Source organism: Callithrix jacchus, chromosome X (genome assembly GCF_049354715.1).
Source record: "Callithrix jacchus isolate 240 chromosome X, calJac240_pri, whole genome shotgun sequence".
Lineage (NCBI taxonomy): Eukaryota > Metazoa > Chordata > Mammalia > Primates > Cebidae > Callithrix > Callithrix jacchus.
In genome coordinates, this window is record NC_133524.1 from 138,929,933 (window position 1) to 139,002,021 (window position 72,089).

The 72,089-nt window shown below is 39.3% G+C and overlaps 1 protein-coding gene, 1 long non-coding RNA gene and 1 pseudogene across 3 annotated transcripts; all 3 read right to left on the reverse strand.

Annotated features, from left to right (window-relative positions):
• Positions 1-36,758: 36,758 nt before the first annotated feature.
• LOC100894855 (melanoma-associated antigen C2-like) lies at positions 36,759-39,342 on the reverse strand (annotated as a pseudogene). The gene is made up of 4 exons (XR_013531625.1): positions 39,246-39,342; positions 38,361-38,454; positions 38,132-38,208; positions 36,759-38,054 (listed from the first exon to the last, which is right to left on the reverse strand). The product of XR_013531625.1 is annotated as a melanoma-associated antigen C2-like (transcript).
• Positions 39,343-46,164: 6,822 nt separating this feature from the next.
• Positions 46,165-47,627, reverse strand: MAGEC2 (MAGE family member C2). The gene has a single exon (XM_008989982.5). It carries the CDS (start codon positions 47,595-47,597, stop codon positions 46,710-46,712), a length of 888 nt encoding a protein of 295 aa, XP_008988230.1. The 5' UTR covers positions 47,598-47,627; the 3' UTR covers positions 46,165-46,709.
• Positions 47,628-47,771: 144 nt separating this feature from the next.
• On the reverse strand, positions 47,772-49,245 carry LOC118150440 (uncharacterized). The gene is made up of 4 exons (XR_004738544.2): positions 49,180-49,245; positions 48,329-48,423; positions 48,104-48,177; positions 47,772-48,026 (listed from the first exon to the last, which is right to left on the reverse strand). It is a non-coding gene; the product is annotated as an uncharacterized LOC118150440 (long non-coding RNA).
• Between the last annotated feature and the right edge of the window lie 22,844 nt (positions 49,246-72,089).

A 72,089-nucleotide genomic window follows, 5' to 3' on the forward strand; every position in this document is an offset into this window, starting at 1 on the left:
AACTGGTAATAATTTTTGAACAAATAATTTTAACATTTTTCTTTTGCACCAGGTTCTATACTTTTGTTACCTCATTAGGTATTGCTACCATAAAAATGACACAGATGTTGGGTAGACTGAAATATCATTAGTCAATGATATTTCATAGTACTGTCTGTTTGCTATAGGGACCTTCAAATGGATCAGGACCCTTGGCACAACATTCCCATCAGGAATATTGTAAAGATCAGCCATAGGGAATAATAACCTTATGTCAGTGACATTTTCCCAGATTATCTACTCTCCTGTTATGATTTACCATGGTTTCCTTTCCCCCCTTTGATCTCTGATCTCTGATCTCTGTCTTGTACCAGATTCCCAGTTGCTCTCCAAGTACCTGTTTTTAGCCTCCATTTGAACAAGCTTTGGGACTCCGCAGTGTTTGCTACATATAATGTGAAAATTCTTTCTGGACATAATTACATGCAGTTGCAGGTAAAAGGCATTCACATATACCTCCTACATTGAATTCGGTCAAATCCAAGAGCCCAAAATAGAGATATTAATTAGTTAGAGGGCATGGATGCAGAAAGAGTATATTGATTTAGTTTGAAAATGACTGTCTTGAAGTTATTTTCTCTAGGAAGCCTTCCCTGATTCTCCAACAAAAAATTAGCTGCTGCTTCTGTGTGTCCTCATAGCACTTTGCAGTCACTCCTATATAACATTAACCAGATTACAGTGTGAACACATGCTTAGTTGACAGTGTCTGACACTGCAATATCAGCTACTTGAGGGCAGGCACCACATCTTATTTGCTTATGTAACCCCAAAATATAGCTACAGTGTATGGCACATAGTATTTGCTCAAAAAATATTTATCAAATGAATTAATGGGTAAGTAAATTAATAACATAATTATTTGATTTTTAAAAATTGTTAGGTTTTATTTTTAGAGCAGTTTTAGGTTTACAGAATAATGGAATTGAAAGTATAGAGATGTCCTATATAGACCTTCATCAACCTACCCACTGTTTCTCCTGTTATTAACATGTTGTTTTACTATGCTCTATTTATCACAATTATGAAAAATACGGACACATTATTGTTAACTAAAGTCCCTGGTTTACATTAAGGTTCACTGTTTGTGTGGTATATCAGTGGGTTTTGACAAGGGTATAGTGACATAAATCCACAACTACAATATAATACAGAATAGTTTCACTAAAAGTCCACTGTGTTACATGTGCTCATCCATATCTCTCTTCCTCAACACATCCTTAGCCTGAACTTCTGACAACCACTGATCTATCTACTATCTCCATAGTCTTACCTTTTTCAGAATGTCAGACAGATGCCCCTCAAATTACAATGGGCTTCATCCAGATGAATTTCTCTGGATGTAACACTATCATAAATCAAGAAGCATACTTAAAGCATGTTGCTTTTGTACCACGTTTTTTAAACATTGTGTTTATAATTAACACATAATAATTGTACATGTTTATGGGATACACTGTGATGCTTCAATACATATATACATTATATAACAGTTAAATCAGAGTAAATAGCTCATATATCCCTTCAGCAGTTATCATCTCTTTGTGGTGAGAACATTCAAAAACCTCTCTTTTAGTTATTTTGAAATATATAATACAATATTGTTTAGTAAACCTACTGTGCAATAGAACATCAGAACTTACTGTCCTATCTATGATTAATTTTGTACCAGTTGATGCACCTCTTCCCATCTCCCATCCCCTCTCCTCTCCAACCTCTAGTAACCACCATTGTATGTTCTATTTCTCTACTTCAACTTCATAAAATTCCACTTATGAGTAACGTCATGCAGTATATGTCTTTCTGTGTCTGGCTTATTTTACTTAACAGTTTGTCCTTTTGATTCATCCATGTTGCTGAAAATGACAGGAATTTGTTCTTTTTAAACGATAAATAATATTTCATTGTGTATATATAACCACATTTTCTATGTTCATTTATCCATTCATGGATATTGAAGTTGATTTCGTATATTGGCTACTCTGAATAGTGCTTCAGCAAAAATAAGAGTTCAGATAACTCTTCAACATATTGATTTCAATTCCTTTGGATATATACCCCGTAAAGGAATTGCTGAATCATCTGATTATTCTATTTTTTTGAGGACCCCCCATACTGTTTTCCAAAGTCAAAAAATGATAAGTTGAGTCATTATAAGTTGGGGACCACTTGTACTTGGAATTACATAGTATACAACCTTTTGAGATTGGGTGATGCTCCCTAGAAATATGCTTTTTGCAGTTCTCTATGTTTCATCATGGCTTCATAGCTCATTTCTTGTTATGACTGAATAGTATTTTATTGCATAGATATGCCACAGTTTGTATATTTATTCACCTTTTGAAGGACAACTTCATTGCTTTCAAGCATGAGCAATTATAAATAAATATGTTATAAGCATCCATGTGAAGGTCTTTGTATGGGGGTAAGTTTTCAACTCATTTGAATAAGTACAAAGAAATATGATTGCTAGGAAAGAGGTATGTGGGGGAGAGTGTGGAACTGATCTTGATGAGATTGCTGCACCCCTGAATCCAGCTGTTTTCGTGTATGCAGCCAGAAGCATTCCTAGACATTTCAGTTCTATCACGCAACGAATCCCCCTTTTTTATCTGGGACATTTAAAGTGAGTTGTCGGCCATCTTATATTGAGGAGTTGTGACTAATGCATTAGCATTCCTCTATTGATTATCAAATGAGCTACATTTTTCTTGATGTTATATTTTTATCCTATACCTGTATGATCACAGAGCTAAAAGCAGAACTACCATAGAGCCAGCAATCCCATTGCTGTGTATATACCTAGAGGGATTTAAATTATTGTACCATAAAGACACATGCACGTAAATGTTCATTGCAGTACAATTACAATAACAAAGACATGAAATCAACCTAAATGCCCTTTAATGGCAGATTGGATAAAGAAAATGTGGTACACATATACCATGGAATATGATACATCCATAAAAAAATGAGATCATGTATTTAGCAGGAACTAGGATGGAGTTGGAGGCTATTCTCATTAGTAAACTTACACAGGGACAGAAAACCAAATACCTCATGATCTCATAAGTGGGAGCTAAATGATAAGAACTTATGAACACAAAGAAGGAAAGAACAGACACTGGGGTCTACTTGAGGACGGATGGTGGGAGGAGAGGGAAGAGTAGAAACCATAACTATCGGGTACTGAGCTTAATAACTGGGTGATTAAATAATATGTGCAACCAACCCTTTTGATACCTGTTTACCTACATAACCCTCAAACCTAAAATAAAAGTTTTTTTTAAATTCCAGAAGTTAGATAAAGTTTTCTGAAGAAGCATAAGCAAATTTTTACCTTTTTTTCTTCTAAATGCCTATGTAGGAAAGCTACATAATTTACCTAAGTGTCAGTTTCTTAATATTTACCCTACAAAATTATTGTATTAGATAATCTATGATAAATGTGTTGTTTCTCCCATACACACACATCGGTTTTCTGAAAATACCCTTTCCAAGGATCCAAACTTTAATTCCATTGCAATTTTCAGACAGAATCTATTTAATCTCTTGACAATACTGTTAATATTCTTCTCAAAATACACACTTCCCTTGGTATCTGTGACTTACTCCCAGGCTTTCTTTTTACTTTTCTAGTGCTCTTTTTAAATTTCATGTAAAGGCTCCTTCCGAAGATGATAAGGTTACCTCTTAGACTTGGCTTATTTTCAGATTTCTGAATTTAGGAATAACAATTCTAATAGTAAACACTCAGCTGTCTTCAACTGTGTTAGATACACAATAGCCATTGAAATACATACTGATAGCCCTTGGCTGTGATTACACTTTTCTTCACCTTCTTTGTTGAGAGTAGGGTGGTGAGGAGGCAGGCAAGGTGGTGCATTGTGTTAGGTTTCTTTACCTGCTTTATCTCCAGTATTTGCTGTACCCTGTGCTTGTGATGCATCTAGATAAAGATGCTCTCATGAAAATAATCTAGGCTTTATTTATAGATTAACAACACAACATATGAATGGCGATTACAGCCAGAGGAATTGATAAGATCAACTAGAGATTGTGTAAAGAGAATTGAGCATCATATTGAGGCCAGGAGTACAGTAAATATTTTGTGTGCAGCGAAGGACCTCTCAGAAGAGGACTTCTTTCCCCTGAATTGCAAAACAAGTTGCCAAAAAGAAGATAATTGAAAGAGAATATTATTACTGATAGACTTAAAATAATTATAGCAGTGAGAATAATTGCCCAGGGTGCAGGCAATATGGGATATATTATTTGTAGACAATTTGAAACCATTGAAGTTGACTGAGAATCGATCTGGTTTTTGCTATCATCATCCATTGCCAATTCTAAACAAAGTCAGTGATAAAATACTCCGGGAAAAATGTTCTAAACAGTTGCCGCAGAATATGATTATGTTTAATAATGTATATATAAACCTCATTTTTATTACCTATTCTTTAATCAACATTGTATTCTATGGGAACATTATTTTGGAGTACTCTTAGTCATACAGTTGTCCTCTGACATAGCTATATGCATTCATTTTATGAATAAGTAACAATTTGATGTTTTAAGCCCTTTCAGACCATTCCTGTATCCAACGCTTGTGGTACTACATATACATAGGCTTAAAAAGTAGATTGGAAACAATGATGACCTAGCAATTGTGGAGACATGATTGAGTTCAACTTTTATTTTAGCACAAAATGAGCTATTATTATATTTTATAGTCAGTAATAATTGTTACCTACATATTTAACCATTTGCTTTATATATTGTTTCTCACATCCTGCTCTTTTCTCTTGTTAAAATATATCCTTTCTTCTGTTATTTGTCTGGTAGTTTTGTGGTTGCCTTCACACAGTACTCTGGGAACCACATATCCAGAAATGGGCCTGATAATGGCAACTTCAATATTCCCTGAAGTAATATTGAAGATGACACAAATTCATTCCCTTAGCCTGTGGCTTTCCCTAGTTCCTGATAATGCTGCTGCCTGCATTCTTTAGTTATTGAGATACACACTCAGAGCCCTTGGCTGTGATCACGCTTTTCTTCAGCTTCTTTGTTGAGGATAGGGTGGTGAGGAGGCAGGCAAGATGGTATGTTTGCATATTTGTTTTCCAAGAGCCCGGCAGGCTGCATTTTATGTTCCATTTCTGGTTTGTGAAGATGTGTACCTTGGTTTTCAAGAGTGATTGCTTTTTAAAAGAATCCATCATTGTTATGTGGGGAGCCAAGTGTGGATTTTACTGAATATACCGTACAGAACCATCTGGAAGCTGCAGTTAGGATCTTGAGGCTCTTTCAAACAGAACGATGTAATCAGAAAATTTGTTACCAAACAATATATTCACTTATATAAGAACCTTTATAATATCACAGATGCTTTCAGGAATTGAAGAACATCTTTTTGAGAAACTTGTTTTTCATAAAACTAAAGGACTAGTACTTGATACATCATTACTGGGAATGCTATGAAATACAATCCCCCTCAAAAGTTTCCCAAAACATTACTTTATTAAAACCACTTATTTTTTTAAACTACAACTCTAACTCCTAAGGATTCGCAGATACTGTGTTTACCATACTCAGCATGTAGCTGGAAAGAATATAATTGAGGAAATATACACACTCCTTGACAAATCATAATTTGAGAGTTTGTTTTCTTCCAATTCCCAGAATACTGTGGAATCCTGTGGTGGGCTTGAGTTTTATAAGTTTTGTTTTCTTTCGTTTTTGAATTTTTAATAAGATGTAGCACTTGAATATATACAGCCCTTGCCATTTTAACGCAGAAGTACAGTGGTGCTATCACAGCACAGCCTCTAACTCCTAGACTCAATTGATCCGGAGTAGCTGGGACTACAGACACCATGCATAGCTTTTTGTTTTTTTAAACCCAATATATTAGACACGCAGCAAATGAGCATGTTTGTGGTTCATGCTTTAGGCAGCTAATGAATATGTGATTATGAGCTTTGAATCAAATATATGTAACAGTTATATTTCTTGTTTGTTCAATGCTGACTACTGGAAAATCTTTTTTGTTTTCCGAAAAGTAAAAACAGAGTGTTGGGGATGAAGTACCTTTATTAGTAAGTATCATGAACAAAATCTCATAATGACTACTTACTAATTTACATTATAAATGAAATAGGGCTATCTTGAATTCTAGCATCTGATGTGTGTTAGGTAACTTTATGACATTTGTGTAGTTAAATGAGTGTAATATTGAAACAAATAACAGATCAGCTTAATAGAGCTGTCCTGCAGGTGAGCCTGTGCCATGGGATACCACTTCTGTTTCTATGGTTTATAGATCATGTCTCTAGTTAGCCTGCATAAACAGAGTACACTCAGTGAAAGAAATGCAGCAAAGAAGCCTAATGGGCTGAGCCTGGGCTCAGTCTCAACTCCTGTTCCTCATAGAGTTTTCATAGTCTCCATCAACTTTTGTGGCTCTCCAAATTCAGGTAATTAGTGAGATGAAATTTTCCTTTTGGTAATTGGGATATGATTGACCTGTGCTTGAAATTCCATCCTTGTCTTTTCCCTTCTTGGGCCTTGTTTCATAAACTATCAAAAACATCTTCATTCTTTCTTTCTCCACTGGATCTTAACTCATAATTAAGTCATATTCTAAAAGTATCTTAAGCCTTGTTTCTGAAAAGCAGACTATAAAATAGGGATTGTTGTAACAGTGACTTACTAAACTATACATGTTAGTAAACACCTGTAAAGGAGGAGATGAAGCAGGATAAAAAGTAGAAGAACCCAGAAAATATGTAGACTTAACAAAAATCTAGTCCAGGAAACCCCCATAATATTTTCTATAGCTGCTGCAGCATTTTACATTCCCACCAACAGGGTACAAGGGTTTCACTTCTTTCATTTTGCACAACAGATGTTTATACACACACACACACACACACATATATATGTATATTCAGTAGTGTATGTGTGTGTGTGTATATATACACACACACACATACACTACTGAATTTTTGGCTATTAAATTTTGGCTATTGTGTGTGTATATATACATGTATGTATATATACACACATGTATATATACATACATGTATATATGTATATACACACGTATATATACATACATGCATATATGTATATTATCCATATATGTAATATATATTTATATATATTTATATATAATGGCAGCTATCCTAAAAAGTATGAAGTAATATCTCATTGTAGTATTGATTTGCATTTCTGTGACAATTAATGATGTTGAGCATTTTTTCATAAATTTGTTGGATATTTGTATGTCTTCCTTGGAGAAATATCTGTTCAGGTCCTTTGCCCATTGTTTAATTAGGTTATTTGGTTTTTGGCTATTGAACTATAGGAGTTCCTTATCTTTTTTGGTAGTTAACCTAGTTTGGGAAAAGCTCTCAAACCATGTATTCCTCTGCTCTCAAACTGCAGCCATCATTAACACAGAAGAATTCTGTGACCATATGTTGGGGAAAGTGAAGTTTTACCTACGACCAAGTCAGCTATTATTAATTTTGGAGACAACAACAACAGGGTGCCCTCCAATTCAATTCTGATACTGTCTACCTGGAAATAGGTTCTCATCCCACAAGTTGAGGGCTCAGTTCCCAAGACTGCCACCTCTAAGACACTAATCACATGTGCAGGCCTCCAGAATTTCTGACCCACCTGCTTCAAGTTGGGTTTCCCACAATCCCTACTTTGGGTTCAATTAATTTGATGGAGCAGCTCACAGAACTCAGGAAGATACTTATTTACATTTACTGGCTTCATACAAAGGATATTATAAAGGATAGAGATGTAAAGATGAGTAGGGTAAGATGTGAGGGAAGGGGCCTGTAGCTTCTATGCCCTCCTTGAGTGTACCACACTCCAGGCACCTCCACCTGTGCAGCTCCCTGAACCCCGTTCATTTTTATTTTTATAGAGGCATCACTACATGAGCGTGATTAAAAACTGTAGAAATATGATTGGACTAAAGGGTATTATACTAAGAGACTGATGGGGAAACCCAGCAAAGCATGTCTTTTAAGAGTCTTCTGGCTGGGTGAGGTGGCTCATGCCTGTAATCCCAGCACTTTGGGAGGCCAAGGCGTGTGGATTACAAAGTCAGGAGATCAAGACTATCCTGGCCAACATGGTGAAACCCCACCTCTACTAAAAACACAAAAATTAGCCGAGCATGGTGGCATGCACATATGGTTCCAGCTACTTGGGAGGCTGAGGAAGGAGAATTGCTTGAACCTGGGAGGTGGAGGTTGCAGTTAGCTGAGATCACGCCACTGCACTTCAGCCTGGATGACAGAGTGAGACTCTATCAAAAAAAAAAAAAAAAAAAAAGAAAAAGAATAAGGAAAAAAAACTAAAAAAGTCTTCTTGGTTTGTCTGTATAGCATTCCTGCCTCCAGAGTATGGGCAGAACCCTCCCTGAAATGAGAGTTTTTTTTGACTCATGATCACATTAGAGTCCTATTTTTCATAAGTAAAAGGACAGGAGAGGGTCAGAGAGAGATATCCTATTTTCTGAGGTTCACTCCTGATGCCTAAAGTGCCCCAACATTATGACAAAATACTGTAACAAAGTCTGTGGGAGTTACAAGCCGGAAACCGAGGATAAAAACCGATCTGTATATATAAGCATAATACCACAAACCCTCATCTCATATATGATTTAAAAATATTTTCTTCCATTCTTTAAGTTGCCTTTTTTGTTGTTTCCTTTGCTGTGTGGAATATTTTTAGTTTTATATAGTCCCACTTGTCTATTTTTGTCTTTGCTTTTGGTGTTATAGCAAAGAAATTATTGCCAGCCAATGACAAGAAGCTTTTTTCCCCCTATCTTTTCTTTTAGGAATTTCATATTTTCAGTTATACATTTAAGTCTTTAATCTATTTTTAGTTTACTTTTTTATCGTTTTAGGTAAAGGTCTGGTTTTATTATTTTGCACGTGTATGTGTAGTTCTCAAAACTGTTTGCTATAGAAACATTCTTTTCTCCACTGCGTGTTCCTAACTATACCATTTGCATTCGCACGAGTATCAGTAAATGTTTCTGCTGTTCTACATCCCAGTCAGCATTTGATATTTTCAATGTTTTGGATTTAAGCTACTCAAATGGATGTGTAATGGTACCTTAATGTCATTTTAATTTGTAACTCCTTAATGACATATGATGTTTGTTGTCTTTACAAGTGTGTGTCAAAGATAAAGACTGCAAGAAAATATTTACAAATCAATTATACAACAAAGGACCTGTATGCAGAATACATAAAGGATTTTTTAAAAATTCAACAACAGCTCAGTTTTTAAAATAGGCAAAATACACTGACACACAACTCACTAAAGTTGACATACGGATGTTAAATAAAGGTGTTAATTATTCTTCTACATCATTAGCCATTAGAGAAATGCAAATTAAATATGTGATTCAACCACAAAAAAAATGATACACTGAACTTATTCAATGTAAAGAAATCATTGTCTCCCCAGGGCTTATAGCAGAAACAGGCTGAATATTGCGTGGTTCCCTGTGTACTACAGTGAGATGTACCCTCAGGTGTCTTCAATGTATTCATATTTACTCTAGCCAAGATGTACATTCTCTCCCTTCTACTGAGCTGAAGATGCTATCCTTGGGCTAAGGCCACCATCTTCCTGACATTCCAGAAAAGGAAGCCAGAAGGAAGGAGAGGGTTTTGCTGCTTGACATTAATGCTCTGGGGCCTCTCAGCAGACACTAAGGCCAAGTTTCTGTGAGGTTTTGCATGTCTGTTATGAAAGATCCTTCTGCCTTTCTTCTGGGTCCTCACTGAAAGAGGCACTGGAAAAGGGTAGAAAAGACAAGGCCGGGCGCGGTAGCTCAAGCCTGTAATCCCAGCACTTTGGGAGGCCGAGGCGGGTGGATCACGAGGTCAAGAGATCGAGACCATCCTGGTCAACATGGTGAAACCCTGTCTCTACTAAAAATACAAAAAAATTAGCTGGGCACGGTGGCACGTGCCTGTAATCCCAGCTACTAGGGAGGCCAAGGCAGGAGAATTGCCTGAACCCAGGAGGCGGAGGTTGCGGTGAGCCGAGATCGCGCCATTGCACTCCAGCCTGGGTAACAAGAGCAAAACTCCGTCTCAAAAAAAAAGAAAAGACAATCTTGAATTGCCTATGCTATGCCTCCATCATGCCCTAACATTAGCTGCTTGGTGAAGAGAAAATTTGTGTGCTTGACAGAGGGGGAGCACCGGGATTATGAGACAGTGAATTGAACTCAGTGTTGCTCTGTCACAGAACAAAGGGAATTTGGGTTCAAACTCAGCCAGTACCCTCCCATGGAGGGAGCATTCAAACCAGCCCTAGCCAGAAGGAAATCATTGATACCAGTGGTCATTATATGAGTTTGGTCAAGCATCATCACTACAAACTAAAGTGCTTTCGGGTTCTAAATAAACTTGAAAGGCAGTCTAGGTTACAAGGACTACAGTTTCCAGGTGAGTCAGTGTAATCAACTAGGCTCAGTGCCAGTGGACATGGAAAACATTTTACTCACTGAGACATGAGCTGGGGCATCTAAAGGAGTGCTTGTACCACCCCTCCTGCAAACCCAGGCTGCACAGCTCACAGATCCAAAAGATACCCCTTCCATCCTCCTGAGGAGCATATAGGGAAAAGTAAAGATGACTTTGTCTTGTATCATGGATACCAGCTAAGTCACAGTAGAGTACAGCATTAGTCAAAGTCATGAGGCTCCCTTTTCAGACCCTAGCCCCAGAGGATACTTCTAGACACACTGTGGGTCAGAAGGGAGACCATTGCCTTGAAGGGAAGAACTCAGTCCTAGCAACACCCATTACCTGCTGACTAAGGAGCACTTGGGCCTTAAATAACCAGCAGCAATTTCTAGGTAGTGTGCCATGGGCCTTGGGTGAGACTTTGAGACTTGTTGGCTTCATGTGAGACTCAACATGTTCCTAGATGTGATGGATACAGAGAGAGACACTTTCTGCTTATAAAAGCAGAGGGGAGAGTAAAGGAGACTTTGTCCTGTATCTTAGCTACCAGCTCAGCTACCGTAGGGTACAGCACCAAGCAGGCTTTTGAGGTCACCAATTCAAGGTCTTGGCTGTTGAACATCATTTCTGGACTGCCGTCAGCCAGAGGGGAGCCCAGTGCCCTGAAGGATGAGTCTCAGGCCATGTAGCATTCAACACAATCTGACTGAGGAGCCCTTGGGCCTTAAGGGAACTTTGGCAGTAGCCTAGCAGTACTCCTAGAGGGCCTGTGGTAGTAGTGGCCATGCATTGAGGCTTCTCAGCCTGCAATGGGAGGAAAGAGTGGGAAAGATTGCCACTTATGGTTTGAGTGCCAGTTCAGCCAATGTACAATAGAACACCAGATAGAATCCTAAGGTTTTGACTCCATTCCCTGACTCTGGAAAAAAGGACATAAGCCTGGCTGGAGAAAGATACTTTGGTTGTTTAGGATATTGTAAGTAAAAAAACAAGAGTCTCTGCCTAGTAATCCAGATAAATATTCTGGATCTTCTTCAAGGCAATACGTCTATGAGTCTGAAAGAACCATGGTGTTACTGGGCTTGGGGTGCCCTCTAATGCAGATATAGCCTAGATCATAATACTTAAGTCCTTTTGAATGCCTGAAAAACTTTAGCAAGAAGGATAAGTACAAAGAAGCCCAGACTACAAAGACTACAATAAATACCTAACTATTCAATGTCCAGATACTGACAAACATCCACAAGAATCAAGACCACATAGGAAAACATAACCTCCCCAAACTAAATGAGGCACCAGAAACAAATCCTGAGATATATGACCTCTATGACAGATCACTCAAATAGTTGTTCTAAGGAAACAAAATAAATCAAGATAACATAGAGAAGGAATTCTGAATCCTATCAGATAAATAAATTTAATAAAGAGGCTGAATTAAAAAAATAAAGTGGAAATATGGTATTTGAAAAATGAAATTGATAAACTGAAGAATGTATCTGAGTCTCTTGATAGCAGAATTTAGCAGAAGAAATAATTAGTGATCTTGAAGACACACTATATAAAAATACATAGAGGAGACAAAAGTAAAAATAATTTTAAAAGTGAAGCACACATACAAGATGTACAAAATAACCACAAAAGGGCAAATCTAAGAGTTATTGAACTTGAGGAGGGCGGGGGGATATAAAATTTATTCAAAGAGACAATAACAGAAAACTTTCCAAACCCAGAGAAGCATATCAATATCCAAGTACAAGCAGCATTTAGAGCAACAGGTAGATTTAACCCAGAAAAGACTACCTTAAGGAGTTTAATAACCAAACTACCAAAGACAAAGGACAAAGAATTCAAAGCAGCAAGAGAAAAGAAGCAAATAACATACAATTGCACTTAAACATGACTGGCAGCCAACTTTTCAGTACAAATCTGGCAGGCCAGGAGAGAGTGGCATGACATATTTAAAGGGCCAAAGAAAATACCATTTACCCTACAGTAGTATATTCAAGGGTTAAGAAAATTCATCAAACATGAAGGACAAATAAACACTGTCCCAGACAAGTGCCAATTCCTAACCTGAGGAATGTCATCAACACAAGACCTATAAGAAATGCTAAAGGGAACAGTACTTCAATCAGAATGAAAATAATGTTAATGAGCAATAAGACATCATTAGAAGCTACAAAATTCACAAGCAGTGGTAAGTACACAGAAAAACACAGACTACTATAACGTTGTAACTGTGTGTACTACTTTGATCTTAAGTAGAAAGACTGAACAATGAACAATCATAGATAATAACCACCACAAATTTTCAAGATAGATAGTAAACCATGATATAAGAATCAATAAAAAAAAAAGTTTAAAAAGCAGGGGAATAAAGTTATGGGGTAGAGTTTTATTAGCTTTGTCTTTGCTTTTTAGATTATTAAATGTAAACTGTGTTATCAGTTTAAAGTAGTGGTTATTAATATGGTATTCCCAAGCCTCACAGTAACCTTGAATCTGAAAATGTGCAACAGACACACAAGAAATGAAAAGCAATAAATTAAATCATACCACCAGAGATAATTATCTTCACAGAAATGAAAACAGGATGGAAAAAGGAAGGAAGTGAAGGCTACAGAAAAACCAGAAAATGAACAACAAAATGGCAGAAATTAGTTCTTCCTGGTCAATAATAACATTGAATATAAATGGACTAAACTCTTCAATTAGAAGACATAAAGTGGCTGAATGGATTAAAAAAAGAAGACCCAGAGTAAGACATCAACTACCACACCAGAGGTCTATTGCCTATAAAAATACAAAACTTCAGCTGTAAAGACACACAGAGACTGAAAATAAAGGGATGGGAAAAGTTATTCCATGTTGATAATTATAAAAAAAAGAGCAGGAGAGGCTATACTTAGACAAAATACATTTTAGGACAAAAAATACAACAAGAGACAAAGAAGGTCAGTATATAATGATAAAGAAGACAATTCTGAAAGAGGATCTACCTGTTGTAAATATATATGTATCTAAGACTGGGCCACCCAGTTATATCAAATAGATGCCAATACAGTCGTAGCTGAAAAATTCAACACCCCAAGTTCAGCATTGAACAGATCTTCCAGACAGAAAATCAATGAAGAATCATGAGACTTAATTTGCCCTATAGGCAAACTGGGCCTGTTAGCTTTATATAGAATATTTCATCCCACAGCTATACAATACACATTATTCTCAGAAATAGACCATATTTCTGTGAAATATGTCACAAAAGAATCTCAAAACATTAAAACAAGAAATAATGTCAAGCATCTTCTCTGACCTCAATGAAATAAAACTAGAAATAAATAACAGGAATTTTAGAAACTATACAAACACATGGTATATGCTTTGAAGGATCAGTGAATCAAGACAATAACAAACTTGAAATTTCTTGAAAAAATGATAATGGAAACAACATAATAAAACTGATTGGATACAGTGAAAGCAATAATAAGAGGCAGTTATGTTTTGGCTCTGTGTCCTCACCCAAATCTCATGCTGAATTTTAATCCCTGCTGTTGGAGGAGGGGCTTGGTGGGATGTAGTTAAATCATGGGAGTGGACATTCCACTTGCTGTTCTCATGATAGTGAGTAAGTTTTCATTAGATCTGGTTGTTTAAAGGTGTGCAGCACTTTTCCCTTATCCCTCTCTTCCTCTTCCTCCAGCCATGTAGGACCTGACTGCTTCCCTTTCACCTTCCTACATGGTGGTAAGTTTCCTGAGGCCTTCTGAGCTACGCTTTCTGTACAGCCTGCAGAACCATAAGTTAATTAAACCTCTTTTCTTTATAAATTATCCAGTCTCATGTAGTCCTTTATAGCAATGCAAGAATAAATAAACATAAGAGGAAAGATTATAACTATAAAGTGCCTACAACAAAAAAAGAAGAGAAACTCCAAAATACAACCTAATGATCTATCTTAAATAACTAGAAAACTAAGAACAAACTAAACCCCAAGTTAGTAGAAGAAAAGAATAATAGTCAGAGATAAATCAAATTGAAATATCAAAAACAATACAGAAGATCAATGAAACAAAAAGTTGGTTTTCTTGAAAAGATAAACAAAATTGACACATCTTTACCAAGACTAAGAAAAATATAGAGAAGACCAAAATAAATTAGAGATAAAAAGACATTACATCAATGCCACTGAAATTCAAAGAATCATTAGTGGCTACTATGAGCAATTATATGCCAATAAATAAGAAAATCTAGAAGAAATGGCTAAATTCCCAGACGTAAAAGCCTTCCAAGATTGAGTCATGAAGAAATTCAAAACCTGAAAAGAAAAATATTGAATCTGTAACAACAACAACAACAACAACAACAAAATCTCCCAGCAAAGAAAAGCCCAGGACCCAATGGCTTCACTACTATATTTTGCCAAGCACGTAAAGAAGAAATAAAATCAAACTTACTCAATTCTGAAAAACAGAGGAAGAGGGAATGCTTCCAAACTCTATGGGGCCAGTATTACCTCAATATCAAAACCAGACAAAACCACATTAAAAACAAAGACAGCTGTAGGTCTGTACCACAGATGAATATTGATGTAAAAATCCTCAATGAAATGGAGGCAAACCAAATTTAACAACACATTAAAAAATCATTCTTCATGAACAAGTGGGATTTGTCCCAGGGATGCAAGAATTGTTCAACATGCAAATCAATATATGTGATACATCATGTCAACAGAATGAAGGACAAAAACCATATGATCATATCAATTGATGTTGAAAAAGAATTTGATGAAATTCAACATCATTTCATAAGATCCCTGAAAAACAGGGTATAGAAGGAGCATACTTCAACATAATAAGATATATGTATATGAAAGACCCACAGCTAGTATCATACTGAATGGGGAAAAGCTAGAAGTCCTTCCTCTAAGATCTGGAATACAACATGGATGCCCACTTGAAACACTGTTATTCAACATAGTACTGGAATTTTCAGGTAGAACAATCAGAAAAGATAAATAAATGGCACCCAAATTGGAATGAAAGAGAAATTATCTTTGTCTCCGGATGATGTAATCTAATATTTGAAAACACGTAGGACTCAACCAAAAAATAGAACAGAACTGATTTAAAAAAATTCAGTAAATTTTCATGGTGCAATATCAACATACAAAATAGGTAGCTTTCCTATATGCCATTCATGAATCATCTAAAAAGGAAATTAAGAAATTAATCCCATTTATAATTTTTTTTTTGAGATGGAGTTTTGCTGTTGTTACCCAGACTGGAGTGCAATGGCACAATCTTGGCTCACTGCAACCTCTGCCTTCTGGGTTCAAGCAATTCTTCTGCCTCAGCCTCCCGAGTAGCTGGGACAACAGGCGTGCACCACCATGCCCAGCTAATTTTTGTATTTTTAGTAGAGACGGGGTTTCACATTGTTGACCAGGATGGTCTCGATCTCTTGACCTCGTGATCCACCCACCTCGGCCTCCCAAAGTGCTGGGATTACAGGTGTGAGCCACCATGCCCAGCCCCCATTTATAATTTTTAAAAATACCTAGGAATTAAAGAAGTGAAAGATCTCTAGAAGGAAAACTATAAAACATTGATACAATAAATTGAAGAAGACAGAAAAAAATGGAAAGAGATTCTGTTTATAGATTGGAAGAATCAATATATCTATATTATATATAACATAACATATATATAACACATATATATATAACATGTTATGTTTTATATATATGTTATAACATATATATATAACATATATGTTATGTTATATATGTTATGTTATATATATGTTATATATAATATATATTAGATATATTGTTATGTATGTTATATAATGATTATATACAATATAGTTATATATGTAGCATATAGTTATATATATGATATATATATAACATATATATATACATAATATACTACCTGAAGTAATCTACAGGTTCAGTGCAATTGCTTTCAAAATACCAATGATATTCTCCACAGAGCTAAAAAAAAAAAAAAAAAAAAAAAAGTAAAATTTCTATGGAACAATGAAAGACCCAGAATAGCAATAGCTATTCTAAGCAAAAAGAACCAAACTGGAGGAATCACATTACCTGACTTCAAATTATAACACCAGCTATAGTAACAAAAATGGCATGGCACTGGCTTAAAACCAGACACACAGACCAGTGGAACAGAATATGGAAATACAGAAATAAACCCATAAATCTACAGTGAGCTCATTTTTTTACAAAGGTGCCAAGAACATACACTGGGGAAAGGAAATAATTTATAAGTGCTAGAAAAACTGGTTATCCATATAAAGAAGAATGAAATTAGACCACTATCTCTTGGTAGATGAAAAAAATGAAATCAAAAGTGATTAAAGACGTAAATGGAAGATCTTGACCTATGAAACTAGTAAAAGAAAAAAATGGGAAAATCTCCAGGATATTGAAATGTCCAAGGATTTATTCAGTAATACTCCACAAGCACAGGCAACAAAAGCAAAAATAGACAGACTGGATTGCATCATCTTAAACAGCTTTTGCAGACTAAAAGAACAATCAACAAAGTGAAAAGACAACCCGCAGAATGGGAGAGTATATTTGCAAACTACTCATCTGAGAAGGGAATGATAGCCAGAATATATAAGAAGACCAAACAACTCTGTTGGATAAAATCTAATAATCAAATTGAAAAATGGAGAAAAGATGTGAACAGAGATTTCTCAAAAAAGACTTGTAAATGCAAACAGGTACATGAAATGTGGCTCAGTATCCCTGATCATCAGAAAAACACAAATGAAAATTCCAGTGAGATACCATCTCACTTCAGTAAAAATGGCATTTATCACAAAGTCAGTCAGTAACTAATGCTGGCAAAAATGTGGACAACAGGGAATCCTCTCACATGGTTGGTGGGAATGTACATTAGTAAAACAAGTATGAACAGTTTGAAGGTTGTCCACAAATAAAAATTGAGCGACCATACTCTCCAGTAATCCCATTCCTAGGTATGTTCCCACAATAAAGGAATTCAGTACAATGAAGACTTATCTACACAATAATGTTTGCTGCAGCGCTATTCACAATAGCCAAGATTTGGAAGCAACCTAAGTGTCCAACAGCAGATGAATGGATAAAGAGATTGTCATACATATTTATAATTGAGTATTATTAAGCCATAAAAATAATGAGATCCTGTCATTGGCAATGACATGGATGGAACCAGAGGTCATTATGCTCCATGAAATATGCAAGGCACAAAACGACAAACTGCACATGTTCTTACTTATTCGTAAGAGCTAAAATGTTAAAATAATTGAATTAATGGAGATAGAGTGTAGAAGGATGGTTACTGGAGGCTGAGAAAGGTAGAAAGGGTCAGGAGAGGAGTGAGGATGGTTAATGGTTACAAAAAATAGTTAATAAGACCTAGTATTTGCTATCGCAACAGGGTGACCATAGTCAAAATTATTTGATTATACATTTTGAAATAACTAAAAGAGTATAGCTGGATTGTCTATAACAGAAATAGTAAATGCTTGTGCTGATGGATAACCCATATGCCCTGCTGTGATTATTACACGCAGCAAGCCTGTATTAAAACACCTTATATAACCTATATGTCATATGGGTACATATGTTTATATGTACCAACTATGTACCCACAAAAATGAAAAATAATAACAAAACAAAAATAAATTAAAAAACAAGAGAATGGGAAAGGATAAATAGCCCAAACTACAATTATCCTGGTAATTATCAACATCACTCTCTGAGTAAATGATCAGAAAATCAGAAAATTTGTAAGAATATGGAAGAAACTGAAAAAGAATATTAAATTAATCTTGAAATTTGTAAGACACTCTAACAGCAGAATGTATACTATTTTCAAGTGCACAAGGCACATTCACCAAGATAGGGTAAAAGCAAAGCACACTGCCATGTGTGTACCTACGCAACTGTCTTGCATGCTCTGCTCATGTACCCCAAAACCTATAATCCAATAAAAAATTAAAAAAAAAACAAACAAAAAAAACCAAAAAAAACACAATTTTAAAATAATTAAAATTATATAAAATAGATTATCCATAATAGAGTTAGACAAAAGAAAATAAAGTCCAAGATAATTGGAGATTAAACAATATATTTTACCAAACCATGTTGCAAAAAAATTATTGCAGGAAATAAGGAAATATTTTCCACAGAATGAAAATGAAAATGCAGCATAGCAGAGCTTGTGACATTTAACTAAACCAGCACTTAAAGGGAAATTTATGTTATTGTATACTTCTGTTAGAAAAAAATGAATGAACTCAATAATATAAGCTTTTATGTAATAAACTATTAAAAGAAGAGTAAATTGAACACAAGGCAAGGATAGTGATGGAAATAATGAAATCAAAATTAGAAAACAGTGGTCAATGGAAACAAAACGGGTCTTTGAAAAACTCGGAGAAGCTGAAATATCAGTTGTTAATTCAAAATTAAAACAAAACCATATTTTGAGTAATAATGGCGTGAGACACAGTTAAAAGTATAGGAAACTGTATAGACATAGAAAGCAATATATCACGGTTATTTTCAGAAAGGTAAAAATGACAAGTTCTTGGCAGTACTGGAAAGCCAGGCAGCAATATTGGGATTCAGTGCATTGGGTATAACATGGTCAACAAAGATAGATTACTGTGTAGAAGCATGAGGAAGTCCATTTATAAGGAAGGGCCTTTTAGCAGCCGACCATGGGAAGCCTAGAGTGCAGTGTTGGATGTCAGGGCCCAACACCCTGAGGACATGAGGAAAGAAGAAAAAGCTCGGTGGACAGGAATATGGGATTATATTCTTCACTTCAAGCATGCTTCTCTGTCTTCCTTATATAGAAAAATTGGATTCTTTCCAAGGATTTAATCAAAATAGGAGATGCCATATCTAAAATTTTTGCAACCACTGTCTACCACTTAGGAGTAGGATGCATCATGGAAATTTGCCCTCTGGGTACCTGGGTCCAAGATTGCCACCAGCACCCTGTTTTGTTTGCTCTGCAAGATTTGAAATACTGAAGAGCTGTTAGCTGCCTAAAACACATTAGAATGAAAGAGATAACTGGCTGGGTATTGGGGCCTATAAGCTCAGTTTTGGAGAGTCTTAAAAGTAAACTGAGAGGAGATGTGGAATTAAAAACTCATGCTATGTAACTTTATATATAATGTGAGCAACAAATGCTGCAAGCATGGAGATATATACATATATGTAAGTTTTTCTGTCTTATATGTGATGTACAGGGTATATAACATATAAAAAGACAGGAAAAATTTATCTAATTTGTAGAACTCTGGGTGCGTACTCCATTCCTTTTAAGTCTTCCTGTATTATGGTTTTTATGATTTTGCTTGCAAAATCACAAAATTATTATGTTTGCAGGAGAGAAGATTGCATCCCATAGCATGTAGACTTCAATCTACACAACACTTGCTGCAGGCTAGCTTAGTCTTCAGCCCAGGACCCTCTTCTGATATCAGCCCCATGTTTCCTGTTGCCTATCAAGCAGCTTTACCTGGAAAACTAGCATAACTTCATTATCTACATGGCTGACACTGACCTCATCTACCACACCCTTCCTCATCTCTACCCTAATGCCACTTGCCACCAACTCTTTTTCCTTTATCCTCAATCTCAGCTCAAAGAACCAGCTTCTACCTAGTCAGCAACCTTCAGAACACATAGCCATCACACACTACTGCGCCATTTCACAGTTTCTAACTTCCCAAAATTCTCTCCATCTCCTTATCACTTTGTCCCACTCACAGTTTGAATTACATATCTTGTCATTTTTCTTTGTTTTGTTTTCTTGATGTTTTTACTCTTCATTTATTTAAAAATGGAAGGAAAGAAGGAGGGAAGGAAGGGAAGGAAAAGGAAGAAAAAAGAAGGAAAAGGAAGGGAAGGGAAGGAAGGGAGGACTCAAATGAGCAGAAGACCACATGTGTTGATTCAAAATGTAAAGTCTGAGCTCTACCTGGGTCTTTTGCTTCTAGAGAAGAAACCCGCAATGCCACAACTCCTCATATACCTTCAGAAGTCCCAAGAGAAACTAGCACTGAGCATGTCATTACAGATGTCTCATCTTTAGGCCCAAACACCATGTTGACTGTGGGGATGCTCTCAACAGCATGACACATGATGTGTCCTGCTTTGCACTCCACACAACCCCATTAGTTTAACAATTAAGTGTGTGCCATCTTCATGGGTTTCCCGTCTACCATGCACATGTCTGCGTCTTGGGCCAATCCTCTATCCCAGGCAGTATCTGGTGGCGATGTAGGCCAGCAGTGATAGCCATAGGACACCTACCATCAATTTAGAATGCAAATAGCTCAGATTCCAAGGGAGGCACTCTGAGCTGAGGACATCATCTGGGCTTAATCTACAAAGTCACTGAGGTAGTTAGCACCAGGGTATTCCCAATTAAATTTTCCCTCTTTACAGCTGCTCAGTGCCTTCCACTGACCCTCAGTGTTTCTGCCTCTTTGCTTACTGGTCATCAGTAACCAACCCTACTCACTCAAAAAGCCCAAACCTCCACGGAGGAGGTCCACTACTGAGGGGAAAATATACCAGCCTCTAGCAGTCAGTGAGATGGCACCAGGACTGGGAGACCTGCAACGGTGTCCTAGACCACTAGAATAGTCAGGAGGTGTAGCTAACCTAGAATAATGCCAGGGATCCAGCCATGTTCCTCCTCATAGGACATAGGGTGACTTCAAGGCAGTGTCAGGTGTCTGGCACACCACTGGTCCCCTCCTTCAGTAGACCTGCCTACCCAGACCACACTGAAGCTTACAGCTTGTAACAAAGACTCAGAGATTCCTCCAGTCTGTTCACACAAGCTTTCCTATAATATGTTCATTATCCCTCCCACCCACTCAACACTCAGATCGCTAACAAACTTCCAAAGAAGGAACTGCAGGTTCCCAAAGTCCCAGACTGCTGAGGCTCAAGACATTTATATGTGGCTGCTCCCATCTGGAGTGTTATCTCCTTAGCTCCTTCTTTTTACTTGTTCTTTAGGCCTTAGAGGGCAAACTCATCTTCCTTACTGCTGCTCCTAGACTCTATCAGTCTATGTGTAGGGTCTTGTTTATCCTGAGATGCCAACTACTAACACAGGACCTTAAAGAGTAAGTGTGCCATTCATAGTATCGGAATTAAGGAGGCAGTGAGCATGGGCTTTTTTGAGATTTATTAACATTTATCCTTTCTTGAGAAACCCAAGCAAATCCATGTTTAAATATTTAACTTTCCAGAAGAATGGACCTAAACAGATAAGTGAACCCAAGATTGAACCATCCTTTAAATTTTTCCTCTATTATTAAATCCCTATGTGTTACTACTGGGATCTTTCACATTTCCAAGGAAATTGCTATTCCTATGCTGGGAAATGTTGTACTAGATCACAATAAAAAATGAGAGGTTTCCCAGTTTGTTTTGCAAAATATCAAAACTATTATTCTTAAACTTAAAAAATCAATAAACATGTGGCCAATATAATTTCATAAACTTAGATTCTAAAGCTAATAAATCTATTAAAAGGAACAGCAAAAAGATAAAGCTCCCCATTCAGAAGATAAACACAAGTTGTTGCACACCAGGCTGACCCTGGCTCTCCACTACTTAGAACTTTGACTGCCCCCTTCAAACAGAATTGAGAATCAGAAGAAACTACTGACCAACACTGTGTAATGATTGTGATAGCAGTAGTGTCCATGGGACCAATCCTGGCTCAGACTCTCTCTTCTTCATCTCTCAAAAACTCATCATGTCAGCCTGAGGACAAGAGGTCAGTCCCTTTGACTTCAGCTAAAAATTCTTTCACCTTGTTGGTTTCATAGTGGGCTCTTGAACCACACAAAAATTCATAGCATGGAGGATTACTGCTAGGTACCTGTCAGTATTTTAGGTAATTTGCTGGCACCCAATCTATGATGATGAGCTTTGTGGGCTCCCCACAGATGAAATGCTCCTTTCCAGCATACATGCCCAACATACTCAGGAAATCCCAGATGTCTTCTTCGGAGGTGCTGTTATCCTCTATGAATATCACACCCAGGACAATGATCAGGAAGCCATTTTTCAGCATGCTCTGGTTGTCACCCAGCGTCTCATCATAGGTGAGGTTCAGTGAGTTAACAAGGACATAGGAGTGGCTGATGGGGTCCACATCCTTCTTGTCAATGCCAAAGACCAGCTCCAAGCACTTTGAGACTCCCTTGAAGGGCAGAGAGAATCAGTTCTTGTATCTTTTGACAACCTCGAACATTTCCACTTTTGTGATGGGCTCCTTAAATAGATACTTGAGAATCAGGAAATATACTGAATGAGTCGACTTCACTTCTAGACAGTCTCTGGACAAGGATTCCCAGTCTGTTGAGAACTGCAAGGTGCTTGAAGACTGCTCTTCTTCTTGGATGCTGGAGTCTTCATTAGATGTGCTCCATGAAGTACAAAAGGAGCAGAAGCTTGGAGAACTCTAGAGAGGAATCTTGGGAGGGCTCTGGGGAAGAATTGGCATCCCAGAAGTAGCCATGTCCTCCTCCTTTGGAGTTCCAAGAATCACTGGAGAGGAGGAGGAGGAGGAGGGGGTGGAAGAGGAGATTGGAAAGGAGTAGAAAGAAAAAGAGGAAAGGGAGAAGGCTTTCTCCTCCTCCTCCTCCTCATCAGTGGGAACCTATGCATTCACCAATTCCTATCTGGGTGCTGAAAGTCTTGCTCAAAAGTGAGGTATGAACACTAGAAAACAAACCATGATTACTGTTATCAAGAGCAGCAGGTAGAGCTGTGAGCAGGATTGTGAATGCCGGGTTCTCACAAGCCTGTGAGAGAGAGGGATAGTTTGAATGGCCTGAGCTGAGAGATTTACCCATTCTGACTGACAAAGGTTGACCTACAGATCTCTTACAGTAATGTTCTGTGATCTCACAGGTCTCCTGTCTTGTTAGAGGATTTGTCTAGTAGGAGAACATGAGAAAGTGCCTCAGGGTGCAGCTAGCAGGCAAAGCCTGAGGCTTCAGGGCTGACAGTGGGTGGGGCCAAGCACTGTGAGGTCTCCTCTGTTCTGGGGGTCGTGTCTTGGTACACAGTTAGGGTGTTCATGTCACCTTCACTCTTGGCACTGCCTAGGCCTCCTTTGCTATATGACCTTAGGACACTGCTTCAGACCAAGACCCCAACCCTATTTACTGGAACTCCTGTGGGAGAAACTTAGCCCTGTCTCCTGCCAGGCTGAAAACTACAAACATAATAACTGTGTGGTAGGGTTGGAAGTACCCTATTGCCAAGATCCCTAGGTCCCTGATATCTCATTGGCCACCATAAACTAAGACCTTCTAGAGATGACAGCAGGTGTGGAACTGGATTCTTCAGGGCTTCCTCTATGTGGGTTAGGTGTCTCTGCAGTTCTCCCTGAGTCCTCATCTGATGACTGGCACATCATGGGCTCCTGTCTTGATCCAAAGAGGACAGTATGACACAAGATTAAAAGAATTAATATATCTTGGACAAGCCTGATAAACAACCATAGCAAGGTGATAATGGTAAGTCATATAGATACTATGCACTGCAAAATATGATATGATGAGAATAACACTCACCTTTGTGGTTTTCATCCAGAAAAAATAAAACTCACATCAAATCTGATATTATGAATTTGATCTTAGAAAAATATCAAACAAATTCCAATTTGGGGGCATCTATAAAATACACTGTTATAGTAGGTAGTCAGGCAGACATAAGTAGGGCAGGACAGCCAATCATCACCCACCAGGAATGTCTGGCAACCATCAGATGATTGTCAGGCAGTTGTTAACCGTATCTCTAAAATAATTGGTTGCAGCCAATATCAGGGAATGGCAGTCCCCCAACAGATAGAAAACATATAAAACTGGTGATGAGCAGCTTCCCGATAAGACCAAATAGAGGCAGTACTGCTCTGTGACTCCCACCAAAAAGAACAAAAACTCTGAGTGAACTCTGCATCTTCAATTGGGGTACCAAAGTTATTTTATTAGAACTGACTAGGTGGTTGGCATAACCCACAGAGTAAGCAAAAACAGAGTGGAGCAAGATCTCATCCAGGAGCTGCAAGCTGCAAAGGGAACTCTCTCCCCAGCCAAGGGAGACAGTGAAGGTGAGGGATTGCGCTTCCCCTCCCTGAAAATCAGGCTTTTCCCACATATTCTTGCAACTTGCAGATTAGGAGGTCCCCAGGAGTATTTGCATACTCTGACTCTGGGAACTCCCCGAGGCAAGAGATCAGTCTTCTCTCATAGGGGTGGGGGTGGGGCTGAAGCCTGGGAGCCCAGTGGCCTGGCTCCCAGGAAACTCCACAAGCTAAATCCCACTGGCCTGGAACCCTCACCAACCAGTGCATCCAGCTAGAAACTGCCTAAAAAGACCAAGTTCCTGGGGTGGAAGGGGTGGCCATCACTGTGGCTCCAGTCAGCTGTTTTCCCTTGCCATGGGTGCCAGCAAGACAGGGAGGTCCAGAGTGAGAGCAGCTCCTTACAGCAAAGCACAGCAGCTGGACCAGTTCATGTTCAGACTGCTTCTTGGACCCAGATATACTCCTCCTTACAGGGCAGGTCCTCTCTGTGAGAATTTCAGCATCCCCAGCCAGAGATTTGTGGACAGAACACTGATAATCCTGAGAGAAGTCCCTAGCGGGTGGGGCATTTTTCTGCCTGTTGGCTCTGGAGAATCAGGGCAGAGCAGACAACGGGGATTCCCTGCAGCACAGCACACCACATCGTATTTCAGGAAATAGGCATGGGCATAGATTTCATGATGAAATCACTAAAAACAATTACAACAAAAGCAAAAACTGACAAATGGAATCTAATTAAGCTAAAGAGCTTCTGCACAGCAAAAGCAACTATCATCAGCATGAATGGGCTACCTGCAGAATGAAAGAAAATTTTTGTAATCTATCCATCCAACAAAGGTTTAATATCCAGAATTTATAAGAAACTTAAACAAATTTACAAGAAAAAAAAACATTAAAAGTGGCCAAAAAGCATGAGCAGAAACTTCTCAAAATAAGACATTAATGCAGCCAACAAACTTATGAAAAAAGGCTAAACACGGTGATCATTAGGAAAATGCAAATCAAAACAACAATGAGATACTGTCTCAGGCAAGTTGGAACAGCCATTATTAAAAAGTCAAGAATACTGGCGAGTCAAGAATGTGGAGAAATAGGGACACTTCTACACTGTCGGTGGGAATGTAAATTAGTTCAACCATTGTGGAAAACAGTGTGGCAATTCCTCAAAGATCTAGAACCAGAAATACCATTTGACTATTACTGTGTATATACCCAAATGAATATAAATTATTCTATTACATACATTCATTGCAGCACTATTCACAATAACAAAGACATGAAATAAATCCAAATGCTCACCAATGATAGACAGAATAAAGAAAATATATATACCATGGAATGCTATGCAGCCATAAAAAGAAATGAGATCTTGTCCTTTGCATGGACTTGGATGAAGCTGGAAGCCATCATCCTCAGCAAACTAACAAAAGAACAGAAAACCAAACACCACTTGTTCTCACTTATAAGTGGGAGCTGAACAATGAGAACACATGGTTACTGGGAGAAGAGTAACACACACTGGTGCCTGTTGGAGGGTTGGGGTGGGAGAAGGGAGTGCATCAGGAAGGACAGCTACTAGATGCTGGGCTTAATATCTAGAAGATAGCACGTGTTTATGTGACAAACCTGCACATCCTATACATGTACTCCTGAACTTAAAAGTTGGAAGTAAAAAACAGGTTGAATATAGGTCCCCAATATCTTCTGGCTTGTAGCGTTTCTGCTGATAGGTTGACCCTGATGGAGTTCTCTTTGTTTGTGACCTGTCCCTTCTCTCTAGCTGCCTTTAATATTTTTTCCTTCATGCTGACTTTGGAGGATCTGGTGACTATGTAACTTGGAGATGGTTGTCTTGTATAGTATCTCTCAGAGGCTCTCTGGATTTACTGAATTTGAATGTCGACCAGTCCAGCAAGGTTAGATAAATTTTTGTAAATTATATCCTCACATATGTTTTCCAAGTTGCTTGTTCTTTCTCTATTTCAGAGATGTCAATAAGTTGCAGTATTGGACTCATTACATAATCTTAAATTTCTTAGAGATTTTGTTCATTATTTTTTTATTCTTTTTTCTATTTTTTTTTCGGATGGACTTGACCCGGAGAACTGGTTTTCAAGCTCAGAGATTCTCTCTTCTGTTGGGTCTATTCTGTTGTTAATACTTTCAGTTGCATTATGAAATTATTTCAGTGAGTTTTTCAGCCTTATCACTTCCATTTGGTTTCTTCTTAAAATGGTGATTTCATCTTTCAGCTTTTATATCATTTTATTTGATTCCTTATATTCTTTTTATTAGTTTTTGACTTTCTCCTGAATCTCAATAATCTGTGTCCCTACCCAGATTTGGAATCCTATGTCTATCTTTGTAGCCTTTTCACCCTGGTTAAGAACCACTGTGGGAGAACTAGTGTGGTAGTGTGGAAGAAAGAAGATACTCTGGTTTTTAGAGTTGCTAGAGTTCTTGTGCTGGTCCTTTCTCATTTGTGTGGGCTGATGATCCTTTATTATCTGAAGTTGCTGTACTTTGGATGGGTCTCTTTTTCTTTTATATTTCTTGATGTCCTTAAGGGTTTGACTGTTGTATAAGGTGGGTTTAGTCAACTGGCTTCATTTCTGGAATATTTTAGAGGACAAAAGCTCAGGTTAATACTCCTGGTCTGCATGCTTTAATTGAGGACTGCTACCAGACCCACATCTTTGTTCTCTGTTCCCTCGAGGTGAAGCAACTGCTATACTAGAAATGCTGAAATGCCCGTGCTCCTTGTCCATGGGCAATAACATTCTGATGGGCGTTGCTGGCTGAAGTGTTTCAGTGGGGCATGGCAACAGCGCCTATACTCAAATGGGCATACAACGAGCAACAGTGGTATGGCCAAGCTTATCAACAGATAAAAGTACGTATTTCCTATGAATAAAATCAATATACAAAAAAGAACTTCATTTTCAGCAACAATATTAAAATGAAAGTAAATATAACCTCTAAACTGTCATACCAAATATTAAGTAGCTGAAAAAATTTAACCAAAAATTTTAGAGAAAAAACCATTAAAATATTGTTTAAAAATATTAATGAAGATTCACATGACAATAAAATAAAATAACTTTGCAACAATTAAGATTCATTAGTTCTCCCAAAAAAAGGAATGTGCATATTGATTGCAATCCCAAATCAAAACAACCAGAGGGCTTTGGACATAAATGCATGTATGAATCATCCGATTCTAAAATATAAAGACATGCAGAAGGACAAGCATATTCAATAAACTCTTGAAAAAAGCAATAAGTCTAGCAGATAGTAGGAATTATAAAGAACCTATTGCAATCAAGAATTTGAGATTTAGGTGCAGGGATTGACAGACCAATGGAACTGGATGGAAAGTCCTGAAAAATAAAACCAACATAATATGTATAAATGCACAGTTGACGGATTTTTTTTAAAAAAGGTGCTGCTCTAGAGCAGGAGACAGTCTTGTTGAAATAAGCATCAGTGAAACAACTGAATATCCATATAAAAATCCTAATGTAAGTAGAACCTTTTTCCATGCTGTACACAAAAAGTAATTGCAGGCAAATTCAAAAGCTACTTTAAAAATGTTTATTATAAAATGTCAAATATACACAAACATACGAAAAAACAAGTAAGTCTTTATATAAATTATCTTTTAGGGAGTCAGTAGTATGAGTGAATTAGAGCATCAGTAAGGCTAGAGGTGAAAGAACTGAAAGAGGCTAGGGTCATTGGTCACTTCAGTAACAGAAGGAAGCAAGATGACATGACTCAAGGAGGGAGAGAGGAAATGGCAGCTCCTTCTGCCCTCTTGTCCCAGCCATAGAAGGCTTTACTACTTTCATGAGCTTTTGCTTTATGAGTGCAGGATTTGGAAATCAATAGTGGCTGGGGGAATGCTACCTGGGATAATGATATATTAATTCCCCCTTCTATTGACCAGTCCTCCTGCTGACCTCTGGAACTCTGGGGATCTAAGAAATAGAACCTGAACAGTGCTATTCCAGAAAATCATGACAGAGTGATGTTGTATTGATGACAGACACCCTGACCGAGTCCATAAACACTTTACTGACTTAGTGGCAGTGCCAGTTTGCTGATATGATAGGAGTAGAGGCCTATCTCCCTCTCCACATGGATAAGAGCTCCACATACTTCCTTTCAGCTGTTCTCATTCTGAAAGGACTTTGAGAAGGATTCGGAGCCCCGAGATTCCAAAAGGGGTTGACTTGTGGCTTTGCCAGTGATTTCACTGAGGGTTGGAGTTCTCTCCATCCACTATGGCCAGGATCAACTCAGCTGTTCATGAGCGGACTTTCTTCCTCAGCTTTGGCTCAATGTCCCAGGGGCAGTTGGCCTCTGCTCATGGCCAGTATTGGTGTATCAAACCTCAGTGCTCAAGGTGGAAACCCCCAGACAAGGAAGTCTTCCAGACTGGGAGGCTGCTGGTAGGCTGAATTCTAGCTCTGCATCCCATGTTCCTTTTAAATTATTCACATGGAGTTGTTGTTCTGAGGTCCCAAGCAGGGAGCACTTCTTATGGAAGGTGAAAAGAAAATGGCAAACTATCATTTTACCTACTGATATTGGAAGTAAGTCTCCTGTCCAGAAGCAAGAGGCACAAAGGTTCTTGTGATTACATCCGTGGGAGAGTGTCAGGGACCACTGAAATGAGTGAACACAACCATTCTCAAAACACCTCCTAAATGACTCCCTTCAGTCCCTCATTCTTAGTTTAGATTCAGCCTTCAGTGAACAGCTACTTCTGCCAGTGAAGGTGTACCATAGTTGCCATTAATATAGAATTGTAGGGTACAGGGTTGCAGGATGGGAGGACATTCCCAGATTGCAAGGAAGAAGCAGCATTTGTGCATGTTTCTGACAGGTTATATAATATACATGAAGGCTGACAAAAAATTGAAAGAACGAACTATGGCTCAATTTGATTTTTGTTAACATCAAAGATGGCACAGTTTTTCCTGTTGTGCTTGATGCCTACATTTATGTTATCCCAAATCAAAACCAACAGCAACTTTGTTCCTTCAACTGCTAAAATCCATTTCAAATCCTTCTACTTTTTCAATCTCCATTACTACTGCTGTGTGTGAAGTTAATATTATCTTTCGCTTAGGCTAGGTTAAAGGCTGCTTTGTTGTTGCTACTTTTTCTATCATTGTCCCACATTAAAATCCACTCTTTCAGCAGGGTATCATGCTTTTGAAAATCCAATCCATGACGTAGATGGAGCTGGAGGCCATTATCCTTAACAAACACAGGAACAGAAAACCAAATACTGCATATTCTTACTTATAAGTGGGAGCTAAATGATAAAAAGACATGAACACATAAAGGGGAAAAACACACACTAGGGCCTTTTAGAGGATGGAGGGTTGGAGGAGGAAGAGGATCAGGAAAAATAATGAATAAGTACTAGGCTTAATAGCTGGGTGATGAAATAATCTGTACAAATATCCCCATGACACAAGTTGACATATGTAACAAACCTACCCTTGCATCTCTGAATTTACGATAAAAGTTAAACAAAAATTTAAAATACATACATCAAATGTAACTGCTATATAAAGTTTTATTTATTTAGGCAAATGCATAGAGGCCCATATCTACCATTCAAGTGCCATAATGACCAGTTCAATCAAAGTAAAATTCCACTGTGCATTCCATTTGAGGTGAATCACTGTCCTTTTCCAAAGCCCCTAGCAACTTTGTTCTGTTTTCAGTTCCTATAGTTCTAACTTCCCAAATTTGTCATTAGAAATAGTTTTGTAAAATACTGAGTTATAAGCATAGCTGTATCATTTTTCATCACAAATAGCAGGAAATGAGAATTGCTGTTGTTTCATATCCTCTCATATTTGGTATTTTAGATTCTCAAATGTTAACCATTCTAATAAGCATTATTGGAATCTTTTTTGGTTTTTGTGTGCATCTACCTAATAACAAATGATGTTGGCCATCTTTTTATATTCCTCTTTCTGAATGGTATATCCTCTTTGGTAAAGTGTCTGTTCAGATGATGTGCATATGTTTAAAAACTAGTAGACTTCATTTTTAGAACATTGCTAATCCAAAAATAGAGAAAACTTCATAAAAATTAGTTTCCTATATATTTGCACCATTCTTCCTGCCCTGCCACCTTCACACACACACACACACACACACACACACACACACAGTGTCTCCTATAATTTACATTTTGTATTATTATGGCAGGTTTGCTACAACTGATGAATCTGTATTGATACATCATTATTAAGTAAAGTCAACAGTTTACATCAGGCTCTGGGTACGCTAAAAGTTTTAATAAGTGTGTAATGGCAAGTATTCATCATCATAGCACAAAGAATTGCTTCGCCATCTTAGATCTCCTGTGTACCCCTATTTATTAATTCCCTATGCCCCAACCCCAACCACTAAGCCCTTGGAAACCACTAATATTTTTAGTATATTTATAGTTACCTGTTCCAGAATATTGTATGATTGTAATCATGCATTATGTAGCCTTTTTAGATTTTCTTCTTTCTCTTAGTAATATGCTTTCATGATTCCTCCAGGTCTTTCTCATTTGACAATGACTGAAAGTTCCTGTTGCTCAACATACCTGTTGACATTTGATGTTTCAGTGTTTGGAATGTTAGCCATTCTCTTGGGTGTCTGGTGCTGTCTCCTAGGTAGTTTAATTTGCAATTCTCTACTGCTATATGACATTGAACAGTTTTATTATATATGCTTATTTTCCATTCCTATATATTTATTCTTTGGTGGGGTGCCTGTTCAGATTTATGTGCCCACTTTAAATTGGGTTTTGTTTTCTTATGTTTGGGTTTTCAGAGTTTTTTGCATGTTTAAATACACATCTTTTACCAAATATGTGTTTCACAAAACATCCAAGTTTCTGGCTTTTCTTTTCATTATCTTAGCAGTGTCATTTCAGAGTGGAAGTTTTTATTTATCACGAAGTCCAATTTATCGTTTCTTTCTTAAATGGTTGGTACTTTCAGTATTACATTTGAGAAAGTCATCATAAAATCCAAGATCACCTAAGATTTGCAACGTTTGACCAAAACGTTGGTATTGCATCTAAAAACTTCATCACCAAAACCAAGTCACCTAGGGTTTGTACTCATAAGTTGGACCAGTATTTAAAACTGTGATAAAATATGTTTGTGAATAAATGAATAATATCCCCACAGATAAAAATGTGGGGAAATTAACTAGTTAAACATTTTTGGGAAAAAGCTATCAACATTATAAAAGTATAAAATATTCATACTCTGTTCATACTGAGTTTGTTTCCACATTAATGTGCATTCCTTATAAGTAATTATAGGCACTTGTCCTAGAATTTATGCTTAAATATATTGAATTTATTTATATTAATTATAGCCATGAAACACATATGTGTTCATCAAAAGGAAAATTGTTCAATTTGTTATCGTACAGAAATAAACTGGAATTCTAGGGAGTAGTCCCAATAGTAAGATGGATCTATCTGTGCTGTCATGGAAAGATCTTAGATCCATTTTAATAAGTGATTATATTGGTTTGTTAGGGCTGCCACAGCAAAGTACCTGAATGACATAAACAACAGGAATTTATTGTCTCATAGTTTTGGAGTCTGGTGGTCAAAGAGCAAGGCATTTGCAAGGTTGATTCCTTCTGAGAGCTGTAGGGTAGGATGTTTTCCAGGCCTCTCTCCTTGCTATGTAGATTGCTTTCTTCAGTCTAGGAGTGCTCACATTGTCATCCCTCTCACTCATATCTCTGTATCTAAATTTCCCCTTTTTATAATGACTCCCTTCATATCCGATTAGGGCCAGTGTCAATAACCTCATTTTAACCTGATTATATCTGAAATAATACTATCTCCAAATAATGTCACATTTTAATTTTAACATACAATTTTGGGGAAGATGAAATTGAACCTATAATAGTGACGAAGGCAAGCAGCAGATCTATATGCATATTACACATGTATAGTTTTATATGTATACGTGTACATATATACACAGCACATACATGTGTGCTATTACATATATGCTTATATATGTGTGTATAAATATTAGCACATCTGTATTTCTAAAAGCCTAAAATCATCTTTTAAAATTTACATACCACATTGTTAATTGTGGAAACCTCTGAGAAGGAGGCTGAATTTTGGCGAAACTTTCTAAAGGAAAGAAATGTGATTTCTATGTATTTTTAGAATTTTTTGCAACAATAATATATGCAGTATTTATTTAGAAGAAAAATATTAAAGTAAGCCCAAGAAAAGAAAGAGGAGCCACACGGTAGTCCAACAAAGTGACACTAAGCTGATGGAACAAAAAAATCGCTGAAATTATAATGGCTTAACCCAAGTTTATTTTTGTGCACATAAATTCTAAGTTGAGTTGACATGGTGGTATGTGCTAAATTGCAGCCCTCTCCCCAAATTCATTTATCTAAGTCATAACCGCCAGTGCCTCAGAATGTCACTGTATTTGAAGATAGGGTCTTCAAAGAGGTAATTAAGATACAGTGAGGTCCTATAAGTAGAACCTGATTCAGTATGACTAGTGTCCTCATAAGAAGAGGAGATTAGGACACAGACACAAAGACCAAGGGACAATCATATAAGAATTCAGTGAGAAGGTTGTCATCTGTAAGCCAAGGAGAAGCCACAGAAGAAATCAAACTGGCCAACATATTGATCTTGGATATCCAGCTTCCAGAAATGTGAGAAAATACATTTCCATTTTTTTAAGTCACCCAGTTCGTGATATGTTGTTATGGTATAATAAACTAATATACAGTGGGTCCTGGCTCTCATGTCACCCAGGAATCCAAGCTGCTTTCACCTTATAGTGCCACATCACAACAGATGTTAACTCCTAAACAGAAATGAAAGCATTGGAATGATGCACTGGCTTCTGTCTAACTACAAATGAAGCACCCAGGAAGACAAGGTAGACAAGGAAAAGATGGATACTTGCAATCTCTCCCATACGCCATTGTGGTGCTCAATGAAAAGCAGCTATTATAATTCATGACAGTAAGTCTTATTTTCCTGGAATGGTTCATGGAAATGCCACCATTGCCTTGAAATCCTCCAACTTATTCTTGTTCTTGTTCACTTTTCTGCACTGTCCTTTTTATAACCGATATGATTTCTTTAGGCTGAGAATTCTCTCAGTCCTTTTGGTGTATGATAAATATCCTACTCTGAGAGCCTCTGTTACCCTCCACATGACTGAACATTCCTGAACAGCTGTACATGTGCCTGTGGCACAATGCAAACCAGAATTTTCCTACAAGGCAGATATACAGACAAGAGGGAATGAAAAGATGGATAACCATTGTTTGTTTTTCTTATTAGAGCTAGCATGTCTGATATGGAAATCTTGTCACCTCCTAGGCAGTCTTCAAGATTTTATTATTGTTTTGTTTTTTAGAAATTCAGTTTCTAGTAGATCATTTACAAAGTGAGTTTATAGTCTTTCTACATCTACAAAGATCATGAGGGAAATGTTGGTTTTTGATCACTGATGAAAGCTCATTCAAATATGTTTGGGTTCAGTGCACTATTTTAAATAATGCATCTTACTAAAATACTACCACAAATATCACATATTAGGATTCTTTCAAAAACTCTATTTCTGACTTTAGGATTACATCTCTAAAACTAGCATATTATGTGGCAAATCAGATTCTACTCACCAGTCTATGTGGAAGGAAATACGTTGAGAGTCTGTTGAAGATAATCAGGGTAGGTATTGAAATGTCACTATCTAAACTGAATAGTCACACTGAAGGGCTGTTATCACAGAGGAGCCAGGGTGAGAGATGGATGAGTCAAGGAACTTCTGCATGGAGTAAGAATGGTCCATGTCAAGGGAAGGACAGGTGATTCAAGAATTTTGCATTGGGACCAGGGCACAGCATTCAGAGGGAGAGACACTAGTGACAAGCTAGTCTACTGGACATGTTCCAGAGTTGCACAAGAGAACATATAGGGAAGATCAAAAGACAGTGCTGTAATGTAGGAAAGTGATGGGGCTGGACAAAACTGCCAACACCTGAACAGAGTCAGCGCTTAGAAAACCTGGGGCTTAGAACAGGGGGACTTTAGGTAAAGAAAGCCAATAATGATCCCTGAATTACATTTTGTTCTCATGTCACCTTCATTCTTTAGACCTAACTTAAAACTTTGGTTACAGGGTTCATCTTTATGCCACCTGAGAGATGTTAAGAAGCATGAAGATAAGTGACTTAAAGGTTGTCCTCAGGCTGGGAGAACTGGGGACAGTGTAGGCCTAGGTAAAATTCAGGCCAGGGCTCAAGTCTGAGGCACATTCTACTAATGTGGTATTGGGGAATTTAACAAGAGATATGAGCCTTCCTCAGGCTGAGAAGAGAGGCGACAGTATGCATCTACATGAATTTAGAGCAAGGCTCCAGCCCCAGCCCTGTCACTTTCTACTCATGTGATCTTGCAGAATTTATGCAGCACTATGAGCCTCAGGTTCTTCATCTGTAAAAGTGGTTTCATAAGCCCTGCCTTATAGAATTGTGAGAACGCATGTAATATGAGTAAAACACCTGGCACAATGCCTGACATATATTGGAAATGAAACAAATGGCAGTTGCTATCAATATGGTTATATCCCCAAAAGCTACCACAGTCTTTTGTGAAAATTCAGCTGTTTTTGTTATCCAAAATATGTCAACATATGTAGTTGAATATGTCATAGAGTTCCAACTTAACCAAAATTCAGCTTCATAAATAAAACTCAGTACATTTTCTTTCTGAAATAATACATTGTATAATTTGGGTAAGGGGAGAATTCCCCAAGTGGAATGCAACTCAATTATCTTGGAATTTGAGTTAAAGACCAACTCCTTTTCACCTTCTGCATTGCTTGTCCACCCAAACCACTACTATTGTCCTCTACTAAAAATCTAGCCCTTGCTTAGAGTTGGTCAATTTACATTCAAAATAACCCAATCAAATGTCCTTTCCATGAAGTGGACTCTGGCTCTCCTAAGTAAGGGAAATGAGTGCCAGCCTAGAGGGTTCCGGAAAGCACTTCAAGTGATTATCATTCTATTTCTGCAAGTATCATTCTTAAACACTTGCAGATGACGGATATCAATCACCTCGTTTGGCACTGTGTTCAAGCTCACCAGTATAAAAGCCACAGCATACCTTCCATGAATTTTCCAAGTGATGACTCCTCTCCACCTTATCCTCCATCCAGAAGCAACTGCTCAGAGCAGTTTTCCATTCCAGGTTTTCCTCTCACCTTCTGAGAGTCTGGTTGCTGACAACACCCAGCTTCATAACAATCAACTCCCATAGAAGCAACTGCAGCTTTCCAAAGCCCCAAGCTGCCTTAGCTCAGGGTCTCTATACTCAAAGGCTCACATTGGAGTCTCACCTCCCCAGTAATTTTTAAAGTTGTTCTTTAAATTGTAGAGAACATCTTGCCACCTTCTTGATATGACTTCTGCTCCAAGAATCTCCTGTTTTATGGGTAGGGATAAGTTCTGCTTTTCACACTATCCCCACTATGAAGAGTGCCTTCCAAAAGTGTATGCTTAAATAATGTTCAGCAAATAAAGGAATCAGTGAGGCTTTCTTGTATTCAGATTTAATTTCTGCTACTTTCTTGAATATGCCAAGCTAAGCAAGTTATCTATATTTGATTTTTAAGACCAAGAGAATAAAAACTAGGATGAGATGCAAATATTAGCCATCCTTTATTATGTTCCACTGTTTAATTGCTGAGTACTTTCACATTTTCAAGAAAATTCTTATTACAATACCACATTATCCTGTTACAGATCACAAAATAAGAGAGAAGGTTTTCCCAATTTTTTAACAAAATAAACTCTTTTAAGTCAGAGAAACAGCAATACGGGTATGAGTAATATTCATAAACTAAGATTCTGAAACTAACTAAACCTGCTATTAAAAGGAAAATCATTTGAAAATAGCCAAAAGAAAAACAGGTAAATCTATAAACCACCCACATGAAACAGAAATGCAGAGAGCACTGTTTTCTCTCCAACGCCACCCGGGCCCTCCACTATGAAGAACCTCAATGCCTTCTTCAAACACAAAAGGAAGAAACGACCCTAGACTTCACTTAGGACAGCAGAAGTTGCTGGACATGAAACTGAAGCGTCCACTGGCCATGTCAGTGGCATCATCTGTAGTGGAAATTATGGCCTGGGCACGCTCTTCCGCATCTTTCAAAGCATCCTTATACCAAGATGGAAAGATAATAGGGACAGTGTCGTTCAGCTTGGCCAAAAACTCTAGTACTTTCCTCTTTATGCTTTCTGAATGGGCTCTCGGACCCCATAGGCAGTCATAAAGTGGAGGAGAACTGTTGGGCACCTCCCGATATTCCAGGTAACGTTCCTCCACCCAAACTTTAATGAAGAGCTTCCCAGGCTCCCCATAGACGAAGTGCTCCCTCCCAGCATACACCCCTATTGCATTCAGCACTTCCCAGATGGCCTCCTCAGAGGCACAGCTGTCCTTTATGAAGATTATACTCAGAATAAGAATCAGGAGGCTGTTCTTGGGTGTGCCCTGGTCATCACTACCCATGTCGGTGGGGTCTACTGTGTTTGCAAATCCTTATAAGTGGTCAGGGTCCCCTTCCATCAGGGCAAGGACAAAAAGAAGCTCCATGAACTCACAGGCTTTCTCAAATATCATAGGATGGTAGTTTTTGTACCTGACAACAATCATCAGCATCTCTGCCTCTGTTACACGCTCCCTTGCTTCATATTTGAGGAGGAGGAACTGCACTAATTCGGCTACCTTTTCATCTAGTTTATGTGTGAACAAAGGCTTACTGTCTAGCAGGCCCTGAAATGTACTTGTATCTTCTTCCTCTTTTTGGCTGCTGAACTCTTCATTGAATGGGATCCCTGAAATAAAGGAGGAGCAGGAACCCAGAGGATTCTGGGGAGGACACTGTGAAGGACCCTGTGGAGGACTATTGGGAGTGCTCGGGGGAAGACTTGACATCCCAGCAGATGACACATCTTCCTCCTCAAGACCACCAAGAATCAGAGGAGAGAATGAGGAGGAAGAAGAGGAGGGACATAATAAGTAGAAAGTGGAAGAGGAAATGGAGGAGGTGTCCTCATTTGTGGGATCATGTGCATCTATCCACTCCTCTATCACAACTGGGTTCTGGGAGTCTTCCTCAGAGTTGGGGAATGGATTGCTTGGAAAGAGTGGCATAACAACTTCTTCAGGAGCAGCAGATAAACATATCAACAGGGATATGAATGATGGGATCCAGTAGACCTGTAGAAGAGAGTGACAGTGTGAGTGGCCTCAGCTGAGAAATGCACCCATGATGGCTCTGACAAAGGCCAACTTACAGCTCTTCTTCTCTTAAGGTAGTGCTGTAGGGCCTCACAGATCGCCTGCCTTCCTAGGAGGTTTGTCCCCTGGTAACCTATAGGAAGATGTGAGAAAGCACCTCAGGGCATGGTTGGTAGACAGAGCCTGGGGCACCACGAATGACAGTAGGTGGTGGGCTGGGTGCTGCTGGGTCTGCTCTGTTTGTGGGGGTAGGACCCTTGGTACACCGTCAGGGTGTGCACTCACCTTGACTCCTGGCACTGCCTGGGCCGCCTCTGCTGTGCTGACTTTCGGAAGTGCAACGTAGACTCAGTTTGTCACCACCTGGTTCCTGAAACACCTGCAAGAGGAAGTAAGGAAGCCCCTCCAGCTAAGACTGCAAGCAGAGCCTTGGACCTGCCAGAGCTGACAGCTGGAGCTGGCCAGACATCCAGAGCCCCACAGTTCTGGGCTGTAAGACCCCCTCAAAATTTAATTAGCACTGTCACATTTTCTCAGACCGGGCCACATCCCCCACCACTCTGCTGGTCTGAGGCAAAACCTCAGAGCAACCTCCACATCCCTGAGAGCAGAGGGAGGTAGTGAGGAGGCAGCCACATCCCATACTCTAATACCACGGGGGCAGTCGGGGCAGCCTCACATCTGCTCTGAAGCACATATGACACTTCAGTCCTCCCTCTTATCCCCAGCAGGGCCTGGGAATCTTCCCTCTGCCAACCGGAGGCAGCTGCCTCTGCTGACTTGCCGTGGGACCCTCAGACCAAGGCCTCCCCGTCCCTTACACCCTTAACTCAGAAATGAGGGGGATGCGGCTCAGCCTGAGCCGACTGGGGAGCTCTGCCAGCGCTGATACGAGGGGCAGGGTGGGAATCTGTCCTCAGGATTGGGGGTTCCCTCAGTCCTCCTCAAAGTCTTCCTATTTATTCCCTACAGGGCCGGCACCTCCTCCTCCTGTCATGAGGACGTGTCCCTTAGTCCTCAGCGGCCATCTTCCTGTCTGGGACCTACAAGTCCCACGTCAGGGGCATGGTGGGCCAGAGCTGCTTCTGTCTATGGTGGGAGGTGCCTCAGTTCTCTCTCAGGGCCCTCACCTTGAGGACTGGCCAGGTCTAAGACCCTTACTCCACTGACCTGTGTCGAGCCTCTTCACAAACCCCTCAGGTCCTTCAGACTCCCCAGATGGAAGTCGGGAAAGCACATCCGGGAACCCTGCAGGAGTTGACCAGGGCTGATGGCAGGGGCAGCGTGGGGCGGGGCCTCCTCAGAGGAACCATCCCCCCCACCACTTCTCAGCCTCGTTTTCATACCCCGCCTCTTCGCCTCTTTTTCATCCTTCCTTCCCCGCTCCCAGATGCGCTCCAAGCCTTCCTGCTCACTCCCTAAGCCTTACCGACCTCCTCCCTCCCATCTCCGCTGTACTTGACTCCCCCAGCCTCCTTTTCCAGGGCTGACAGCAAGGAGTGTCTGGGTGCAGCCTGGGCCTCCCCTACACGGTAGTGGGTTACCGTCCTTCCACAGAGTTCTCTTCTTGTTAGTTGGCCAGCCCTGGGGCTCCTCTCTCTGTATAACTGAAACTGCCCCCCTCAGAGAAAACTTCTCCTCTAGCTGACTCCCAAAATGGAAGTCAGAAAGTTGTACATCTGAGAACCTTGATGGGGTCCTCCAGGGCTGGCAGCAGGCACAGGGACGGGGGAGGGACACTACCAGCCTTGGGTGTTCCCTTCCAGCTTTCCTGAGAGGCTGTGCCTGGACTCACTGACTCTGTGGGTCAGAGTCTTTCACCTCCAAGTAAGCCCCTCCCATCCCTGAGACCTCCGAGATGCAAGAGAGGTAGAAACACATCCATCCACAGGCAGGTCTCCACTGCTTCTATCTGAAATGGGGTAGAAAGTCTCCTCAGTCATCCTCTATTACTTCTTATGGGGCCTCCAATCCCTCCCTTTCCTGTCCAGATGGCAACATGTTTTCTTTCAACCGTTAAAATCCATTTCAAATTTTTCTACTTTACTGCTGGGTGTGAAGTTAATATCATCTCTCGCCTAGCCTATGTTAAAAGCTTCTTTATTACTGTTTCTTTTCCTATCCTAATCTCTGAAAAACTCATTGTGTTTTCAGCAGCCTGTGATCCTTTTAAAAACCAATACAAAATTAAAGTCTTAAATATACACATCAGATTTAAATAGCACGTGAAGTTATATGTATTTTGGAAAATGCATGGAGTCCCATATCTACCAACCAAGCCAAGTATCATACTGACCAGTTCCATCTGCCTAAAAATTTCCTGTGCATCCTGTTTGACATCAATCACTGCACTTCTACAAAGCTCTTATCAACTCCATTCTGTTTTCAGTCCCTACAGTTTTAACTTTTCCAATTTGTCATATGACTAGGTTCATAAAATACTCACTTAAAAGTATACCTCCACTATTTCTTATCACAACTAACAAGGAATGAGAATATGTGTTATTCCATATCCTCTGTTACATTTAGTATTTTAGATTTTTCAGATTTTAGCCCTTCTAATAAGCCTGTATTGGAATCTTCTCTGGTTTTTGTTTGCATCTTCCTAATGACATATGACATTGTTCATCTTTTTATATGCTTTTGTTTTCAGATTGGTATATCCTCTTTGGTAAAGTGTCTATTCAAATCATTTGCATCTTTTTATAAATGAATAAACTTCATTTTTAGAGCATTGCTAATCCAAAAATACAAAGAAAAAACCTCATCGAATTTAGAGTTCCTACATATCTACACCACCAGCTTTAACCTGCTCCTTGCACACACACACAAAGTATCTCTTTTTATTTACATTTTGTATTATGACGTGTGCTACAACTGATGGGCCTGTATTGATATCTCATTATTAAGCCAATTGTTTACATCACAACTTACTCTTAATGCTGAGGATACTATAGATTTTGCTAAGTGTTTAATGGCAAATATTCATCATTATAGTATCATACAGAATTTTTTTGCCATCTTGGATCTCCTGTGTGTTCCACCTAATTATCAATCCCCTTTACTCCAACCCCAACCTTCAGCACCTGGAAAGCACTATTTTTAGTGTATTCATAGTTTCCTGTTCCAGAATATGGTACAATTGAAATCATACATTATGTAGCTGTTTTAGATTTTATTCTTTCACTTAGCAATAGGCTTTCATGATTCCTCCAGGTCTGTCCCACTAACAGTGACTGAAAGTTCCTGTTACTCAATATATGTATCAACATTTGATGTTTCAGTGTTTGGGATATCAACCATTCTCCTAGGTGTAGAGTGCTAGCTCCTAGGTGCTTTAATTTGCAATTCTCTTAATGCCATATGACGTGGAACAGTTTTCTTATACATGCTTATTTTCCTTATTTTCTTATACATGCTCAGATTTATTTGCCCACTTTAAATTGGGTTTCTGTTTTCTTATGGTTCAGTTTTCAGAGTTTTGTGCATGTTAAAATACATATCTTTTATCAGATATGTGTTTCACAGAACATTTATCCCTGTCTCTTGCTTGTCTTTTCATCATCTTAGCATTATCTTTTCAAAGTGGAAGTTTCTAATTTTATTAGAGTCAAATTTTTCTCTTTTTTCTTAGATTGCTGATATTTTTAGTGTTTCATCTGAAAAATTCTTCATCAAATCCAAGGTCACCTAGTGTTTGCCTCCATAAATTTGAACAACATTTAAAATTGTGATAAAATGCTTGTGAATAAATGAATCATTTCCCCATGGACAAATGTGTGAGGAAATTAACTAGTGAAACATTTTAGAAAAAAGGCCTCAACATTATAAAAAGTATAATATATTCATACCCTGTTCACACTGACTCAGTTTCCACATTAATATGCATTCCTTATAAGTTATTATATGCATTTATCCCAGAATTTCCACTTAAATATGCTGATTGTATTAATTATAGCCACCAAAGAGAAACACATGTGTGTTCATGAGGTGGAGATTTGTTCAATGTATTAATGTAAAAAATAAATTGGAATTCTAGAGAGTAGTCCAAATGTAAGATAGATGTATATGTGCTATAAGGCAAAGGTTCTGGATGCATTTTAATAAGTGAATATACTGGTTTGTTATGCCCACCACAGCAAAGTACCTCAACCTGAATTACATAAACAGCAGATAGTTACTGTCTCATAATTTTGGAGTCTGATAGTCAAAGAGCAAGGCATTTGCAAGGTTGGTTCCTTCTGAGGGCTGTGAGCGAAGGATGTTTTCCGGGCCTCTCTCCTTGCCTTGTAGATGGCCATCTTCAATCCATGCATGTTCACACTGTCATCCCTCTACTCATATCTCTGTGTCCAAATTTCCCCTTTTAATAATGACTCCCATGATATTTAATTAGGGCCAGTATTCATAACCTCATTTTAACTTGATTGCCTCTGAAATAATCCTATCTCCAAATAATGCCACATTTTAATTTAGAGAGAATTTAACCTATGGTAGTACAAAGGCAACTGGCATATCTATATGTATGTCATTACCCACATATAGTTATCTTTATAGATAAACACATGTAAATATATATGTAATATATGTGTGTATCTAGATTACAACATCTGTCTTTAAAATCTTGAAATCAGCTTCTAAAATTTACACACCACATAGTTAATTGTGAAAACTTCTGAGTAAGAGGCTGAATTTTGGAAGAACTTTGCAAAGGGGAAAAATGTGATTTCTGTGTATTTTTAGAATTTTTGCAGCAATAATAGATGCAGTATTTATTTGTGAGAAAAGCATTAAAGTAAGCCTAATAAAAGAAAGAATAGCAGTATAGTAGTCAGATAAAGTAACAGTAAGCTGATGGAATGAAGAAATTTCCTGAAATTTACATGGCTTAACACATTTGAATTCCTGTTTTAGTTGGCTAAAATAGGGTGTTATGGGCTGAATTCTCTCTCTCCCTCCAAATGCATATATTCAAGTCTTAAGCCCAAGTACCTCAGAATGTCACTGTATTTGGAGATACTTTGAAGAGGTAATTAAGTTAAAATGAGTATTATTAGGGTCGTATTTAATATTACTGGTGGATGTCCTCAGAAGAGGAGATTAGGATACAGAACCACAAACCAAGGGACAACCATATAAAAATTCAGTGAGAAGGTGGCCATCTGCAAGTCAAGGAGATGCCACAGAAGAAATTAACTAGCAAAAATCTTGTTCTTCGATTTGTAGCCTCCAGAAATGTGAGAAAATACATGGGTATTGTTTAAGTCACCCAGTCTGTGGTATGTTGTTATGGCATAATAAACTAATACACAGTGAGTCTTGGCTCTCATGTCACCCAGGTATCCAAGCTGCTTTCAACTTGTAGCTTTAAATCATAACAGATGTTTACTGCTGAAAATAAATGATAGCATTGGAATGATGCACTGGCTGCTGTCTAACTGCAAATGAACCAACTAGGAAGACAAGTTAGACAAGAAGAAGATTGGCAATTGTAATGTCTTGCATAAGCCATTATGGTGTGCAATTAAACGCAACTATTATAATTTATGACAGTAAGTCTTTTAATTTCTTGGAATTGTTTATGAGAAAGCCTGCATTGCCTTGAAATTTTCCAGTTTTTTATTGCAACTACTAGGTGATTAGTGGTTTCAAAGAAAGGATTACAACAATAGGTTTTAAAACAATTCTGTGAGTCTTTGCAGGGAGGGTCAACGTTATTCCCTCAATAGCACTTTGCTACACCATCCTTTTATAACCCATATAATTTCTTTAGGCTGAGAATCCTCCATGCCCTTTGGTGTATGGTAAATAGCCTACCTTGAGAGACTCTGCTACCCTTCTTATAACTGAACATTCTTGAACAACTGCACATGTGCCTGTGGCATGCTGCAAACCAGGATTTTCCTGTGTGGCAGGTACACAGACAAAGGACCATGGAAAGATGGTCGACCATTGTTTTCTTTTCTCATCAGAGCTAGCCAAGAAACCCTTGTCACCTCCTAGGCAGTATTCAGGATTTTGCTGTTATTCTGTTTTTCAGAAATTCAACTCCTTGTAATTTATTTACAAAGTGATTCTCATAGCCTTATCTCATATACCAAGTTTATCAAGGAAGTTTTAGTTTTTGACCACCTAGTATAGGTCATTCATCTGTGTATTTTTTCATGGCCTGTTTCAAACAATGCCATTACAAATATATTAAAATCCTAATACAAATATCAAATATTAGGATGATCTCAAAAACTCTCTTACCTTAGGATTACATCCCTGGTACTGGTATATTATATATGTGGCAGATCAGAATCTAGTCACCACCGTATGTGGGAATATTTTGAGAGTGTGTTGGAGATGCCCAGGGTGGGTATGGAAATGTCACTATCCAAAATGAAAATGTACATCAGAGTGCTGTTATTACACAGAAGCCAGGGGGAGGGATGGATCAGTCAGAGAACTTCTGCAGGGATGAGGAGGCATCTATGTCAGGGGAAGAACTAGTGATTCTGGGCTGTTACACTGGAAGCAGGGCACAGCCTTCACATAGAGAGATTGTAGGGACGAGCTGGTCAGCAGAACAGGTTCGAGAGTTGCTTAAGAGAGCACACAGGAGAGATCAGAAGGAGGGTGCTGTAAAGTGGAAATGTGCTGAGGCTGGACAGAACTACTGGCACCTGGACAGAGTCAGCTCTTAAGAAATCTAGCGTTCAGAATAGGAACAGGTAAACTAAGCCCACAGTGATCCCCAAATTGTATTTATTCTCTTTGTCACCATTCTTCTCCCCACCTACCTTAATACCTTGGACACAGGGTTCATCTTTATGTCACCTGAGAGATGATAGCAAGTATGCAGAGAAGTAGCTTAAAAGGCAAAGGCCTTCCTCAGTCTGGGAAGAGTGGAGATAGTATGGGTCAAGATAAATTCAAAGCAAGGCTCAAGTGCCAGCACTGTCACTTCCTAGCCATGTGGTCTCGCTGAATTTATCAAGCAAGATGAGACTCAGGTTCTTCATCTGTAAAAGGGGTTTCATAAGCCCTGCCTTGTAGAATTGTTGGATGTTTTTGAGTAAAACACCTGGCACAGTGACAAGCATATATTGGAATTTTAACAAATGGCAGTTATCAATATGAATATAACCCCAAGGCTACAACTGCCCTTTAGGAAAAAATTTGCTCTTGTTTTTGTGATCCAAAACATTTCAGAGCCTATGTAGCTGTGTATGTCATGGAGTACCAACTCAACCAAAAATCCGACTTCGTAAATAAAACTCAGTACATTTTCTTTCTGAAATTAAACATTGTATACTTTGGGTAAGTGGAAAATTCCCCAAGTGGAATGCAACTCAATGGTCCTAGAATTTGAGTCAAGGACCAACTCCTTTTCACCTTTCCCAATGCTTGTCAATCCAAATCACTATTTTTATGTATCCTCCACTAAAAATCTATCCCTTGCTTAGAGTTGGCCACGTCATTCAGAGTAACTTAATTAAATGGCCTTTCCATGGAGAGGACTTTGGCTCTCCCACACCAGCTAAGTGACTGCCAGCCTAGAGGCTTCTGGGCAGCACTTCAAAGGATTATCACTCTATTTCTCAGGAAACCCTCGAAGATGGTGTGTATCAATCACCTAGTCCTTGCACTGTGTTCAAGCTCACCAGTACAATAGTCACAGGACCCCTTCCATTACTTCCCCATGTGGAGATTCCTCTCTGCTTCATCCTCCACCCAGAACCAACTTCTCAGAGTAGTTTTCCATTCCAGGCTCTTCTCTCACCCTTTGAGAGTCTGGTCCCTGCCACCATTCAGCTTCATAACTACCAGCTCCCACAGAGGCAACTGCAGTTTTCCAAAGCCCCAAGCTGTCTTAGGTCAGGATCTTTATACTTGGAGGCTCGCATCTGGATTCTCACCTCCCCAGCCTTCTTGTTATTTAGACTGTAGAGAACATCTTACCACCTTCTTGATATGGCTTCTGCTCCTAGATTCTACTGTTTTATGGGTAGAGATAAGTCATGCTTTTATTAGTATCACCACTACTAACAGGTACTCCCACAAGCAAATAGTAAAAGAATGCTCAGCAAATAAAGGACTCAGTGCGGCTTTCTTTTATTGAGAGTTAGTTTCTGCTGCTTTCTTCAACAAGCTAAGCAAAGCCAGGTATACATCTTTAATTTTCAAGAACAAAACACCAAGTGGGACAGGGAAATGCAAATATTGACCATCCTGTATTTTGTTCCACTATTTAACTGCTGAGTTATTGCACATTGTAAGAAAATGCGTATTACAATACCACACTATATTGTTACAGATCACAGAATAAGAGAGAAGGTATTTCCTTTTTTTTTTTTTTTTGTTTGCAAAATATCAAACTGTTACTCTTAAACCAGATGAACAGCAATACATATGTGACTAATATTCAGAAATGAAGGTTCTGAAGCTAACTACCTGCTACTCAAAGGGAGAACATTTAAAAAGTACCGAAAAACAGGAAAATCTCTACATTACCAATATGGGACTGAAATGCAAAGAACACCGTTCCTTGAGCCCAACCTGGCCCTACACTACCTAGAACCTCGACTGCCTTCTTCAAACCCAGAGGGAAGAAACTGCCCTAGACTTCACTCAAAAGAGGAGTGGATGCTAAATGTCACTGAGGCTTTCACTGGCCTTGTCAGTGGCATCATCTTTGGTGGAAATTATGGCCTGGGCTCTCTCTCCCACATTTTTCAAAGCATCCTTGTACCAGGATGGAAAGGAATTTGGGACAGTGCTGTTCAGCTTGGCCAAAAACTCTAGTACTTTCCTCTTGCTGCTTTCTGAATGGGCTCTCGGACCCCATAGGAAGTCATAATATGGAGGAGAAGTGTTGGGCACCTGCCGATATTCCAGGTATTGTTCCTGCACCCAAACTTTAGTGAGAAGCTCCCTGGGCTCCCCATAGATGAAGTGCTCCCTCCCAGCATACACCCCTATTGCATTCAGCACTTCCCAGATGACTTCCTCACAGGCACAGCCGTCCTTTATGAAGATTATACTCAGAATAAGAACCAGGAGGCTGTTCTTAGGCATGCCCTGGTCATCACTACTACCCTTGTCGGTGGGGTCTACTGTGTTTGCAAATGCATATAAGTGGTCAGGGTCCACTTCTATCAGGGCAAGGCCAAAAAGAAGCTCCATGAACTCCCGTGCTTTCTGAAGTATTATAGGAAAGTAGTCTTGGTAGCTGAGGACAATCATCAGCATCTCTGCCTCTGTTACAGGCTCCTTTGCTTCATATTTGAGAAGCAGGAACTGCACTACCTCAGCCACCTTTTCATCTAGTGTATTTGTGAACAAGGAGTCACTGTCTGACAGGCCCTGACAAGTACTTGGATCCTCCTCTTTCTGGCTGCTGGACTCTCCACTGACTGGGCTCCATGAGGCAGAGGAGGAGGAGGAGCTGATAGGATTCTGAGGAGGACTCTGGGGGCTACCCTGTGAAGGACTCTGTGGAGTACTACTGGGAGTGCTTGGGGAAAGACTTGACATCCCAGCAGACAGCTCCTCCCCCTCCTCCTCTTCCTCCCCCTCCTCCTCTTCCTCCCCCTCCTCCTCTTCCTCCCCCTCCTCCTCTTCCTCCCCCTCCTCCTCCTCCTCCCCCTCTTCCTCCTCCTCCCCCTCCCCCTCCTCCACCTCCCCTCTTCCCCTTCCCCCTACCTCCCTCTCCTCCCCCTCTTCTTCCTCGTCTGAACTCGGAGAAGAGGGTAAGGAGGGGGAAAGTGGAAATAAGTAGGTATAGGAAGAGGACATGGAGGAAGCTTCCTCATCTGAGGGAATCTCTGCATCTGCCGAGTCCTCTATGGCACCTGGGTTCTGGGGGTCTTTCCCATCGCTAGGGAATGGATGGGGAGACATAACTTCTTCAGGAGCAGCAGGTAAACCTATCAACAGGGATATGGATGATGGGATCCAACAGACCTGTAAAAGAGAGTGACAGTGTGAGTGACCTCAGCTGAGAAACACACCCATGATGGCTCTGACAAAGGCCAACTTACAGCTCTTCTCGTAAGGTGGTGCTCTAGGGCCTCACAGGTTGCCTGTCTTCCTAAGGGGTTTGTCCCCTGGTAACCTGCAGGAAGATGTGAAAAAGCACCTCAGGGCACAGTTGACAGGCAGAGCCTGGGGCACCAGGAATGACAGTATGTGGTTAGGGCTGGGTGCTGTTGGACCTTCTCTGTTTATAGTGGGTAGGGCACTTGGTACACAGGCTGTGCTCTCACCTTGACTGCTGGCACTGCCTGGATCTCCTCTGCTGTGCTGACTTTTAGGAAGTGCAACTCAGACCCAGTTCGTCACTACCTGGTTCCTGGAGCACCTGCAAGAGGAATTGAGGGAACGCCTGTGGCTAAAGACTGCAGCTGGGGCTGGCCAGATTCCCAGAGCCCCACAGTTCTAGGGTTCGTGGCCCCCTCAGAATTTAACTAGCACTGTCACATTTTCTCAGGTCGTGCCACGTCCCCTACCACTCTGCTGGCCTGAGGCAAAACCTCAGAGCAACCTCCACATCCCTGAGAGGAGAGGGAGGTAGTGAGGAGGCAGCCACATCCCATACTCTACCACGGGGGCAATCGGGGCAGCCTCACATCTGCTCTGAAGCACATATGACACTTGAGTCCTCTCTCTTATCCCCAGCAGGCCTGGGAATCTTCCCTCTGCCAACTAGAGGCAGCTGCCTCTGCTGACTTGCCGTGGGACCCTCAGACCAAGGCCTCCCCGTTCCTTACACCCTTCACTCAGAAATGAGGGGGCTGCGGCTCAGCCTGAGCCGACTGGGGAGCTCTGCCAGGGCTGATACGAGGGGCAGGGTCGGAATCTGTCCTCAGGAATGGGGGTTCCCTCAGTCCTCCTCAAAGTCTTCCTATTTATTCCCTACAGGGCCGGCACCTCCTCCCTTCTTCTGTAGTGGGGATGCGTCCCTCAGCTCTCGGCAGCCATTTTCCTGTTCGGGACCTACAAGTCCCACGGCAGGGGCAGGGCGGGCTGGAGCTTCTTTTCTCTATGGTGGGTGGTCCCTCAGTTCTCCCTCAGGCCCTGAGGACTGGCCAGCTCTAAGACTCTTCCCTCCACTGACCTGAGTCGAGTCTCCTCACAAAACGCCTCACGATGTTCAGACTCCCAAGATGGAAGTTGGGAAAGCACATCCGGGAACCCTGCAGGGCTGACGGAAGGGGTGGCCTGGGACTCGGGGCGTGGGGCATGGGGCGCGGTTTCCTCTGGGCGTGACCTCCTCTCTGCAGAGGAACCACCCCCCAACTCTCCACCTCTTTTCCATCGCTTCCTTTCCACCTCCGAGCCGCTTTCCACCCCTTCCTGTTCACGCCGAAAGACTTGCGGACCTCTTACCTCCCACCTCTACCGGACATCCCACCCTCATTTTACTAGAGGTGACAATAAGGAGTGGCTGTGTGCAGCCTGTGCTTCCCATCCTTATTGGAAAGTCACCGTCCTTCCACAGAGTTGTGTTCTTGTTTTTTGTCCAGTCCTGGGGCTCCTCCCTCTGTGTAACTGACGCTGCCATCCTCAGAGAAAACCTCCCGTCCAGCTGACTCCCAAAATAGAAGTCAGAAAGTCGTACATCTGGGTACCCTGATGGGCTCCTCCAGAACTGGCAGCAGGCACAGGGACAGGGGAGGGGCACTGCTAGCCTTGGGTGTTCCTTTCCAGCCTTCTTGAGAGACTGTGTCTTCTGGCTGAAATGGGGTAGGAATGCCCCTCTGTCTTTCTTAAGGCATTACTTCTACCAGAGCCTATACTCCTTCCTTCTCCTGTCCAGAGAGCAGCATTTGCTCCTTCAACCTCTAAATTCAATTCCAAGTTTTTCCACTTTACTTCTGTGGGTGAAGTTAATATCATCTCTCATTTAGCCTATGTTGAAGGTTTCCTTATTGTTGGTCCTTTTCCTATCCTTGTCCCTCAAAAAACCATTATCTTTTCAGTAGCCCGTGGGCCTTTTAAAAACCAATACACGATTAAAGTTTTAAATGCACACATTAGATTTAACTAGCATGAGAAGTTATATGTATTTTGGAAAATGCATGGGGTCCCATATCTACCAACCAAGTATCATACTGACCAGTTCCATCTGCCTAAAATTCTGTGCATCATGTTTGAACTCAATCACTGCACTTCTACAGAGCTCCTAACAACTCTATTCTGTTTTCAGTTCCTATAGTTTTAACTTTTCCAATTTGTCATATGCCTAGGTTCCTAAGATACTGATTTAAAAGTGTGCCTGTACTATTTTTTATCACAACTAGAAGGAATGAGAATGTGTGTTATTCTATATCCTCTCTCACATTTAGTATTTTAGATTTTCAGGTTTTAGCCATTCTCATAAGCATATATTGAAATCTTCTGTGGTTTTTTGTTTGCATCTTCTTAATGACATATGACATTGGTCATCTCTTTATATGCTTTTTTTTCCCATTTGCTATATCCCCTTTGGTAAAGGGTCTATTAAAATCATTTGCATCTTTTTAAAGACAAATAAACTTCATTTTTAGAGCATTACTAATCCAAAAGTACAAAGGGAAAACTTCATCAGAATTAGAGTTCCTACGTATCTACACCACCGGCCCTGCCCTGCTCCTTGCACGTGTGCACGCACGCGCGCGCGTGCTCACACACACACACACACACACACACACACAGTATCTCTTTCTATTTACATTTTGTATTATTATGACATGTGTGCTACAACGGATAGACCTGTATTAATACCTCATTGTTAAGACCAGGGTTTACATTAGGACTCATTCTTAACGCTGGGGATATTATGGATTTTAATAAGTGTGTAATGACAAATATTCATCATTATAGTATCACACAGAATTATTTCACCATCCTAGATCTCCTGTGTGTTCCACCTAATTATCAGTCCCCTTTGACCCAGCCCTGAAACCTGGACCCCTAGAAACCACTAATATTTTTAGTGTATTCATCTTTGCCTGTTCCAGAATATAGTATGGTTGAAATCATATGTTATGTAGCCTTTTTAGATTTTCTTCTGTCATTTAGCAATTGATGTTTCAATGTTTTGGATGTCAGCCATTCTTCTGGGTGTAGAGTGTTATACAGCCAGTGTGGGGTGGCACCTCCTCTCTGTGGAGGATTCACCCCCACCTCTCTGCCTCTTTCCACCCTTTCCTGCCCTCCCCTCCAGCTCCATCTACTTTTTCTTGCCCACATCCCTACTCCATTCCACCCATTATGGTTCACCTCCAGCCCCTTTCTATACATTCTTGCCCATCTCCCCACCCCGCACCCCTTCCTGCCCACTTTCCTACCCAATTCCACCCATTATGGCTCACCTCTTCTCCCCACAGCACCCATTCCTGCCCACCTCCCCAACCCCTTCCACTTCTTCCTGTCCACCTCCATGTGGCTAGCCTACTTCTTCCTTCACCTTCCTGCCTCCTTCAGCCCTTCCTGCTCACCTCATGGGCCCCCTTCACCTTTTCCTTCTCACATCCCATGCCAACCTCTTTCTTCCCACCTCTCTGCTTTCTCCCTGCCACCTCCTTTCTCCAGAGATTGCAGCAGGTTGTGACTGGGCATGGTCTGTGCCTCCCCTATGTGTCCTTCCCCTGAGTTCTCTTCCATTTAGTTGGCCAGCCCTGGGGCTCCTCTCTGCTTAACTGAAACAGCCCTCCACAGAGAAAACTTCCCCTCCAGCTGATGCCCAAAATGGAAATCAGAAAGTTGTACATCTGCGGACCTTGATGGGGTCCTCCAGAGCTGGCAGCGGGCACAGGGACGGGGAGGGCCACTACCAGCCATGGGTATTCCCTTCCAGTCTTCCTGAGGGGCTGTGCCTGGACTCCTGATACTGCCTGGCTGCCTGCCCCTGTGCTTCAGAGTCTTTCACCTCTAAACAAGCCCCTCCCATCCCTGAGACCAGCAAGGTAGAAGAGAGGGAGAATCACATCCGTCCACAGTGGGATAGGGCCTCCAAAGCCCATGGCAGGGCCCTCTGTCTGAAATGGCATGGACAAGGCTTTCTGTCTTCCTGCAGTTACTATTCCTGACAGGGCCTCGGAGTTCCTTCTCCTGCTGTCCAGAGACTATGTTCTTCAGATCAAGGTTCCCATTTCCATGAGACCCACCCCCTCCCCCAAGAGGAAGTAAAGAGCACTAGCATATCTGCCTGAGGGCCCTGCCCAAGGCCTCTCAGGGATGAAAACAGGAGCTGGTTTTGTGTGTCCTTCTGTTTCTTGGGAGGGATGCCTCACCAGTCCTTCCTCTGTGTCATCCTGGGGATGCCTAGAATGGCCCAGTTCCCTTCCCCTCTCATGATCTGAAGTGAGACTCACTTGAGCACGGTCTTCTCCTCTTTCTACCCTCTAAGAAGTCAGGGGATGCCGCAGTGGGCCACCATGCCCCAGGGATGACAGCAGGTAGGAAGCTGGATTCTGTGGATCCTCCTCTTTGTGGGCAAGGAGTCCTGCAGTTCTCCCTCAAAGACCTCGTCTGACTACTGTTTGGTCCTGGGTCTCCCTGTCCTTCCCATGATGGCAGTATGACACAGGGAAAAAATAATGTGACTTTACCCTGAAGAAAGGAGAAAAAACACTACATTGCCATGGTGATTAAATTAACATCATCAGTGACAAATTATGTTTGTCCTATGTACGGCAGGTATGATGTATGTATGTCCTATATATGGTGGATATGGAATATTTGGGAACTTTTGGCATTATCTTAATAATTTTTCCATATATCTAAAATTAACCTAAAATAAAAGTTGTTTTTAAGAAAACAATGTGATAATGTTAGCAAACTAGGTAAAGTTTTATTTAAATCTTAATAGCAAATATTACGCTTACCTGGGAAAATTTAAAACTTCTACTTTGAAATTAGTAACTAAACAAGAATTCCTGCTAGAATCAATTTCTATTCAATTGTTTAATAAAGGTAGTAGCCAGTGCAGTAATATAAAGCAGATATAAAAGCAATAAGGATATTAATGTAGAAAATAGTGTTTCCATGAGTAACAGATTATTAGACTGCTTATGAAATTAATCAGAACTAAAGAAAAGCACCTTAATATATAAATCATTACATGTGGTTGCCAGGTAAAAGTTCAGTATGTAGAAATAAACCTTGTTTTTTTTTTGTAGGAGCAAAGAGTATGAAAAAAATAGTAAGCAAAGTGTAACTTGTAACATATCATACCAAAATATCAATTTAAATAAATTTACCAATAAAATTTAATAACTTTACAGAAAATAATAAATATAGCATTTAGATTGACTGATGAGCCCCTACATACATTCATACATTTATGTTTTTTTCAATTTTAATTTTTAATTTGGGGGGTATATTATAGGTGTATTTTTTTATGGGTTACATGAGATTTTGATACAGGCATGAAATATGTAATAATCATCACAGGGTAAATGGGGTATCCATTAAATCAATTATGTATCCTTGGAGTTACAAACAATCCAATTATACTCTTACGTACTTTAAATGTACTATTATTTTTTCACTATTATCACCCTGTTGTGCTAGCAAATACTAGCTCTTATTCATTGTTTCTATTTTTTTCTCCCCATTAACTCTCCCAACTTTCCCCACACCCTCTCACTACCCTTATCATCCTCTGGTAACCATCCCTCTATTCTCTATCTCCATGAGCTCAACTGTATTGATTTTTAGCTACCACAGATAATGAGAATATGCAGTTTGTCTTTTCTGCCTGGCTTATTTCATTGAGCATAATGACCTATAATTTTGTTCATGTGCTGCAAATGACAGTAACTTGTTCTCTTTTATGGCCAAATAGTACTCCATTGTGTATATGTACTATTGTGAATAGTGCTGCCATAAAAATGAGAATGCAGATATCTTTTAGATATACTGATTTCCTTTCTTTTCTGTATCTAGCAAGCAATGGGATCGCTGGATCACATGATAGCTCTATTTTTAGTATTTGGAGGAACCTCCAAACTGTTCTCCATAGCAGCTGTACTAATTTACATTCCCACCAACAATATGCAAGTGTTTCCTTTTGTTCACATCCTCACCAGCATTTGTTATTGATACCAAAGCGGGGCAGGGAAGTGCTGGGTAGAGGAGGGCCTGGTCCTTGGCTAGGGCTCCATTCCTGGGCCTGTGCCCGTGGACCTAGGTGAGGACAAGCATTTCTGTTTTCCTGCCCAAATGTTGCATTTCCCAAGACCACCCTGGCCTGCCATGCCCTCATCCTGTGCCTGTAAAACCCCCTGAGACCCTAGCAGGCAGACACATAGCAGCTAGACAAGGAGAGGATCACATCTGCAGAAGATGACAAGTGGCTGGACATTGAGAGGACGTCAAGGGGAACATGCCAGCAGAAGAGCACCCAGCACACACGGGCACTCCCACAGGCTATTGACCAGAAGAATGAGGTGGAGTTTGGCTGGGGCAGTCAGAGGAGAGCCCAGGCTGCCAAGTGGCCTGACTCCAGGGGAAATCCATCTTCCTTCTGGCTCTCCCATCTGCTAAGAGCTACTTCTACTCAATAAAAGTAGCACTCATTCTCCAAGCCCACGTGTGATCCGATTCTTTTGGTAAACAAAGGCAAGAAGCCCGGGTTACAGCAAGCCCTCTGTCCTTGCAACAAGTCAGGGGTCTAATCGAGCTAATTATCACAAGCTCCCTACAGAGGCTAAACTGAAAGAGCACCCTGGAACACACACCCACTGGGGCTTCAGCTGTAAACATTCACCCCTAGACACTGCTGTGGGTTTGGAGCCCCACAACCTGCCTGTCTGTATGCTCCCCAAGAGGTTTGAGCAGTGGGGTATGGAAGAAGTGAACCACACCCCCATTGCGTGCCCTGTGAAGGGGATAAGGAAACTTTTTCCATTTGATTATTGCTGGACTTCTGGATAAAACCTGTTATAACTTGGATGAAAAGCTATCACATTTTAGTTTTTACTTGCAATTCTCTAATCAGTGATGTTGAATACCTTCTCATATACCTGTTTGCCATATATATACCTTCTTTTGAAAAGTATTCAGATCTTTGCTCATTTTTAATCAGATTATTAGATTTTTTAATAGATTTTTTCCTGTGGCATTATTATATAGTTATATATCCTTGTATATTCTAATTATCAATCCCTTGTCAGATGGGTAATTGACAAATATATTCTCCAATTCTCTGGGTGGTATCATAACTTTGTTTACTGTTTGCTGTGGACAACATTTCTAACTTGTGATCCTGTTTGTCCGTTTTTGCTTTGCTTGCCTGTGCCCGTGGGGGTATTACTGAAACAATCTTTGTCCAGTCAAATGTTCTGGAGAGTTTCCCCAAAGTTTTCTTTTAGTGGTTTCACAGTTGGAGGGCTTAGATTTAAATGGTAACTCCATTTTGATTTGATTTTTGTATATGACAAGAGATAGTAGTATATGGTTTTATTCTTCTGCTTATAAATATGCAGTTTTCTAGGTACCCTTTGATGAAAAGACTATTCTTTTCCTAATGTATACTCTTCGCACTTCGTCAAAAATGAATTCACTGCAGATGCACGAATGTATATCTGGGTTTTCTATTCTGTTCTACTGATCTATTTGTCTGATTTTGGTTACTATAGCTCTGTAGTATAACTTAAAATCAGGCAATGTGATTCCTCTGGTTTTGTTCTTGCTTAGGATAGCTTTGGCTATTCTGTGTCTTTTGAGGTTTCTTATACATTTTAGGATTGTTTTGACTACTTTTGTGAAGAATGTCATAGGTATTTTCGTAGGAATTGCATTAAATCTGTAGATTGGTTTGGATAATATGAACATTTTAACAGTACTGATTCTTGAAATCCATGAACATGAAATTTTTTTTTACTTCTTGTATGTCTTTTTCAATTTTGTACATCAATGTTTTATAGTTTTCATTATAGAGATCTTTCAGTTATTTGGTTAAATTAATTCCTAGGAATTTTATTTTATTTGTACCTCTTGTAAATGGGTTTACTCTCTTGATTTCTTTTTCAGATCATTCACTGTAGACGTATAGAAACGCTAGTGATTTTTGTAGGTGGATTTTGTATCTTGCAAGTTTACTGTATTTATCTGTTCTAATAGTTTTTGTTGGAATCTTTATGTTTTTCAAATATAAGATCCTTTCATCTGCAAACAAGGATAATTTGACTACTTCTTCTCCAATTTGGATGTCCTTTATTTCTTTCTCTTGTCTGATTGTTCTGGCTAGGTTTTCCAGTACTATGTTGAATAACAGTGATGAAAGTGGGAATCCTTGTTGTGTTCCAGATCTTACAGGAAAGGCATTCAGTTTTTACCCATTTGGTATGATACTAGTTATGGATCTGTCATATAGAGCTTTTTAAATATTGAGGTACATTCCTTCTGTACACAGTTTTTTGACCATTTTTATCATGAAGGTATGCTGAATTTTATTAAATACATCTTTAGCACCAATTAAAATAATATGTTTTTGTCATTCGTTCTGAATATGACATATCCCATTGATTAATTCGCATATGTTGACCTATCGTTGCATCCCGGCAATAAATGCCACTTTATCACGATAAATTATGTTTTTAAGGTGTTATTGAATTCAGCTTGCTACTATTTTGTTGAGGATTTTTGCATCAATATTTATCAGTGATATTGGCCTGTAGTTTTCTTTTTTGATGTGTCTGTCTTGTTTTGCTATCAGGATAATACTGACCCCCCATAGAATGAGTTTGAAAGTATTCTCTCTTCTATTTTTCAGAATAGATTTAGTAGGTTTGGTATTACTTCTTTAAAAGTTTGTTAGAATTCAGCAGTAAAGCTCTCATGTCCTGGGCTTATCTTTGCACACCAGTTACAGTGTTATCCTATTCTGTGTTTTTGTGTGTAGATACTATTACTAGTAAGTTTTGTACCTTCAGATGATTACTTGTTACTCATTAACATTCTTTTCTTACTGATGGAAGTACTGCTCCCTTTAGCATTTCTTGTAGGACAGGTCTGGTGTTGAAGAAATCCCTTAACTTTTCTTAGCTTGGTAAAGGGTCTATTTCTTTTTCGTGTTAGAGAGATATTTTCACCATGTATCCTATTCTAGGGTAAAAGTTTGTTGTTGTTTTTTTCCTTCGGAACTTTAGTATGTTATACCACTCTTTCTGGGGCTGTAACATTTCCACTGACAAGACTGTCATCAGACGCATTGGAGCTCTGTGATATGTTATTTGCTTACTGTTGCATGTAGCTGAAAGGAAATCAGAAGTGTTATATGATTTTCTCTTGCTTCTTTTAGGATACTTTTATTATCCTTGTCTTTTGTAATTTGATTATTAAATACACGGAGGTAGTATTCTTTGGGTTAAATCTGCTTGCTGTTCTATAACTTTCTTTATTTGGATAGTCACACCTCTCTCTAGGTTTTGGATGTTCTTTGTTATTATCTCTTTGAATACTCTTTCTACCCTTATCTCTTTCTTTTACCTCCTCTTTATTGCTAGCAACTCTTAGATTAGCCCTTACTGGCTATTTTCTGGATGTCATAGGTGTACTTTGCTGTTTTCAATCTTTTTTTTGTTTTCTTCTCTGTGTATTTTCAAATAGCCTTTAACCTGTCCAATTCTTTCTTCTGCCTGATCTATTCTGTTTATAAAAAACATTGATGCAAATGCCTCTAACATGCCCAGAACCATGCTAGCTGTTGCATGTAGCTGAAAGGAAATCAGAATTGTTTTTCAGGGACAATTGCAGGGATTTGCTGGACTTAACTATTATATTTGAAAACATCAAATAAACTGTAAAACATGATGGCCAGATTTTAAATCTCTCTTTTGGCCTAATTTTAAAAGTGTTTAATATAAACAGTTATAAACAGAATAATCCTAATATGCAGGCTTTTACTTTAAAAAAATGGGGAGTGTACATGAAAGTGTAGTGGGATCACGGTGGTTAGATTTGGGTAATAGGGGTTTGTTACATTATTCTGTTTATTATATAAAAGTATTCATAATAAATAGTTTTTATGCCAAAAAATGTTGATGCATTATTCTGCATGTCAGTTGCATTATTCAGTTCCAAAATTTTAGCTTAATTGTTTTGAATTATTTCAATTGCTTTGTTAAATGAATGCAATAGAATTCTGAATTTCTTTTTATTGTAGTGAATTTCTTTGAGTTTTCTCAAAACAGCTAATTTGAACTATCTGAAAGATCACATTTCTGTTTTTCTAGGATTGGTTCCTGGTGAATTATTGAGTTTATCCTGAGGTGACGTTTTCATAGATGATTGTGATGCTTATGGATGTTCATCTGTGTCTGGGCTCTAAAGAGTTAGATATTTATTATAGTCTTTGCACCGTGGGCTTGTTTGTATTCATCATTCCTGGGAAGGCTTTCCAGATAATTGAAAGAACTGGGGTTTTGTGATCTAAGCCATATCTGCATTAGGTGCACCCCAAGGCCAATAACGCTGGGGTTTTTGCAGACTCTGAGGGGGATCATATTGGTGGTCTTATAAGATCTGAAAGATTCTCTGAATTACCATGCAGAGACTCTTGTCCTCTTTCTTTACATTCTCTGAATCAAATGAAGCCTCTCTCTGTGGAGCTGCCTGGAGCTGGGGATGGGTGACACGAGCACCCCTCTGGCCACCATCACTGGGACGGTGCTGGGTCTGCTCTGAAGCCAGCACAGCATTGGGTCTTGCCCAAGACCCACTCTAACCACACCAGATTATTGCCTATGTTTGCTCAAGGCCCTGTGGCACTACAATTGGCAGGTAGCAAAGCCAGCCAGATGTGTGTTTTCCCTTTAGGTAGGTGAGTTCCCACAGGACCAGGGCAGGTCCAGATGTGCCATCTGGGATCCAGGAACTGAAATAAAATACCTTGGAAATCTACCTGGTATTTTATTGTACTGCAACTGAGCTGGCATTCAAACCATGAGACACTGTCTTTTCCACTCTTCTATACCTTTTTCATAGGCAAAGGAGCCTTACCTCATGGCTACCACCCCCACTGCCAGGCTACCACTGATATTCCCCAAAGGCCCAAAGGCTCTTCTGTCAGCTTGTGGTGAATGCTGCCTGGCCTGGTACTCACTCTTTAGTGAAGTGGGCTTCCTTCTGGCTCAGGGCCTGTCTAGAAATGCTGTTTAAGAGCCAAGGCTTGGAATTGGAGACCTGAAGGGTCTTTGTGGTGCTCTACCTCTTTTTGGCCAAGATGATACCTCAGGTAACACAAAGATCTCTTTACATTTTCCTCTTTTGTTCTCAAGCAGAAGCATTCTCTCCTCATAGCCTGCACAGCTATGGATGTGCTGAGTCTTATCTGAAGCTGGCAAGTCTCAGTCTCACTCAAGGCCCATGGTGTACTACCTGGGTAATGCTGCTGGTTATTCAGGACCCAAGGGCTCCTTACTCAGGAGTTGGTGGATCCTGCGAGGACTGGCTGCTTTTCTTCACAGAAACTGGTTTCCTCTGGCCCTAGGTTTGTCTTGAAATGTCGTTGGGGAACCTGAGCCAGGAATGGGGGCCTCATGACTCTGCCCAATTCCCTATTTTACTATGTCTGAGATAGTATCCAAGATGCACGATAAAGTCCTATTTGGTCTTCCCTCTACTCTCCTCAAGTGGAAGGACAGGGTGTCTCTTGGGGCCACAAACCATGCAGCATGGGTTGGAGGAAAGGAGCAAGTACTCACTTAGCCACCCTAGCTGATGTCTCAGTAGCTTGCATTACCCCTAATTCTACTGGCTCTTACCCCAATTCAGCCATAGGACTCACCTAGGAATGGTAGTCCTTGTGGTTTAGATGCCTTCCAGGTTTATTTAGAGCCCTGGAGCACTTTAGACTATGGTGGAAAGGCTTCCTGGAACTCAAGTTCCAACTGTTGGCATGGGCTATTGCCATCTGGCAAGGGCTGGTTTAAATATTTTCTCTGTGTGCAGGCATCAGTGGAGTTCAGCCTAGTTTTGCTTACTGCTATGATAGGGCAGCACTGAATTCATTGCATTATCTCACCTTTGTTGTGCTCACCCTCTCCCAAGCATTCAGATTCTCCCTACACCACACGGCCATTGCCAAGAGATGTGGGAGCAGTGACGTAGGTAATCCAATACTCTTTCCTACATTCTTCTATGCCTCTTTCAGCAATACAAAGTTAAAAGAAGGTACTGTGAGTGCTCAGCTGATTTTTAGCTCTTATGAAGGTGCTTTTTTTGTCCAGATCATTGTTAAATTGATATCCTTGCAGGGGAGATGATTATTGGAGCCTTCTATTTCACCATCTAACTCCACCCTTCTCCCCTACAATAATTTAAAACTATATATGTTAATAGATATTAAAATTTCATATTAATATGGTTTGAATCTGTGTCTTCACCCAAATCTCATGTCAACTTGTAATCCCCGATGTTGGAGGTAGAGCCTGGTCGGACATGATTAGATCATGGGGGCAGATTTCTCATGAATGGTTTAGTATCATCTTCTTGATATTGTTCTTGCAATAGTGAGCTCTAACTCAACCTGGTCATTTAAAAGGTATAGCACCTCACTCCTCTCTCTTTTCCTCCTATCTAGCTATGTGATGTGTCTTTTCCACCTTCAACTTCCACCATGATTGTAAGTTTCCTGAGGCCTCTTAAAAGCCAGGCAGATGCCAGCATCATGCCTCCTATACAACCTGCAGAACTGTGAGCCAATTAAACCTTATTTGTAAGTTATCCGGTCCCAGATATTTATTTGTAGCAATGTGAGAATAGCCTAACACATATGTTGTTAATCTGTTAGTTCTTCTAAAAATTTATCTACAGTTTGATTGCAATGCCAATATTAAGGAACCAAAGTGTGTATGAAACTGTGCATGTAAACTTAATGATGATTCTAAAATGTAAAGTTGTGCCTATGGTCGAGCATAGCAAAGACACTCTTGAGAAAATAGAAGCTAAAAGCAGTAACTTTACCGTAGAATAAGGATTACTTGAAAGTTATAATAATGAGGTTTTGCGGCTTAGGCACAGGTGTTGAGAAAGAGACCACTGGAAACTAATAAGGAGTCCCCAAAAACACCTTCTTATGTACCAATACTAGATTTTGACAATAATGTGTTTATCATAAATTTGAAACCTACATAAAATCATATACAGAACCAAAGTGGACTTTCTTATATTCTGTCATGAAGAAAGCCAGCAGTGTATTCTCACTTATAAGTAGGAGTTAAATAATGTATACACATGGATGTAGTGTGTGGAATAATAGGCAAATGAAACTCAGAAGGGTGACATAGTGGGAGAACATGGATAATGTAAAATTACCTATTGGGTACAATGTACCTTATTCGGGTGATGGATACCCTAAATGCCCTGATTTTACCACTATGAAATCTATGCATGTAACAGAATTGCATTAGTGCCTCATAAATTTATACAAGTGAAATAAAAGGAAGCCACCCTTATGGGCCAATTAGGGGATCAATAAGTTTGCAGGAGAAAGGATTGGAATCATCTGGTGCACTGATTCCAATCAGTCGAGTCAGTAACAGAAGGAGTGGAGATGATGTATGGGGGAGGAAGAGTCAATGGCAGCTCCTCTTGACCTTACTCTCATACATAAATGGCCTTACTACTCTTATGACTCTTCATTTTCAAAGAGCAGAACCAGAAAGTAAGTGCTGATTTGGGATCAAAGCAACCCCGGGCCAATGATATGAGGTCAATGACCTCCCAAACTACCAGCCCCCATGATGATCTTTGGAGCTCTGGGGATCCAATAAATATAACCTGGACAGTACTATTCCCAGAAAGCATGACAGGGTAATGTTGTTCTGACTATGGATACCTTGAACAGGCCCAATAACATTTTGCTGACTAGGAAGTGGTGACAGATTACCCACAGGTGACAGAAGTAGAGACCTACATTCTTCCCCATATTGGACAGGGAGATTCCAGTGATGGTAGGGTTAACTCCTCTTTTTCCAGCACGTAAACCACAAATCTGTCTTGGAATTGGAGGTTAGAAAATACAAAAAAATTCTCACAGTAATTTATGAAAAAGTTAATCATGGCTTAATTTATTTTTGTTAATATCAAAGGTGGCTAAATTTTTGATGAACTTTATTCCTCTCCTTTCTTCAACTTCCATCCAATCCATCAACAACTTCTGTTCGATTAACCTCTAAAATCCATTCCAAATCTATCCACTTCAGAGGTTTTGTATGAGATGGTTCTTGGACCTTGTGCAAAAAAGGTCTGAATTCAGGTCAAGTCCATAGAGTAAAGTAAAAGCAAGTTTATTAAGAAATAAAAGAAATAAAAAATGGCTGCTTTATAGGCTAAGCAGGAAAATGGGCTGATTGAATACTTCCAGTTAAAAATACTTGTAGTTATTTATTGATTATATACTAAACAAGGGGTAGACTATTCATGAAGTTTTGGGAAAAGGGGTGGGCAATTCCCAGAACTGTAGGTTCCTCCCCTTTTTAGACCATATAGGATAGCTTTCTGACATTGTCATGGCATTTGTAAACTGTCTTGGCACTGGTGGGAGCGTCTTTTGGCATGCAAATTTATTATAATTAACTTATAATGAGCAGCCTGGATGACCAGAGATCACTTCCATTGCCATCTTGGTTTTGGTGGGTTTAGGCTGGCTTTTTTACTGCATCCTGTTTTATTGGCAAGGTCTTTGTGACCTGTATCTTGTACTGACCTCCTATCTCATCCTGTGATATAGAATGCTTAACCTCCTGGGAATGCAGCCCACTAGGTCTCAGCCTTATTTTATCCCTATTCAAGATGGAATCACTATTTTGAATGCCTCTGACAAGAGGATTTCCAGAATTTATTTTTTTGCACCATTTTTACTCACAGATCTGTCTATTTCAGTTTTTTGAAAAATAAGTAATAATCACTTTCTTTTATATCCTGCATTGAAGTCATTTTTTTCTCAGAATTTTACATAGGGTTTTAATTTGGCCATGATTTTTATTTGTATTTTGTGAAACTGAAATACTTCAGAGCAATGCAATCCCTGTAGCAGAGTAGAAAAAACGGCCAGAAAATATTTCCAGTAGTAGATCTCTGAGCAGCCACAAAGAGACAGAAAAATATCTAGCTAAGCGGCACTTGAAGCCCTGGCTTTCACAGATTCTTTGTGTGCTATTCCCTCTACCACTGTCCTTTGAAATGTTAATTAGCAGATTAACCACTTTTCACAGATCTTTAAGTACTTTTTCTCCTTAATTTAAAGGTCTTTGTTCTGTGAGATCTAAAGCTAAATCAATGACAGACTCAAAATATACCCACTTAGCATCACACACTGGGGTCTGTTGGGGGGAAATAAGGGAGGGACAGCGGGGGGTGGGGAGCTGGGGAGGGATAGCAAGGGGAGAAATGCCAGATATAGGTGAAGGGGAGGAAGGCAGCAAATCACACTGCCATGTGTGTACCTATGCAACAATCTCGTATATTCTTCACATGTACCCCAAAACCTAAAATGCAACTAAAAAAAAGGAAAAAAAATGCTCACTTCCTCTTGTTGCTTTTGGGATGCATTTGTTTATTTAAAGGTTGGGGCAGGTGTCTGCATAGAGTTTAAAACAGTTGTAGCCACTTCCTCTGAAAAAGTTCTAAAGACTTTTGTTCACTTTCACCTCCCCAACTCATGTTTGCATTGTACCTGGCTATACTCTGTACCTTTTACTACCATTTAAAAATTATCATTTTACTTTTCCATATTCCCCAGTAGACCATACATTTTTCCAGGTCAGTGGTTATGTTTTGTTTTATCAATGCCCAGAGTATAGTATGAAGTCAGTAAATGACTGCTGATTTATCCCTCATTTATTAGTTGACTTAAAAAAATAGATTTATAAAGATATAATCATGATTTTAATATTTTACTGACAAAATATAATTATTCTGATTGCCAGAAATAAAATTCAATTAAAATAATATCTGATTGGCAATTCTGCTTTGTTTAGCTGTTATTTAAAAATTTCAAAACTCCAAGTGTTGAAATTTGAAGCAAGGCAATGGGAAAATATGAAACTCTCAGAAAGAACATATTGATAGTTTAATTTGAAACAAAACTAAACATTTTTTTATGAGACAGAGGAAGACATAGACAAGGAAGAGAGAGAGAGAGAGAAACCAGGAAAAGAGGAAAGAGAGATAACAAATAGATTGCTAATTTAGAGGGGATAGAAATGAAAAGAGAAATGGAAGAGAAACAAAAATGGCAATAGGTACTTTAATTTTTAATATTTATTGAATTATTCATAATTTTAAGTTGATGTCTTTCAAAAGTATTTTTATTAACAGTTTGATCTAAATGTGACAGAATGAGTTTAAACTTACAATGTATAGCTATTGACAAAAGTATCTTTAAAATCTGGGAAAGATGATAAATAGGGGGTAATATTAAGACATCTTGAGTACAAGACAAATGTTCCCATGTCTGTTAGCTGTGTCACATCAAATGGTATGTACTTTTTAAAATATCATTTTTTTAACTCTTATTTTATTCTGAAACTTAAAAGATGAATTTTTGACTCTAAAACAATGGAGAAAAAGCTATATTCTTCCTCAAGCCTAGTTTTATTGTACTGCTCATGAGGACTCTTAGTCCATATTGCTCTGGAAGTTGAACACATTCCTGCTGATATTTATATGAAAGCTCTTATATTCTAAGAAATTCATTGAGGAAGGGGAACAGAGTAAACGATGATACTGTTTGACAGAATAGGTAGTATGAAATGCATTTGCCAAACTGAAATAGGATGAGTTTAACAAAACTAATAATTACTTCTGAGATCCAAACTGCATGTGTGTAGACATGTGTACACACTTTTGTGGATATATTGGCAGGGGGTGTGCAACAGGGACTCTAAAGTAGGCATCATGGAGGGCAGAAGCAAATACAATTTATAATTTAAGTTCCTTACCATTTTGTGCAAAACATGAGACAAATATAGAAATGACAATATTAACAGTGCCAGAATATAATGTGAATCAAGATAAAGCTGTAAAAGACAATGTAAGATCAGAACAGACAAGAATATAACATCTCCATGGGGAAAGAGAGAAACTTTAATAAAAGATAGGTAATTTCAATGGAGTTACATAGCACAAAGTGGACTTATCACAACATTGTTACCACTTTCTCTAGCAAAGTTCATCAGTCCCAGGTGTTATACAACAGTAAAATGTTTCTTAAGCTTGGAACTATTTTTTTCTAAGAAGCTGATCTAGGCAATTGCTTGTTAACCTCCTTATAGATTTCTGTAAAACTGTGAGTAGATGTAGATAGGAATAGCTTTGCAACTCAAGAATCTGAGCCCACTTAATTATAAAACTCCCAAGTACATTTGCTTTCTGTTGTAGCAGTTATAAATGAATGACACAGAAGTTTCCTGCAGGTAATTCTGTTTCTGCAAAATTGCTTGGTTGACATGTTATTCTTCCCTCCTGCTCCTCAGAGTTCTTGTGAATTTCTCAAATAGAAGACAGGGATTGTTTATGTAATTAAATCTGAATACTTATTAGACACTTGGGAGGGTCAATGAAAGAGCTTCTGGGAAACTGGTAATATTTTATGTCCTGATTTGTTTTTGCATTGTTTGAGTCTGTTTAGTTTGTGAAAAATCACTGAGTTTTTCACTCATGTGCGTATCTTACTGTGTTTTCTGTTGTTTATCACAGAAGATCTGAAAGTGGGTGATATGGTTTGGCTCTGTTTCTCTGCCCAAATATCACCTTAAATTGTAATAATCCTTATGTGTCATAGGAGGGACACAGTGAGAGGTAACTGAATCATGGGGGCAGGTTTTTCCCATGGTGTCCTTGTGTTAGTGAATAAGTTTCATGAGATGTGATGGTTTTATAAAGGGGAGTTCCCCTGTACATACTCTCTTGCTTGCTACCATGTAAGATGCGATTTTGCATCTCTTTGCCTTTTGCCATGATTGTGAGGCCTCCCCAATCATGTGGAACTGTGAGTCAATTAAACCTTTTTCCTTTATAAATTACCCAATCTTGGGTATGTCTTCATTAGCAGTGTGAGAACAAATTGGTACCAGGTGTGGAGTGCTGCGGTAAAGATACCCGAAAATGTAGAAGCAATTTTCAAACTAGATAACAAGCAGAGGTTAGAACATACTTGAGGGCTTAGAAGACAGAAAGCTGTGGGAAAGTTTGGAACTCCCTAGAGAGTTGGAGGGCTCAGAAGACAGGGAGATGCGAGAAAGTTTGGAACTTCCTAGAGATCATGGAACTTTGTACATGAGAGTGATAATTTAAGGTTTCTTGTGGAAGAGGTTTCCAGTCTGCAAAACATTCAACAGGTAGCAGTGCATAAAAGCTTGAAAAATGTGCAGTCTGACAATGCAATAAAAAAGTAAACCCCATTCTCTGGTGAGAAATTCAAGCCTCCTGCAGAAATTTGCATAAGTAATGAGGACCCAAATTTTAATTGCCAAAACAATGGGAAAAATGTCCCTAGGGCATGTCAGAGGTCTTTGCAGCAGGCCCTCCCATCAGAAGGCTGGAGGAGTAGGAGGGAAAAATGGTTTTGTGAGCATAGCCCAGGGCCTACCTGCTCTATACAGCCTCAGGACTTGGTGCCCTGCATCCCAGCTGCTTCAGCTCCAGCTGTGGCTAAAAGGGGCCAAGGTAAAATTCAGGCCACTGCTTCAGAGAGTATAAGACCCAAGCCTTGGCAGCTTCCATATGGTGTTGAACTTGCAGGTGCACAGAAGTCAAGAACTGATGTTTGGGAACCTTTTCCTAGATTTCAGAAAATGTATGGAAATGCCTGAATGTCCAGGCAGAAGTTTGCTGCAGGGGCAGAGACCTCATGTTAGACCTCTGCTAAAGCAGAGCAGAAGGGAAATGTGGAGTGTGAGCCCCCACATGGAGTCCCCACTGATGTATTGCCTATTGAAGCTGTGCGAAGAGGGCCACTGTCTTCCAGATCCCAGAATGGTAGATCCACTAACAGCTTGCACTGCACACCTGCAAAAGCCATAGACACTCAACTCCAACCTGTGAAAGCAGCTGGGAGGGGCACTGTACCACACAAAGCCACAGGGTTGGAGCTACCCAAGGCTGTGGGAACCCACCTCTTGCATTAGTTGGCTTGGATATGAGACATGGAGTCAAAGAAGATCATTGTGGAACTTTTAGGTTTAATGAATGCCCTATTGGATTTTTGACTTGTGTCAGGAAATTGTTTTGGCCAATTTAGAAAGGGTGTATTTATCCAATGCCTTTACCCCCATTGTATCTAGGAAGTAACTCACTTGCTTATGATTTTACAGGCTCATCTGCAGAAGGGAATTGGCTTGTGTCAGATGAGACTTTGAACTGTTAACTTTTGAGTTACTGTTGAAATGAGTTAAGACTTTGGGGGACTTTTGGGAAGGCATGATTGTGTTTTGAAATGTGGAAGGGACATGAGATTTCGGAGGGACTGGAGTGGAATGATATGGTTTGGCTTTCTGTCCCCATCCAAATCTCACCTTGAATTGTAATAACCCCCTCGTATCATGGGAGGGACCTGTGGGAGGTATTTGAATCATGGGGGTGCATTTATTTTTAGCTGTTCTCGTGATGGTGAATAAATTTTTCAAGATCTGATGTTTGTAAAGAGGAGTTCCCCTGCACACACTCTCTTAGCTGCCACCTTGCAAGATGTGACTTTTCTCCTCATTTGCCTTCTGTCATGATTGTGAGGCCTCCCTACCCATGTGGAACTGTGAGTCCATTAAACCTCTTTTCTTTATAAATTACCCAGTCTCAGGTATGTCTTCATTAGCAGTGTGAGGACATACTAATACACTGGGTAATTTACAAAGAAGAGGAATTTACTTTTTATGGTTTTGGAGACTGACATGTTCAAGGAAAAGGGCCACAACTGGGAAAGGCCTTCTTGCTGGTGGGGACTCTCTGCAGAGTCTTTGTGCAGTGTAGGCCACCACATGATGAAGAGGCTAAATGTACTTGTTCAGCTTTTTCTTCCTCTTCTTATAAAGCCACTGGTCTCACTCCCATGATAACCCATCAATGCATTAACCCATTAATCTATTAATCTTTGAATTAATTTATTCATATATAAGGGTAGAGCTTTCAAGACTCAATCACCTCTTAAACTTCCCATCTCTCAATACTGCCCCATTGGGGATTAAGATTCAGCAAGAGTTTTGAAGGAGACCAGTATTTAAACCATAGCAGTGCACTCTTCTGTCTATAAATTATATTTCAATAGAAAGTTGAAAAGAAAAATCCATTCATAAGAAAGCAAAATATAAAAATATAATTAATTCAGCCTTACTTTAGTGGTTGCTATATGAAGCTGCAAGCCTATGTTTCCATTCCATTCTGTCAAAATTTAGATGCGGAATATCCATTAGTGAATTAACAATGACTAAATCTTTGATGAATCTGTAAACTGGGGCTTTTTGATTCCTTATAATTCTCTTCAGAAGGTTCACACAGAACATATACTATGTGGACTACTAACAATGGCTAGTTGTCTCAACTTTGTACAGAAAAACTGCTCCCAAACCCCAGGTCTTGCAGGCACGTACATACACTTATTCCTGTCAACTATTCCAGAAAGTTGAAAAAATGTTTCCTTTAACCTCTTACTCCATCTTGTCCTCACCTTTCTCTAGAGGCCCTCTACTTGATCCTTTATTGAAATCTAGGTCTTTACTTTTAGAGCTCCCAGAAGTATTGTGTCTCCACCAGAGCAATTTGCTGGTGGCTCCATTCATGATAGAGAACTATAGTGTTTGTCTCCTCTCTATTGTAGCATTAAGTTAGAAAAGAAATTTTATATAGATTGATGACATTTTGTTTTCAGTGCATGTATGTCTAACCTCTTTGAAGCCCTTCCTGCAACTCTCTTCATCCTTTGATTTTTGAGAGATTAGGACCTTCAGAGACAGACCTTCAGAGACAAAGTTTGATTACCCACAGGTAGCTGAATATTTAATAATCCAATGTCCTTATGAATATTTTCTTTTATTATTCTTTTCATAGATAAATATTAGTCTACATTAAACTTGGGAAGCAAATCATCCTTAAAGCAGCTGTACAAATGAAAACAAAATTTCGGTTCACCTTTCAGTTTCCAAAAGTTGTATATTCTTTTTTTCTGCAATCTGTACTTTGCACTGAAATTGTTACCCCTCTTCCCCTGAAGCACAGTGACTGGCACACAGTAATTCCTCAAAAAATGCCTGATAAGAGAACGAAAGCATTTTCTCCTATGCTTCTGTACCTTGAATTCACTTTGTTTATTCCAAATGACCCTGAAAAACAAGAAGACTAAATGACATTAAGGTGCTGAGAAGTGATTGAAATGAAGATAGTGGAGAATATCATACTTTCATTTTTGGAAATCTCTGGGGAAAGAGCTTGAATTAGGGGAGGGATAGAATGAGGAGTCACAGAGGACGTCTTGGTCCAACCAGTTCTCATCTACTATTGCTGTTTTGCCTTGAGTTTTGGTAACTAGACTAGCAAACATAATGAATTCATGGCATTCATCTCTGTGCCTTTATTGCAACATCATTAATATTTTATCACAAAACATATTTATTTAAATGTGTTTAATTTATTTAAATTTCAAACTATAAGTTTATTGTCCTAGGGACATAAATTGCCTGAAAAATAGGTTCGCACAATCTAATGAATGTTATGGAACAAAAAGCGTCTTTTGAGAAGAAAGATATGAGCTGATATCCTTGTATTCAGACAAAATTCCTTCCAATGCTTTACAACAGATTCACTACCTTGCTTCAATCCTTATACTTTTTAACATCTCCGCAACACTTTTGGCACTTTTTCCTTGTCGGCTACCTTTCTACAGTTTCCAAAATACTTTCATTCTCCTATACCTCCTCCTCCATCTCTGATAGTGTCTTCTCAGGATTCATCCATGGCTTCTCTAGTCCTTAAAATGTGAACATTTCCTGAAGTTCTGTGTTTGCATTTTCTTTTTTATCCCTGTGAGTATGTACCTGTTTATCATATGAGAGCAAGTATAGGTTTTATGTAAATATCCCTCAAATCCATCTCTAGAATAATTTCCTTGACAAAGGAAAATGAGTATAGTTGTGAATGGAGAGTGAGATTATTTGAGCTTAAGGTTAGAGAAATAAAGCAATTTCAGGTGTTAACATGATCTGAGGTATGGTTCTGGGATAGGGTGACTGGAGAATAACAGATATGATGGACTTTTATAATGAAGGCACTGAGAAGTGTTATTTGGATTATTTTAAAGTGATAAAAGAAGATGACAGGCTTGAAAAGAGAAAAAAAATGTGAGAATGCGTCAAATAAATCAATGTCAGAAATTTCTTATATAAGGGGCTAGATAGAAGATATTATAGGCTTTCCAGGTCATATGGTCTCTGTTGCAATTTCTTAACTCTGTCATAGTGTGAAAGCAGTCTTAGACACTACTGCATAAGTGAATAGTGATGGATGTGTCCCAACAAAAATTAGTTTCCAAAATAAAGTATAATAAATTAGGTGAATGAGCTATAATTTGCTGACCCTTTAAACAGTGGATTGACTAATAATTAGTTGGTAGAATAACAGGGAGATTTAACAGGTGGTATAGGTGATTGCCATGAGCCTTCAAAATGCAGTGGATTTTATCTGAGCATGGTTCAATACTAGTCTAAAAGTAGGATAAGGACACTTCTTGACTTTGAAATAGTTGGGGGATGGAAAACATAAGCATAATTTATTTTGAGAGGACTTTAAGAGAAGTGATGAATACCCAGTATTAGTAAAGACAGGAGAGGATATCTAATAAAGAGGTTGAAGATGAGATTGTAAACCACAGAATGGAGGTATGGATGGCAAGGTCGAGACTTCACTGAAGTCTTCTAAAGCCAATACCAATTCTATTTTTATCACCTTAGTGCTGAAAAACAACTTCTCAATAATTAAATGCTTTCAGTGCTTTGAAAGGTATGCAGTCTTCTCATCGCATCCTGAATATAATTCAAAGTCAGGTAAATTCTGTCCTCGTTTTGATTGTTTTTGGTAACTTTGCAAGGCTTTTTATATTAAGACTCACTCAAGAGAAATTTGGTTGTCAACATTTGTTTATGTATATATGTATATACATTACCATAGTGCATTTGCTGGATATTGGTCAATTTTAAATGTTATATGTAGCAATAATGATATAATTTATAATACAGCTTTATTTTAAAACACATTAGAATTAAACCTCAAGTTCTATTCCATTCACTATGGTAACCATAAGGAAACCTGGCTTTAAACTTTTGATAAGTTCCAAAATGATGTATTATTCAAAATTACAGCAGAGTAAAATTTAGCTGTAAAACATGGCCTTTTTAGTGCCCTATTTCCTGAAACCTGGCCCAAAGTTATTTGACTTTCCACAGTTACTCAATATCATAAATTTTTGCCATTCTCTTCAAATTGAAATGTATTGAGCACTGTTATTTTATTGTAGAGCAAAACAACAGCAAGTCAAATTGAATACAAACACATACATAAACACATAAGCAGGTACATTTGTACAACATATGCTCAGGGAATATCCTCCCAAGAAGAAAATCTCTGGCAAAACTCTTATTTAACTTCCTTGTCTCTTGGAAACATGATATAAGATATTATCTCTATCATAATTCTGATGTAACATTTCTCTTATCTCGTATGGCCATTTTTATCCCATAAGATGAGTTTTCATTCACTGCATTGTGTCTACCACCCAGTGGATTTTGTAATGATCTGGGTGTTGTATATCATTAATATTAATATCTACAAGGTTTTAGTATTTAGTACTTTTTAATGTGCTAGGCACTGTGCTATCTTCTTTACATGCATTAATACATTCTTCACAACAGTTTCATGAATTACTTTAATTTTATGGCTACAGAAACTAAGGCTCAGAGAGCACATGGCCAGAAGATTCTGGGAAAAGATTCTAAATTACAGTTTGCATGGCTTCAAAGCAAATGTTCTGTCTATAACACTGAAACCCCA

Coding starts and splice junctions, on each gene's coding strand:
- MAGEC2 (XM_008989982.5), bottom strand. CDS start 47,597: ATGTCAAGTCTTTCCCCAAGCACTCCCAGTAGTACTCCACAGAGTCCT.